The sequence below is a fragment of the Phytophthora cinnamomi genome (genome assembly GCF_018691715.1).
Source record: "Phytophthora cinnamomi strain GKB4 chromosome Unknown Contig39, whole genome shotgun sequence".
NCBI lineage: Eukaryota > Oomycota > Peronosporomycetes > Peronosporales > Peronosporaceae > Phytophthora > Phytophthora cinnamomi.
Genome location: NW_027150972.1, coordinates 1,127,551 through 1,199,639, shown reverse-complemented (window position 1 = coordinate 1,199,639; position 72,089 = coordinate 1,127,551). Strand labels below are relative to the sequence as shown.

The window sequence follows — 72,089 nt, the reverse complement described above, 5'->3', positions numbered from 1 at the left end:
CAGACAGGCCAATGGAAGGGCCGACGCGCATTCACGGGCGCCGCCAAGCCAGTAGCTTAGTGGGTGTCTCACCCTTGTTCAAGGTGTACCCAGGAGATGTTTGCACCCTTACTTGATAGGCCCTTTGTATGTGCATGTGCATGATAATAATCAGAGTTTGTTTTGCCCCGAAGACCGCAAGCTGCGGAGTTCGTCTTGCGCCGACGGGCGTGTTGCTACACAGGGACCAAGTCCCTGCCCCCGGCGGCGCGCGCAAGGTCAAGTGGAGTCGCTACGAGTGTTTTACGGTCAAGCTCAGCTAACTCCAAATAAATTCAAGTTCAACAACCAAGCCTTTTCGTGTTTCGGCCCGGTTTGCCTTCGTTGTTGTATTTCCACACGCGGGACATTGGTTTTGCTGGTTTTTCGTGCTGGTCGGCTGGTTTCCTGGCGGTGCTTCATATTTTCGGGCGGAAGGTGCTCCGCTCTGAGGTTTCGGCAGAGCAACACCTGGGATAGTGGTTTCTGGGGTTGCTAGTGGTATCCGTGTGGCGCGAATAGTCTGGGATAGTGGTCCCCAGCTTCGCTGTGTCGCCTACATCAAGGCGTGGTGCGCGGAAGTCCCAGGGTGCAGAGCGAGAACCCTGGATCAAGGCAGGCTCAGACCGAGCCAACTCTCGGGGCCACTCTGGTCTGAGGGGCGAGTGAACACCGTTGTGCGGCTCTCAGTCTGAGCCGCCGGAGGAAGTGTCGTGACTGGAAGCGACTCGAAGGCGGAGTCGCTGAGCAAGGAGGAGGCTGTTAAGGCCCAGAGTCCAAGGGCCTGAGAAGAGAAGTGGACTAAGTGTGTGTGGAGTGAACGTGTTTATATTCAAGAAAACGGGGCACAGCGGACTCAGCACGTGCGTACAAGGGCCTTCCAAGCAAGGAGCAAGCTTCGTCTGGGGGCATCTGGGAACTGTCGAGTTCGGAGGCAGTTGGTGTGGCCGACGCAAGTCTGGGCCCACAGCGTAGCCTTAGGAAGAACCAAGTCAAGGGATTGCAAGAGTGAGGAACACACGCCTCACCCAGCTTGGGATCTGAGATCTAATCTCAGATTCTGAGTTGAGTGGTCTGAGATCGAGGTCTAGCCGAGAGGCTATTCCCTGATTTTGGAGCCCGCATCGCCACACATATGAGTACTATGTGTGTCTATCCTTTTACCTCCCACTTTTGCCGGTACAAACAGTACTCCTTTTTGCACCGGGAAAACCCTAATTGAAGTAAGAACTTATTGAGAAACGCATACCAGATGCGCGGTGCCTGTTTGGGTCCATAAAGGCTCTTTTTTAGCTTACACACTGTTGAAGCGTTTCCACGCCGAAATCCGTGAGGTTGTTGAATATATATATATATATATATATATATATTTATATTTATATATATATATCCTCAAATAAGGTCCCATTGAGGAATGCGGTGGACACATCCATTTGATGGACATACAAGTCCTGTATAGTTGCTATGGCTAAGAACAATCTCAGCGACTCATACCGAGCCAGTGGAGAGAAGATCTCATCATAGTCAATCCCATATATTTGTGTGTTACCTCTGACGACAAGTCGTGCCTTAAAACGATCAATTGTACCGTCAGGATTGTACTTTACGTCAAAAACCCAATGCCAGCCGAGTACCGTTCGGCCTTTAGGTAGCGGGACGAGCTCCCAAGTTCCATTTTTAACTAGTGCCCGGTACTCAACTAATAATGCCTCCTCCCATTGTTTGGTATGAGGTCCCTGCCTTGCCTCTTTGAGTGATCTTGGAATTGGTATTAGCTTAATGCTCCGCGTGACCCTGTTAATTGCCACCGCGTAGTCTTTAGCCGAGAATTAGCCGTCCGTTTTCGATGGGGCCGTGGAATTGGGGGTACGCCTTCATTAGTCCCCACATCTCCCACTGTCTCCGGACTCATTGAGGGCACTGGCGACTCCTCGGTTCGTCTGTGCTTTGCTGGAGCGTGTGCGACCGCATCCCGTGTCCTCTTACCTAGCACACACACCTCGTTTATGGTTTCTTGACTGACCTCGACAGCTCCCGATGGAAACGACTTGGGGATTTAGCCTGCAGTAGACGTGACGTCAAACCTGATGTCTCGGGCTATGAGGTATTTATTCTCTTTCACATCAAGAAGTCGGTTTCCTTTGTAGTTGTCAGAGAGCCCGAGTTGTTTACACTCGACTGCTCTATCGCTAAGCTTTTGGTTAGCTCATTTAGATTTTGGAATATGAGCGTAGCAGGTACTACCCCATATTCTCAAGCTTAACCCACTAGGCTTTTTCCCATATAGCGCTTCATACGGTGTTTTACCCTTTAATCTGGCTGTTGGTACTCGATTGACTTCGGAGGTCAAATACATCAACGCCTCTGGCCACCACTTTGCAGCCATACCAGATCCTACCAAGGCACATCTAACGTTACCCAGAACGGTCTGATGTGCCCGTTCGGCTGAGCCATTCTCTTCTTGGGATTCAACATTTGACTGTTGGATTATCAGGCCCTTCTTAGTACAGTACTTTTCACAACTGTATTGAGAAATTTTGTACCACCATCCGTCCTTATCCTTTTGACGGTATATGGAAGTTGCTTTTCTAGTTGTGTAATGAGACTTGTTAATTTTGCTCCCACCTCCTTTAATGATTTCATCACAAAATACCATTATAGGCAGTGGCGTCGTCCACAACGGCCAGTTGATACTTAAAACCTGCTGTGCCATATAAACCAAGGGGTTATATCTTTCCCGATGAGTCCATATGAAGTGTACGCAGTGGTTCAGTTGCTTTTGCCCCCTATCATGTTTCAGTATGACATCCGACGAAATTTAGCCAGTACACATGTGCGACAAAAGAAGGCTATCTTTGCCATGTCCTTTCGTTCGAGACAGGGCGCACCGTCAATTACTGCACTGGACAAGATGCTCATCAACCGGTCCTTTCCAACATGACCTAGTCGCAAATGTCATTCTTTCATTGCGTTATAAATGAACTGGGGATTAATACTTTTAGCCGATAGTGCTTCAGTACTATCTCCCACTCTTTTACTGGGGAGGTGGTACGCATCGTCACTTGCTACTGCAGCAAATACGAACCGATTATTCTTATCCAGAAAATATAAGTACTCCCCGCTCTTATCCTGAATGTGCCAATATCCCTGCGTTGCAAGGTAATATGCACTTAACAAAGTGCTACTACACTCCTTATCAAAGGCAACATTCTTTATTGAGATATCACTGTAATACCGTTTTGGTTTGAGTATACTAAATCTCACCGTGCCTTGTAGCGTACTCAATGAGGTACCCCCGTTTCCGTACTCAAATGTGTGAGGTTGGCCTCGTCCAATTCTACTGAACCAGTGTCGGCCTGGGCTTACGGCGTGTCTTGCGCCAGTATCGACAACCCACAGATCATCAGTTACCTCTAATTCCTTTAGCATAGATAAGTACCTTCCATAATGCTTCCTTACCTCAGCATCGATGTCCATTGGGTTGAACACCTTGTCCTCGGTTTATTCGCCTTCACTCACCGGAACGTTCTCTTCAAACGCAAATTCGTCGGCGTCCTCAATCGCCTGTGCCAGTTGTTGGTCGTAGGCGTGGGTTTCCGCAGTCGTCATCTCCGAGACCTTTTGCGCTGGGTGTTTTCTTCTCCGGAGTGGGTCCCTTCTTCACCGCCATCAAACGTTTCTTCTTCGCACTCGGAGCGGCCCGAATGTTCGAGCAGAACAACGCTCCACCCGGTCTCTTCGGATCGCGATATTTCGCCAGTCAGGCAGTCCTTCTTTCGATGACCGTCTTCAAAGCAGTTGAAGCAGCTGCCAGGCTCAACACTCGTCGCTTCAACTTGGTTGCGCTTCTTCCCCGTGAATTTCTTCACCACATTGATCATGACGGGACGCTTCTTTTCCGTGAGCATGTTGATTTCCTTCTTGGAGCGATCACCAAAGACGCGTCGCAAGCTTATTTCGACATTCTCGATGGAAAACCATTCCGCCGTCATGCTGATGGAACTTCCCCAAAACTCGATGGGCAGCTGAGCCAGCACCTCCATGCACAGCCAGTGTTCCGTCACAATCTCCTTGCCGACCAATCCCGTCATCTTCCGGTTCATGTCGTTGCGGAGCTGCTTCAACTGGGCGAATAGGGCCCCAAGTCGCTCCACTACGAGCCGATAATCCGATCCCACTTTCGGCGTTGTTCGATTACTCCTCTAGCGTCCCAACCCCATACGTCTTCTCCAGCAGCTTCCAGATGTCGCAGGGCCTCATGCTGGACACCAGGTTTGGTAGTCCCGAGAGGAACATTTTGGTCACCGATTGGTTGAGTAGGTTCAGCATAGCCGATTTAGCCCGAGTCCAGTGCTGGCGGCGCCAACGCAACTCCTTTACCTCTTCCCTTGTGGTGGCTTCACCGACCGTAATGATCGGTTCTTCCGGATGTACATCCAGGAAGTCGACCATCAACACAGAGTTGGGGCTTTTGTCCTTTTCTAAAAGCCCGCGCTCGTAGATTTGGTCCTGTTCCTTAATGTACGTAAGGAACTTGTCCTTCCACATGATATACTCTCCTTCCTTATTGTTCCCCATGAATTTCTCCAGCCCAAGAGTTGGAGCGCCCCCATTGCGACCAGAGCTCATAGTGCGTAGAGATCTTGAGTACGTATCTGAAATGTCAGCCTTAGCTGTAGGCCGTCAGTTTCGAAGTGAGGGGGACTGCTGTGGCAGTGCCACGCGTCCTCCCTTTCACTCTTCACATCCCTCGGCAAGTTTTTTGTGTAGCACACCAACAGGTATTTGTACGTTTTCTATTGGCTAAAACTAGTTCCAATTTAGAACCAATCAAGCTCAGTTCTGACAATATTTATGCTTACAAGCACGATATTGACGAATTGTTCCAAAGGGGTGTCAGTGACAGTTCAATAAAGTATGGCCCTGGAAAAAAGCTTGAAGAGCTTCAAATAAGGTATCCTGATCGATTTAATATGCCCAGTATTGATCAAGTACGAGCAGAAATTTCGAGACTAATGAAGTTGCAGAAGTCTTCTCGGTACGATACATCTACAGATAATATCGCCGACGATGTGAATACTGGGGTGGCTGTTGGTAATAACATGCCAGGTTTCGTTTCGACCCGAAAGTCTAGTGGAAGCCGATCCCACGATAAAACCTTCTGCAGTAGCACATTTTCGCAGTGAATTTCCTGGTACTGACGAGGAGGTAACCAACCTCCAAATTCGCAATAAAGTTTCTGCATTGAAAAGTGCGCTAAAGCGCATATGCGGTTTGAGCAACAACGCTCATGGCTAATCTTACATCGTGGAGCTCAATGGGATTATAATGACTGATTGTGGTTCGGCTGTATCAACCGGTTTAGATGGACCAACTACAAGTTATTGAAATTCACACTACTGTTGTTCATTTGCAATGGGTCGTGAGCATTGTTGCACCTTGTTTATATCCTACGCGTTGGACAACAAGTGGGTTGCTGTTATCAGTTGTATATCGCTCGCTACTCGCACAAACTTATCCTACACCAGGCATTGCTGTGTACTTACGTAATAGGTTTCTCTTCCATTTCGTCCTTGACTTCTTGTTGACGTTTTCCTAACTATTACCCACTAGAACTATTTTTAGATCGAACTCCATTATGCCCTGACCTTCAATCTGGAGTTGACAAGTGATTTTGCTGCTGCTGCGTGAAGGCTAGTTGTTGCGCGCGGATGCAACCTTCACGTTAGGTCATTATAAGTGTCAAATAAGGTATATGTGTCGATTTGACTGCTATAATGTTTTTTTTTTGGATTTAATGAGATTTGGCTTCCCCCCCAAAAACCGGCGGTTTCAGCCCAGTTCTTACAGAGACTCCATGTTAAAGCTATGTAGCCACCTCTTCTACGCCTAGATTCATCACAGACGCGAGCTCACCCCATGCGTACGTCTTGACAGGAAGCGCATCCGTTCAGATCTAAATTCAACGCAGAAGTGCTCTCACCCTATGCGCACGTCTTGACGGGAAGCGCATCCCAGATTGCAATGTCTCGCAGCAGGCTCCGGCTCGTTATCTATCGGTCTACATCGTGAATATGTGTGGACACTCTAAGCGAAATGCAAATGATAGCTTACCAGCATCAGTAGCGGTGGGGCTGGTACAATGAAGTCATATTGATGGTCACATAGCTAGAATCTTATTTGGCTCTGCTTGGTTGAGAACAGATCGCAATGAGCTACGTTCGACTCTGATGTTTTTGTTCCACGGTTCAGCTGCGAAACGAACGTTGCCTTGGTGCGCATGCCTTAACAGCACAACGCGCACAGTTCTCTGAGCTCATCCCGCTACCACATCCAAGACTACAATTTCTACATCTATCTTCAACGGAGGATCAAGCTCGATCCGTGCGTGTGTCGTCACAAGAAGCACAGCGTACTCTTCGCATTCAACCCAACCTCGGCTTGAAGATCAGCGAGGTGGATAGCTCTTGCCGCCCACCAGAGAAGTGCTCCCACTTACCCTTAGAGGTTGAGTTCATTGCATTTCAAGTCGTATTAGCTTATTTGGCATCGATAGGCAAGTGAATACGATTCAATGTTGTTCTACTGCTAAAAAAAGCCTGATTAAGACCAAAGCACAAATGAATATGCAGACCAGCAATTCACGATGCACATCAATATCCACTCCACACGACATATTCTAAAAACGCAAGGCCAGTCAAAACAAAACCACCACGTTATATACCCTTGCATTATCTTCCAAATGCCTCTGCCATACACTGTGCAATTATGCCCCGCTTTCATCGGATCCACTGGCGCTGTCACTATCGTCGTCGATTACAATTATCTCAGGTTCCAACTCCCTCGCGCCTTCATGAGAGGTCTGGTCGAGATGACGAGAACGTGGTCTTTGCAGTCACCTTGCCAGGCGATCCTCATGTTCCCTGCGACGCACCACGTGGTCCTCTGCAATGACTGCTGGTTCTCAGCCAGGTTTCATCAGCTTTATCGGCCACACGTTGGTTTTCTTCATAGCTGTTGTGCCGATAATAATACTGCAATAGTACTGGCACCGCTTGGAAAAATAAACTAGTGTCGCTAAGGATGAATACCAATAAGTAAGTTATTGGGGTGAAAAGTATTGTAGTGACAATTGCCTGACCTTCACCACGTAGACCTACTGGCCGTGTACCACCTTGGTGACAGTGCTCGCATTCCAAAAGCGTTTGACACTGGCAGTAAATTTAGAGCTTGCGAACTACCGACTAGGCTTGGGCCAGCCTGTGCGAGCTACATATCTGGTGGCTGTGGTGACCAGAACACTTTTTACAGTGAACATAGCACTTTTTACAGCTGATCATCGTAAAAAGTTCTCTCCGTAAAAAAAGAAACATTGATATTTACCAGTACCAACAATACCTTACTGGAAGAAAAGCGGTTGTTCTCATAAATAAGTTATTTACTGTGAAAATTTGTATTGGAGAGGCAACACAATGATTTTTCGGAGGGCCTGGTTGTGCATAGTCCGGATGCGATGGACAGCCATCTGCACGAAGCTGGAATTGGCTGCGTGCTCTTCGTAAAGACTGTAAAGCTCATGGTGAGCGTGAAGAAGTGCCACAGAGGCCTTCTCTTCCTCCACTCGTGCCTTCAGGCGTTGGCTGGCGTCCATGCTCGAATTTGCGTTATGCGCTCGGTTTCACCAGTGCGCCGTACAGAACCATCAATCACGTTTAAATATTGATCTAAGCGCGCGCATCAACATTTGTAATAGTAGTCCTATTTACTATTGCAACATACACTATCGCATTGACCACCTCACCTTTATCTCTCCGACAATTATTGACAATTATCGTATCGGTACACACAGAGCTCTAGTGCTTGCTAATAGCGTCAGCCCTCCGTAGATCTTGAAGTTGCGCACCAGAAATGGAAAGGAGCCGACCGGCGTGGCAAATGTATCAAGCCGCAACTGTAACGGGGTTACACACACAAGTGACAACAGTCACTTGTGCATGGCAATTGCCGCTTATGGTTTAACAGATAAATATCTGTTAAAGGTTTTAGATACTTCCTCACATTGGTGTAAGACACACCAATGGATACATTGAAGTGGACCACCACAGTGAGTGGTCCACACATACCCAAAAGATCCTATTGGTAGAAAGCAGCATCTTTCTACCAATCAGAGACATGCATATTAGCGGGGCTCTGACAGCCAGCCGCTGCCAACCCTTTCATAGATGATAAACAGTTTTTAGCAGATTTTAGAGGAAGATCAATTTACAAACAATACAGTTCTCATTTTACCTTAAACTACCTATTTGGTGTTTTATTTGATTTATATTATACTTGTGGACTCAAGTATAATTAATTCAAATTATTAATAAACTCCTACGCTTCCTCATACACGTAGCGCGACGTGTAAGCTAAAGTAGTGAGCCAAAGTAGGCCCACTACACCTGGTAGCACTTTGTAGTCCGTCCAACGACCGACTACTTGACGTTCGTACGAGGTGTACGAACGCGGAGCCGAGAACCACATGAGCACGGAGGTGCCCATGGAGAGCTCCAATACGCCTGCAACTCATGTTGCACGCGCGGACTGCCCCCACCTGTCGGATCCAGAGTGGGAGGCCCTCCAACGACTGTCAACAGTCATTGGGGAGGCGGCGATAGCTACAATGTTGCGTACGCTATCGCCGACGGAGCAACATGGTGTTGCTCTGGGGTTCATCGTGAAGAAGGAGCAGCGCGATGCTGCTTCCTCAACAACGGCGTCGTCGGGGACGACACCGCGTGATCAATCATTAAAATTGAGCGTGAGCAATTATGTAGGAAGAGAGGGCGAGCCTCTCCTCCGATGGCTTGTCGAACTCGACACAGCCATTGCGGCTCGACACATCGTCGACCCGTTGTCAAAGGTTGCGTTCGCCATGTCATGTCTTGGCGGACGAGCGAGGAGTTGGGCGTACGGACGCCGACTCTCAGATCCTACGTGCTTTAGCACGTACGAGATATTCAAAGAGGAGCTCAAACAAGCGTTTGAGCCCCCGCAAAATGAATTCCGGTCGAGGACGGAATTTCTCGACCTGCAGCAGGGTAAGCATGACGTCCATGCTTACGCGCAGCGTGCACGGTACTTGGTCTCGAACATCGTGACCAACCCGATAGACGAGGCGACTAAAGTCGTCAAGTTCATGAAGGGACTGAGAGATGGGCCTGTGAAGACCTATCTCTTCCGAGAGTACCCGAGTACTCTCGAAGCTGCGATTACTCTCGCAATGCAAGAAGAGTTTAGCCTGCGGCAGGCTAAACTGCATGCGAGCGTGCCGAGGTCGCAACCGCGCCCGGTAGTGAGCACGGGAGGTCCGGAACCAATGGACCTCTCGAATGCAACGGCTGCTGGTCACCAGCAGCACGGAAACAATGTGCGATGCTTCCGTTGCGGAAGGATCGGTCACTTTGCCAGAGAGTGCACGGCTCCCGTGCACTACAATAGTGGCCGTCGTGGCGATGCTGGGCATTGCCGCGAACAAACAAAAAACGTGAACATGCAGTAGGCGCGGGGCGCCCTACTGGTAATGCAGTCGCGCGTGCCGACATCGGGCACGCGACACTGAGGACTGCAGCCCCCAGTGAGACCAGCTCTCACTGCAAGAAACAAGATGACAGGCCAAACCTAGTCATCTTGAAGGTTTACTCGAAGAGAGCGAGTGACTCTCTTCGAGCTTTGGTGGATTCGGGCGCGTCGAACAACTTTGTTCGACTACGAAGCCTGCCGAGACTTGACTTCGAGGAGGTAGATACACCTCGAAGTCTTCTGGAGGTACGACTGGCAACAGGTGCCATCGTGAAGACCGAGAAGCGCGTCGTGAACGTGCGCTTCTCGTACAAACAACGAGTGTTTGTCGAACACTTTATCGTCCTGGACCTGGACGATAAATTCGACGTAGTAATAGGCATGCCGTGGCTTGCACGGCATGATCCGGTAATAGACTGGAAGAAGCGCACGCTCGTGCGCTTCGGACGCGACAGCGGAACAGAGAGCGATGGCCCTGTTACCGCAGCGCGCGCACCAGCAGGTGCGCGCGGCTCACCAGTCGAGACAGCGCTATATGCTGCTGTCCCGGAGTGCCCAAGAAGTGCGCGAGGGCGCGCACAAGTGAGACCCACGTCGGCAATGCTGCCGACGTCGGAAGAAAAAGATGTGTTGGTTCCGGGAACCAACACGCACGTTCAAGCGTGTAAGGGACAGTCCCTGACCCGAAGCGGTCAGGTCGACAACGACGCGTCGGCTACGGGAGCCGACGCACCCTCGGTCATGAGGGGCTCCGCCAATGAATGGCGTCGAGGTGACGAAGGCGTGTCAACTCGGGGAGTTGACGCTGCAAACAGTGCGGACGGTTGGAAACGTACCGCACTGACGCAATTTGCATGCTGTCGTGCAGCCGGCCTGCACGACGAAGCGCCATGCGATCAAGCCGGGCTTGATACCGCGCGCCCGCGGACAGGGTCCGCCGGCGAACGACTGTCCACGGCCGGGCCTGGGCAAGAAGAACAACTGTGCGGAGCCGGGCTCCGCACAAGAAGAAGACGGCGCATGCGAAGAACGCTGCGCAAGTCTCGGTCCGGGACCGAGACGCAACAAGAGCAGTCTGCTGGGCAGACTGCGGTGGTGACGCCGAATGTCAAGACGCTAAGCGTCTTGACGCGCACCGATACTGGATTCCAGTATCGTGACATGGAACTCGCTAGTCCTCCGACGACGGCGTCGGAGTTGACTTCGCTTCCAGCCATGAGCTGGAAGCGCTTCACGCGCGACTTGCACGATGGACGCATCGAGCAAGTCTGCGTTCTTTCGGACAGCGAAAGAACGGCGAGCGAGAGCGAAGAGCTGAGGCAGCTCTTCATGGGAAGTACCACTGAGAGTGAAGACACTCTCAGTGCGAAGACGAAGCGAGAGCGCTTCGAGGAACAAGGTTGGGACTCGCTGAAGTCGAGTCCCTATTACGAATTGTTGAGGGAGTACAAAGACGTACTCCCGGAAGACTTCTTTGAAAGTCGTCGCAAAGCAGGACAAGTGCGGGAATCAAAGTCCCCGCACAGTGCTCCGACGTTCTGTGTCAAAAAGCCACAGGGCGGATGGCGCATCGTTCATGCGTATAATAAGCTGAACGATGCGACGGTACCGGCGCAGACGCCGATACCGCGAAAAGATGTTATCATCGATTCGATGGCCGGGAGCACCGTTTACAGTGCTCTCGACTTGCGAGATGGATTTTATCAAATCCTAATGCGTGAGAGCGATATCCCTCTCACGGCAGTGAGCACGCCAAGCGGCATGCTCTGGGAATGGCTAGTAATGCCACAGGGGCTTAAGAATGCCCCTGCGACTTTCAACAGGTGCGTGACGCACTTGTTGCGCTCGGTGCGCGACTTCGCACCGAGCTACTTCGATGATGTATTCATCCACAGCCGGGCTGTGGACGGGAAGACCGACGTAGAGATGCACAGGGTGCATCTCCGGAAGCTACTTGAGCTTATGCGAAAGCATAAGCTCTACGCGAACCTGAAGAAGTGTATCTTCGGGGCGAGCGAGATACCCGTCCTCGGGTGTCTCGTAGGGAAGAATGGTGTTCGCCCTGACCCGGAAAAGGTCAGAGTGATAAATGAATGGCCAACGCCTTCAAGTGTCAAGGAACTGAGGCAGTTCCTTGGCTTAGCCACGTACTTGTGCAAGTACGTGGAGGATTATGCGGGCAAGATCCGCCCGCTGTCACAGCTTCTTAAGAAAGAAGCTGTGTGGAATTGGACACCCGATTGCCAAAAGGCATTCGATGCAGTCAAGCGGGGCTTGACTGAGGCGCCGATCTTGGCAGTGGCTGACCAAGATCGCCCATTTCACGTAGTGTGTGACGCATCCGATTTCGCGATCGGATGCGCGTTAATACAGCACGATCACGAGGGCCGTGATCGTGTCGTCTACCAATCGCGTCAGCTGAAGCCAGCTGAGCGCAACTATCCGGTGCATGACAAGGAACTCCTTGCCATGAAGTATGCACTCGCAAAGTTCCGAGTGTACTTGCTTGGGAGTAGACCATTTGTGGTCTACACCGACCATGCTTCACTGCGCACCGCAGTGAAGTCGCCACACATTTCACAAAGAATGGCGAGATGGCTCTCATTCTTTGCGGAGTATAACTTCCGGGTCGAATACAAACCCGGAATATTGAACGTGGTGGCCGACGCGTTATCACGTCGGCCGGACTATGCAGAAGCTGTTGACGTCAATGCCATTGACGCCATGCGATCGAGCAAACCCACATCATCTCTGTTGGATGATGTGAAGGCCGCGTACGCGCACGACGCGGACGCGAAGCTCTTGCTGGCCTATGGCACAGCGCCTTCTGACAAGTCCCGTCAGAAGCTGCCCAAGCACCTTCGAGCGCGTGCACACCGCTTTCGTGTGCTCGACGGACTGCTACTCTACAACGCAGTCGACGACAACGCGGATCGCGTTGTCGTGCCAAATGACCATGACCTGCGACTCAGGATCATGTACGAGTATCATGATGCCCCGACTGCGGGACATCTCGGACGTGAGAAGACTTACGTCCTTCTCACACGCGACTTCTACTGGCACCACCAGTATAAGTGGGTGCGCAAGTACATCCGTGCTTGCGAGGTATGCCAACGCGTGAAGCCTGCGCCATTCGCGCAGGCTCCACTGCAATCACTACCGACTCCGTCGGAGTGTTGGAAGTCCATGTCATTGGACTTCATCTTTGGTCTTCCCCCGGACAGCGGAGGGAACACCGGTGTTGTGGTCTTCGTCGACCGCTTCAGCAAGATGGTACATCTTGCTGCGGTGCCGGCAGAGGTGACCGCGAAGCAGACGGCCCGTCTGTTCGTCGACATGGTGTTCAAACACCATGGCATGCCGTCCGACATCGTGTCGGACAGAGACCCGCGCTTCACAGCGCACCTGTGGCAAGAAGTGTTTACACTTCTTGGGAGCCAACTTTCAATGTCGACTGCGGATCATCCGCAGACGGACGGTCAAACCGAGCGCGTGAATCGCGTGCTCGTCGACATCTTGAAGAGCTACGCTCACTCGTTCCAATACTGGAGCGAGTGCTTATCGATGGCAGAGTTTGCCATCAACAACTCGGTGCATGCCTCGACCGGGCATACACCGTTTTATGTGAATGTCATGCGGCATCCCCGTCTGCTGAGTTTACTCGGAGTGGTGGCTCCCACTTTAAGTGGGGGAGGATCTACGACTGCAACACAGCAGTCGCAAAAAGCCGCTGACACCTGCACAGTGTCAGCCGCGACAACAAGGAACAAGACAACCAGGTCTGCGCGGGGCGCAGACCTTGGCAGGAAGAACCAAGGGTCAGCGCAGTGCGCTGACCCCCAGAACAAGGAAAACGAGTCTGTGCAGAACACAGACTCCACAAGGAACAAGGACCACGGGTCTGCGCAGGGCGCAGAGACCGCGAAGAACCACGCAGAGGCCGGGCCTCTAGCGGAGAGCGAGCTGAACGAGTTCAGCTCGGATGCGATTGACTTTATCAATAAAAGACAAGCCGTAATTCGGTTTGTCCAGGACACGATTGCAGCTTCTGTGGATAAACAGAAGCTGAGCGCCGATAATATTGGCAGGGGCAACACAAATGAATTCAACGTGGATTCATTGGTTTTGTTATCTACTCAAAACCTGCCTAAACATGCGGTTTCGGATTTCGGAGCAAGCAAGCTTGCTCCGCGTTTCATCGGGCCATTCACGGTGATGGCACACCACGGTAACGCGTACACGCTAGACATACCGTCTAGCATGCGGCTCCACCCGACATTTTATGTCGGGCGGTTAAAGCCATACCTCCAGCACGAGCCAAGTGGCTCGTCTGACCCGAAGAGACAGACTCGACAGGGGAAACCCTCCTCTCCAGCGCGTAGTCGCGCTGGAGCAGTTAATACAGTCGGGCCTACAGCCCGACCGGCACGTTCAAGGCGGTCTGGGAGACCGCCAGAGCCGGGACACGAAGGAACAGAGCGGCAACCGCCGCGCTCTGAAAGTACTCCACGACCGTCACTTGGTCGTGGAGCAACACGAGATGAAGGTCAACACGGCGTTGACCATCGGAGCGTGTTTCCACCACCTCCGCCACCGCTGCGAGACGCACGCGGAGAAATTCGCTGGATCGTCCAGTGAATTGTTGATCATAGGAAAACAATCCGAGGTCCGGATTGTTTTCGCATTCGTTGGAGAGGTTTCCCTCCCCAACACGACACGTGGGAACCACGGAACGTCCTGATGGAAGACGTTCCGCACATGGTGAAGGAGTACGAAACCCAACACGCACTACCAGCAAGAAGGTAGTGCGAGCGCTGTAGTAATCTACAACGCCTGACGACTCGCGTGCTAGATAATTAGCACGGAGATCATTGAAGCTCTCAGGTATACATATAGTATACCTGTTGTGGTCGCGGTTGCGAATATGCACCGCCGCCTGGACGGACACCAGCCTCCACCGCAACAGCGTGGAGTTGTTAATACTTGCCACTTCGAGAAGGACTCGAAGTGCTTTGGCGCTTGCTTACCCGATCACGGTAAGAAACAGAAATTCGCTTAGAGATGTCGACGCATAGACGTGGTCGACATCGAAGAATCATACACAGACACTGTGTTGTCTGTCCCCGTGATAGCGGCGCACCTCGCGCTACCGCGCATTGTACTCAGCAACAGAGAGTTTACACTCTGTTGCAATGGTGGTCTTCAACTTGATCGTGCTCATTGCAGATGAGCACGGAAATCCCCAGCACAAACAATTGACAAGCAGTCAATATTAATTGACGTGTCGATACCGACACGTCTAAGCTTAACGGGGGGATGGTGTAACGGGGTTACACACACAAGTGACAACAGTCACTTGTGCATGATTAACGGTCACAAGTGACAACTGTCACTTGTGCATGGCAATTGCCGCTTATGGTTTAACAGATAAATATTTGTTAAAGGTTTTAGATACTTCCTCACATTGGTGTAAGACACACCAATGGATACATTGAAGTGGACCACCACAGTGAGTGGTCCACACATACCCAAAAGATCCTATTGGTAGAAAGCAGCATCTTTCTACCAATCAGAGACATGCATATTAGCGGGGCTCTGACAGCCAGCCGCTGCCAACCCTTTCATAGATGATAAACAGTTTTTAGCAGATTTTAGAGGAAGATCAATTTACAAACAATACAGTTCTCATTTTACCTTAAACTACCTATTTGGTGTTTTATTTGATTTATATTATACTTGTGGACTCAAGTATAATTAATTCAAATTATTAATAAACTCCTACGCTTCCTCATACACGTAGCGCGACGTGTAAGCTAAAGTAGTGAGCCAAAGTAGGCCCACTACAGCAACCACCATCGATTTCTCCACGCTTCACTGTCGACCAGAGCGATCCGCTCGAATATCCAATGGAGTGTTCGATCATAGAAAACTCGGCTTCCGAGTTCGGTAAGAATGTCGTCGTAGATGTTCGCCACAGAGGTTTCCCATCCGTCTTAAGCGTCTCGAGCAGCTAGAGCGAGTGAATGTCTTGTAGCGTACGCATCCACAAACTCCGCCACCAGCTCCTGTGAGACCAAGCGTGCGGGCGTGCTACGACGCATTCCTTGGTGACGAAAGCGGGGGCGATGATCATCACCGCGATCAAGTCGTTCAGTGTCACACAAACCGATGCGAAGACCCGAAGCTTGAGGGCGCAGTGGCGGGCGCCCGTCGAACACTTGAGAGGAAGATTGGAAGTTGAAAAGTGATTGATTGAATCGTTAGCTTGGCGTCGGCTCATTGCCGCCGCACAACCAGTAGTTCTTGGCGACCTGGACACGCAAACAAGTATCCGGGTCCCATCCTAAAGTCTATCAATCTCAGATCCTAATTCTATCCTGATCTACCAATGAGAATCTACTAATCCAAAACGTAGCTTGATCCAAATATGCGACTCGCGTCCCATAATCAAAAGTTCGGCTCGAAAACTTGATTCTTGCACATCTCAAGGATTTTTAGCCAATGAGGTCGCATGAAACTCCATGTTTATGCGTCCCATAATCATGATTATTCTTGATATTGACCAGTAGGATAGCATGTAACGAATATAAACTATGCAATGTTTTATTACGTTGTACAGCGTAAACAGAAAGGTATGCATTAGCAATTGACGTGGGAGTCCTATGCCATCTCATTGGCAGACGGACGTCCACGTCACATGACCTCCCTTCCAAGAAGACCCCGCTATTTCGAAGCTGGCTTTCTCTTCTTCGTTTCCCAGTACTTGTCAATGAAACCTGGAATCTGATTCAGGTTCTCTACTGGTTCCCACGTTGCTTCTTCGCGTGATTCATCAAGCCACCAAATCCGGTATTGGAGTTTCTTCTGCTTGTTACGATGACCAATGACTTCGCGCACAAGTTGACCTTCCGTACCGTCCTTCAAAATCACTTTGTTCACACTTTGGCTCCGTGATTCATCACTGCGATACGGCTTGAGCAATGAGGTGTGAAATACGGGATGCAACTTGAGACCCTTCGATAACTTCAGCTCGTATGAGTCACGATGAATTTGTTTCACAACCGGGTAACGTCCAATAAACCGCGGTGCGATCTTCTTTGACTGTGCGAAGCCTTTATGACGAATGTCCAAGTTTCGTCCATCTAGGAGTACCATATCTCCAGGTTTGAAGTCTTGAGCAAGCCTGTTCTTGTCGTAGTAAGACTTCATACGAGTTTGGGCTTCACTCATTGCATCTTGTGCCATCTTCAAATTACATCTTGCTTGAGCAGAAATTCTTGCGCCGATTTGTGCAACTGTTCAAATTTCGGGTCCCTAGCCACATCATCTGGCATATAGGGCACATAACCCAGATCAGCCTCGAACAGTGACATACCGATTGAGGAATGAACACGTCTATTGTACGCGAATTCAGCGAGATGCAAATATTCATCCCAGTTATTTTGGAATGGGTTTACAACACCCCGAAGATAGTCTTCAATAAACCGATTAGTACGTTCGGTCTGACCATCAGTCTGTGGGCGAAAGGCAGACGACAGATTGTGGGTCGTCTCCAAAGTCTTGATCACTTCTTGCCAGAACTTGGACGTAAATTTGGAGTCTCTGTCTGAAATGATCGATTTCGGCACGCCATGGTCTTTCACATAATTGACCATGAATAGCGCAGCAGTCTCTTCTGCTGTCGCATTCGTATTGGTTGCGATGAACTTCGCACGCTTCGTCAACCGGTCCACAATAACCATAATGGCATCTTTTCCGGTTTCCGTGCTCGGCAGTGCAATCATAAAGTCCATCGACACATCAACCCATCTACCTCCTGGAATCCCCAAAGGCTGTAGTAGTCCGGGCGGCTTCGTTTGGCGTGCCTTATTCCGCTGACGACGTTCACCCGTGTTGACATAGCGTTGAATGTATTTCGACATCTGGGGCCAGTAATACTTTTTCTGGACACCCAAGTATGTCTTAAAGTATCCGGAGTGACCTGCCGTGACCTCATCGTGGTTTTCACAAATAACACGGTTCTTCAGATCTTCATTATCCGCAATTACCAGTCGAGCATTTTCATCATCTCTCGTTTGGTAAAATAACAATCCATTCTTCACAGAGTAGCGTGGTACCTCTTTACCACTAGAAATACTCTGCAACAACTCCTGAACTCTCCGGTCGGTAGAGTACAGTTGTTTGGCCGAGTGCGTCACAGTCGCACTTGGCGTTTGGATACTAGTAACAGTTTCACGGTTTCGAGCAGCTTCAGTGAGCTCACTGAGACTAACCTGAGCGGCTTTATGCTCAAAGAGTGGGTTTCGGGACATTGCATCCGACACTTGGTTACTTTCTCCTGGAATCCACTTGAACTGCGGTTGGAATTCAGCTAGCACGTTAAACCAGCGCGCAACACAACGATTGGTTGTATTTTGCGTCAATATAGTCTCGATGCTCTTGTGGTCTGTCTCCACGGTAAATGGGCGATCAAGAAGGTAAACTCTCCACACACGAAGGGCATGCATGATAGCTAGTAACTCCTGCTCACGAACAGGGTAGTTGAGTTCCGCTGGTTTCATTTTGCGTCCTTTTTATGCAATCGGATGCTCCAACCCTCCCTCGTTTTGAAACAAGACTCCCCCTTATGGCAAAATTCGAGGCATCCATACGAATACCGAACGGTTTGTCGAAATCAGGAAGTTGTATGTAGTACAGGAGGGGTGTAGAGACGGTGTTTGAGTTCATGGAAGCATTCCAACTGATGCTCAGACAAGTGTAACGTTTCCTTTGGGCGTAAACCCTTAGTACTTTCGTGCAGTGGGCCTGCAAATTGTGCGAAGTCGGCGCAAAACCGCGAGACGTAGACCGTCGTACCTAAGAAGCTTTTCATTTGTTTCTTGGTTCGTGGAACCGGCCAGTCGCAGATGACGCGCACTTTGCCAGGGTCCATTCGAACACCATGACGACCCACAAAGTCACCGAGACAGGGGATCTCTTCGACGCAGAATTGACACTTCGACAATTTTACGTACAATTGCTGTTCTTGACACCGTTGAAGCACTCTGTCCAACGCGTCGACATGCACCTGCACGTCCTTGTCTTGCATAAAAACGTAGATGTCGTCAAAATAGATGCGCATCACATCGCGCAAGTCACTGAACACTCGCTGTAACAGCCTGTTAAATGTGCCCGGACTACCGCTCAAACCCATCGGGGTTACAAGATACTCAAACAGCCCATCGGGCGTCGAGAAAGCAGTAAATGGAATATCAGCTTCACGAAGTTTAACCTGATAGTATCCCCACAAGAGATCCATGGAGGAGAACCAGTAACTACCGCCCATCGCATCAAATGTGTCCTCCTTTCTCGGCATCGGTATCGCTGGCAAAATGGTGGCACTATTGAGTTGACGATAATCGTGCACAATGCGCCAACCCACGGGCTTCTTGACGCAGAACGTCGGAACGCTGAATGTAGAGGTGCTAGGTCGAATAACACCTGCCTGTGCCATCTCTTTCGTCCAATCCTGGATCACCGTTCGCTGCTCCGGGCTTTGGCGCCATTGTTTCACCGAAATCGGTTGTGTTCCCGGCTGGAGTTGAATTTCGTGTTCAATCCCTTCGCGGACAGGGGGTGTGGTATTTGGCATCTCAGTGCGAAACACAGTATCGCGATACTTGAGCAAGACTTCATATGCGGGGTTGTTCACCAGTGCCTCCCATCCTTGTTGTTTAAAACGCTCAGCCTTTTCTGAGTCGTGTGGATTGACAACAAACACAGCTTCGATATCCTTCTCTTTGCGGAGTTCCTTCAGAAATTGCTTCGTTGTGATCAGTTTCGTTTCACCGAACGCACCCTTGTGACCATGCCGACGGTAGTAATGGAAGATTTCGCGGTTCTGGTTTGCATTCTTGAAACGACGGCCTCCGATCATACGCATTCGAGGTCTGTTAGGTACCACCAATTGAAGAGCCTGGGGTTCCTCAGTCCTTGTACGCGGGCGCAATAGTAAACGTTCCCAATCGATGTCCGGGTTATTCTCCCGAAGCCACTTCATTCCGAGAAGCACATCCTTATCCTCCGGGACAGGCATGACCGTAAACGTGTCACACGTCACCGGGAAATCCGGAATCTGCAACATCATTTCGACGGTACGTCTTGGCCTTTGCACTGTCTGGTTGTATCCTAGACGAACTGTCATCATGTCGTCAGGATGCTCCTTGATGTCCAGCTGAAGCCGTACAGCTAGATCTTCAGTGACACCGTTGAGGCTGCTTCCATTGTCGACGAATATTGAGACGTCAGTCGCTGCCTCCTCCTGATTGTAGGCTAAAGCTTTCACTTCCAAAATGGCGTAGAATGATCCGCCAACATAGTGATTGCTTTCCTTGGTGGACTTGCATTGCGGCTTGATATGACCGACTTGTCCACAATTATGACAAGTAGCTGACTTTCGCCAATCCTCTTTTGGTCCACTCTTCGGTGACAGCTTTCGCTCCGGCGGCTTGCTTGTATTGTTAGCCGCTGGTTTCACAGATGATGCCGCTTTCGAAGAAGGCTGGTGATTCGCCGTGGTCTTTGCCGAGAGTCCTCCATAGTGAGCAAACGCGAAATTCGTTGCAATCTCAATTACTTCATGCAAGAATCTTGGACTGAGCTCCATCACCTTTTTCGCTGTCTCCGGCCGAAGTCCGTTCTGAAAGTAGAACCGCTTCTCCATCTCCGAAATCTCCAACTCGGATTGAGACATCAGATCCTGAAACGATGACACATATTCATGGATGGTCCCGTGTTGTTTCAGCTGAAACAATCGCTCACGTAGATTGTATTCAAAGTCGTTGGGACGAAAGCGTTCACGTAGCTTCGCCTTAAAAAATTGCCATGTTTTGGGAACTCCTGCCGCTTCACAATCTGACGAAAAAGCGCGATACCAGTTTAGCACATATTTACCTAAACTGCTGGATATCATGGTCACAAAATCGGACGTATCGGCCTCCATCAATCCGCGCTTGTTAGCGTAATATTCCTCCATGGCAAAGATCCATAGTTCCAAATCTTCACCGAATTTCCCTTCATACATGGGAGGATCCTTCTTCCGTCGTTCACCTTGCGATGCGAGCAAGTGTTCAAAACGGTTATTGGCTTGCTGCATTTGCATCTGAAATTGCGTTTGCATCTGCGTCTGATACATTTGCTGTTGTTGCGTTAACCAGATCATTAACTGTTGCATTGACATTGCGTCAGGTGCAACGTTTGCCGTTCCGGCGGGTGGGACTTCGTGGTGAGCTTCCTGCGGCGTCGCCGCCTCCGTTTGAGCTGTCCGTGGCACTTGGCGTTGCCGCGGGTTGGGCGATTCACTCTCAGCTGCACTACTTCTTGTCATAGTCATTAGGGGTAGGACAGATGGACTTTTCGGTGAGTGATCCGTAAAATACGGCGAAATAAAACGGAAAAGGAAGTAAAAGCTCAAAAATTGTTTTACAACTTAGTGTTGCTGCGGTTTCTGGCGAATAAGGCTGTTAAGCTTCGCAGCAAGGTTGTCTTGGCACTCCAAAAGGTTCAGAAACGCCAGGTTAAGTTGGCGATCAACCTGGGCCTCGATGCTCTCGTCCTTGATCCAGAAAGTCTCTTTGCGAAACTTGCCCAAAACCCGCTTAGCCGTTTTGACCTGGCGGAGGAGATCCACTTGAAGTTTAGCGAAACTCTCCGCCTCGGCTGGCGAGAAGAAAAGACTGGTGTCAATCGCCGTAACAGGTGGAGGAGCAGGAGTGGACGTCGATGATACTTTGACGTCACTCGCTTTCTGATGCTTCCTCTTACTGCTTTGGTTGTGACCCTTCTTGTAGCGGGCCATAGACCGACTCCAAAGATCGAAAAAAGAGGCAAGGGACTACCACCGGGTAACCAAGGACCGTTATACTTCTACAAAGTTCCGCTTTCGCAGACACAATGCAGGCGCCCTGGTGCTAAACCGGCTTCTAGTGAAAGCCCAGCACACAGCGAAGGTTAGGTACAATCCGATCTAGGCGGAGGCAAAGCCCCTACGTGGTATTTCCACCGGCCACACGGAGTGATAATGTACCCACTTCTTCGAAGTGTGCTCCTCAAAAGCTGCACGTTCGCAACCTAGAGCTTCCTCACGATGTGGCTGGCTCCAATAGTCACAGGTAAAACTCGCTTCCCACGATGTGGCCACGAGTAAACCTTTCTTGAACTTGAACCGAGGCTTGACACGGCAAGTGCTACTATGTCACACAAACCGATGCGAAGACCCGAAGCTTGAGGGCGCAGTGGCGGGCGCCCGTCGAACACTTGAGAGGAAGATTGGAAGTTGAAAAGTGATTGATTGAATCGTTAGTTTGGCGTCGGCTCATTGCCGCCGCACAACCAGTAGTTCTTGGCGACCTGGACACGCAAACAAGTATCCGGGTCCCATCCTAAAGTCTATCAATCTCAGATCCTAATTCTATCCTGATTTACCAATGAGAATCTACTAATCCAAAACGTAGCTTGATCCAAATATGCGACTCGCGTCCCATAATCAAAAGTTCGGCTCGAAAACTTGATTCTTGCACATCTCAAGGATTTTTAGCCAATGAGGTCGCATGAAACTCCATGTTTATGCGTCCCATAATCATGATTATTCTTGATATTGACCAGTAGGATAGCATGTAACGAATATAAACCATGCAATGTTTTATTACGCTGTACAGCGTAAACAGAAAGGTATGCATTAGCAATTGACGTGGGAGTCCTATGCCATCTCATTGGCAGACGGACGTCCACGTCACATTCAGCGACTTCACGTGTTTCTGTCTCTTAGTGCTTTCACTCACTCGCTCACTGAGCTGGCGCCGCTCCCCAGCAAATCATCCGTGCGTTGATCTTGCGGTGCACTCTAGTCAGTCTCGTACGACGGTTGGAAGTCGGCGGTCGGTGGTCAAGATGCCGTACTTGGTTGCACTTGCAACCCTCAGGAAATCTTGATACATACGGGCTCGGTCCTGAAGAGTGTCTTGCGAACTGCACCTGCTGACAGAGGTCATACGCAGCGAGCACCGCAGCGAGCACGAGATCCGGACGCAGGAGGCCTAAAGCGACGCGAACTGGGCAGCAGACGGCGATAACGGAAATGGTCGATCTTGATACCACCCATCTCAATTATTTTAAAACAGTACGTTGGTCAGACCTTTCTTACCAAACGACTGAATGCCATCCAGCGTTTTTACGTATTACTTTTCGCGAGACAAAAAAGGGTAATTAGTACCTGAAACGGCTAAAAGTTAGGTGTCTGCTCCGTTAATCGGAGCCGTGACCAGTCGCTAGTGGGACAGCGATTTATTAATTATCCTACAAATTGTAGCAAATTATGCTTATTCGGATCTCTTCTGTTACTCGGAGCCTTTACCGTCGCCATAAAAACGGATCCTCGGTATAGAGTCAGTTACATCCTTCCTAGCGGGGGTAGTACCTTGTCTTCCTCAGCTTGCTTGCGCATCGTATTGACCAACTGTCCGAGAGAGTAGTCAAATACAGAGGAAAATCGCCGGTTTTGGCCCCGGGGAGCGATGATAGAAATAAACCCTAACCATTTTTCAAAACTTATATCTTTACCTCTGTAAAAAGCCTAATACATGTCGTAAAACACATCATTATAGGGGGGGGCTCGCCCCAATTATGATATTTAACCGAAATACATTCCATTCTTCTATTGTCGGAGGCTGAAAGAGCTCGCGCGCGATGAGGCCTCGACAGAGGACTCGCGACGCGCTACTGTTGAAGTTGGTCAATCCAACGTTTTATTTTTGCTCATTCCTCGTCGACTTCTTCGGGTGTCCCATACCGTGTTCAAATGAATCCAGACGACGCTCCATTCCTCGAGGCCCAAAGAAGTCGCAAAACTTAACGGTGTCGTGGATTTGTCTGTGCCAGGGGGAACCGAAATACAACCCCTGGGGTTCATTGCAACGATTGCATCGTTCAAAAGTTCTAGAGACCCTCCACTTGAGAACGGCAATCACAGATCAAATCACCATCAGATTCTAAGCCACACTTCGCCAGCATCGCAGCGCGCAGCGTCACGTAGAGCACAGTTTGAGTTTTAATCTGAGGTGCATCCTCAATTTCCTGGTTATTTGTCAAGCGAGCACGTTTGTTTGGTGATACAACTTAAGGCACTTTCACGAGCATAAGAATTTCACCTGCGGATGGTTCACACATACCCGCTAACACCGTCTGGAGATCACACGTCACCGGTAACTCCTGGTTCTCATGTGTCACCTCTTCGTTCACAGCATCCTTCCTCTTCCTCTGCGTCAGCTTCTTAACAACTTCCGAATCGTACTGAAGCCACGTCACGGTCGTTCGTCGCCAGGAAGAGCTGCAGCCTGCAGCTCAGGCGCGTCGACATTCTTTAAATAATTGATAGTGTGCGAATGAGGCTTGGTAGTCGAGTTAGTAGTTGGAAGGAAATCCGAAAGTGAGCTCGATTTAGGTTAGTGTCTTTACCAGCTAGCAGTCCCTACTGTATGCAATGCTCCCTAGTAGGTGAGGCTTGTAGATGTGGTCCAAACGATCTCGGCTGCGGTCCAAACGAAGTTGCCAGTCTCCGCCTAGTCACGGCTGCGGCTCAAAACGGTTGACTCAACACATGCAAATCATAAGCACCCAAATTGCAGTTGTCGTCCAATCACATTCCAGTATCATAGATAGTCCATCCAATCAGGTTGCGAGATCTTCCCATCTTCGACCACAGACCCCGGTGGCACGTGCCAGCACGCGCAGGCCGTCTGCCTCGCGGTCCGGATCCAGTCGATCAAACAGCGAAGTGCAACCTCAACATAAATTAAGCTGTTAGAATTTGCTATTTGATTGCGCTCTTTGACTCGCCCACCGACATGATCTCATTGACGAATGGACTCTCTTGTCCTTCTACCAAAAAGCAGGCCAGCTCCGTAAATGATAATGAGAATCCTATCCAGTGGTCAAAACGACTGATGTAAGACGAACCTTTGAGTGGTTGAGGAAACTCGTCTTCAATCGTAACTTGGTTGATACGAAACTTTATCTCGAACTACATTCAGTGAACTCACGTCTTGTTCCAGTTTGGGCAAGAGTCAACCTCGCATACTGCAATCTACGCGCGCTTCCTCTGAGGAGCCTTGCAGTTTTCCGTCGTAGTAGGCGTGATAGGAGCCGGTGTGTCCGCCGCACTCTCACTAGCTTGCGTCTCGGGAGCCAGTGTGTCCTCACTAGCTTGCGTCTCGGGAGCCGGTGTGTCCGCCGCACTCTTACTAGCTTGTTTCTCGGGAGCATCTGTGGATGTCGGCGCTTGAGGGGTTTGATCTCCGCTAGCTGGAGGGTTCGCAGCGGGGGTCTCCGTAGTTGAGGAACCAGCCGAAGACTCATCCGCCGATTGCGTTGTGTTAGATGCAAATGTGCTGGTTTGACCCGCAGCCGGTCCCGTCAGCGGGATACAGTTCTCTGTGTAGCACAACACAAGGACTCGTTAGCGCAGCTCTCACTCGCCATTTCGGTGCGATACGGTAACGTACTGTAGATCTGCCAGGAGTATTTGCTCTTGCTGTTAGGGCCCAACTGGAACGCGAGCCAGTAGAAGCGGAACATACAGCCGCTCGATGAACACGACGAGTAGTCGACCGGCTTGAACTTCGACTTGATGCTCATATAGTTCTTGGTGCTGAAGGCCTGGGCACAGTCGTCGTTGTGCAGCACCATCTTGTCGTCCAGCCAGATTTCGCAGGGCCCCTACGGACAGAAAAAAAATCAAAGCAGAAGATTAGATGTGAGTTCTGCTCCTTGCAAAGAACAAGAAACGTAAATTAGTACGTACGGGGTGAGCAAGCCCACGCTCGAAGGTGGCTGTGCCATCCGTCGGCGGGTTCTTCGGCTTGGCGTTGGGGTCTGAGTAGCCGCAGTCTTCTCCGTACAGGCTGGTGTCGCTGTCCAGCAACTTGCGGATGTTGGTGTATCCGGCCTCCTTCGCTGCTTTGGCGTAAATCGCGCTGAGCCCCGGGCCGTATTTGACGGAGTCCCAGTTCGCGTCGAACTGCGGGGGAATCTGGACGACCCAATCCCCCCTTGTTTTGCCTCCCTTGAACTCCGTCAACGGGATGAGCATGTAGCCATGACCTTGGACTTGGGTGGTAAGGCATCCAGCCACCGCAATAGCCGTGGCCGAGATGAGGGACGCAGTTGACACCATTTTGGACTTCTAGGGAGTGGGAAGGCTGCAAATTGGGAAATGCGTCGAAGGCGTCGCCTAACAACGATACAGGTATTAATACTTTACCCCGCTGACTAGAATACGCGCGACAGCTGCGATGCACATTGGTTATGTCTGATGAGAATCAAACCGTGCCACGGGTTCTAATTTACCAAATTAATGGTACACATGGAATCCAATACAACCAGCATAATTCCGTGTTAACGTTTGGTTGTAGTCGATTACGTCTGATTACATGTAAATATTCCCTCGCGAACTGCAACATAGCAGGAAGAGCAAAACACGATTTTTTTTCACTTTCGAGACGAAAGGGCGCATTTTTCGCTCTTACGAAGTAATTGTACTTATACAAGAGTGTGCTTCTTCGAACACACTGATGCGAGTCGTAGCCAGCGGGATGCTTCGTGGCTGCAGGTAGCAAATATTTTGTCTGTTGCCCTAATTTGATTCTTAGATGATGCTGACACGGAAGTTCTAATTGTGCGGGATTGTGCCAAAGCATACTACCTACATGTAGGCCACTTGTGTAGCACATAGCTACGAAGGCGTGCCTCCGACCCGAAGAAGCTCTGAAATTTTGGGTTTTCTAATATTTAGCATCATTCGTACTAGAATAGTGAAGGCAGCACATGAACATATGAAGCAAATTGGCCAGGCATGGCCTAATAGATTAATCAAACCAGGGGTTCCAATCGCTCCTCAACCCTGAAATAAATTTCAGAGATCATATCCCGAACTTGTCAGTCTTGCACTTTGACAAGTTCGGGATACGTGGTTATGTGCTACGCAAGTGACCTAGTGTGCTTTGGCACAAACTAAGCTTCCGTCAGCATGCCGAATTCGCCGATACGGAAATAGATTTTTTTACTCGAAATTGTCGACCGGCACGCTGTGTGCTTCCCAACGCACCCTTAGTTTACCACCCATCTTTCACGTTTCCACTGGAATACACATTTTATTGCCTCTTACACCCGTTGTAGAGCTCAAAACGAGGCGCAGTATTCTGTGCGAATACGAGACGGGTACAATTAATAGACTGTGATACTTAATAAGTATCACAGACTATTAATTGTACCCGTCTCCATCTACGAGGCAAGTACTATTTCAGAAAATGCTCCTTGCTTTGGATCGCTCCACACAAAGTCGACCTCCTCCTTCCCTACTGTGGTGCGAGACGGCCTGGAGTCAGGTTAGTCCCGCGACGATACACCACTATTGGAATCATTGGCGACTTGTCCGCAAAACTAACATGAAATATATACTTCACTAATTCAATAAAAATATGCATACTTTCGGAACGCACAGTATCTATATCTGGCGTCCCTTACATGTACATATTCACGCAGAATGCTGTACCTCAATGTCAATGCTTTGTTAAAAACAAATCATAGCAGGTAGAGCTTGTCTGTATCGTTGGTCCGCTTAGAGTCAGGGCCAGGCAAAATAGCCGTGCAAAATCGACAACAACGCTATGAAACCCGTTACTGGTACATCCATTCTCAACCGGCTCCCTGGCCTGAGGTCCGTTCTGCATTAGCCGGTTCAGTCTCAACCGGCTCATGCAGCGTCGAGAGCAAAAATAGGCGCTCGTTCGTCATGCGTCCAAGTTGCAGCACGGCGAGGGCAAGGGACGCGTGAGGACCCACCACTCACAGCACACCAGGTGCTGCTTCAAACCTTGAACCATCAGTGACATCAACGGTGAAATGCACTCTAAGCGCTGTTCACGAGCGAGCTTCCGACTACATGTACATGTACTATTATCAGCCATAGGTTGTCTGCATGTGCAGAGCTGCCAGCACCCATTCCCCATGTTAGAACGCTTTTGATGCAAATTGCTGGCAATTTGCATCAAAAGCTTTCTAACATGGGCTAGATGACAAGGGTCCAATCGAATGGTTACGCCCCAGATGACAAGGGTCCAATCGAAAGGAAATCCTTGCTCCCAGACAGATGGTGACAGCAATTGCATTCAAAAGTGTTCTAACATGGGGGAATGGGTGCTGGCAGCTCTGCACATGCAAACAACCTATGGCTGATAATAGTACATGTACATGTAGTCGGAAGCTCGCTCGTGAACAGCGCTTAGAGTGCATTTCACCGTTGATGTCACTGATGGTTCAAGGTTTGAAGCAGCACCTGGTGTGCTGTGAGTGGTGGGTCCTCACGCGTCCCTCGCCCACGCCGTGCTGCAACTTGGACGCATGACGAACGAGCGACAATTCTTGCTCCCGACGCTCACATCGACGACGCATGGGGCAGCATAGCCGGTTGAGACTCAACCGGCTCCTCAAGCCAGGGAGCCGGTTGAGAATGACAGGCCTCTCAAAATTATGTAGTGTGTGTGGAGAAAGTGCAGAATGCCTAATCCTGATTTTCCAAAATGCCTAATTCCGAATCGGCCTAAAACCACCTCAACTCGCAGTGTATCCGCGTCGTTGCCTGCTCATTCCACCTATTGGCGCTCTACACCTCCTAGCACGAAAGGGGAAGACAAAAGGACCAAGGCGAGGGTATAAGAATCGTGCTCGTGGAGACCACCAGAGCGCATCACAGGCTAAAGTCACCGGTGCAAATCGCTATGGTAAAACTGTCCTCCCACGCTATCGAGACTGCTACCCATTGCTTCTTCGAGTGTGACCCCGTCCAGGGGTTATGGCGCAAGATATGGGAGCCATGGGCCCCAGCTTTCGATGCTCCCTGGGGTGGAGGCTGTTGATCTTCCCGTCCGGCCGCGATGTCCACGACGACTGGCGCCATCTTCGTGAGATTCTTATTTTATGGCGCATCCACACAGCCGTTGTGTTCCACGCGCTGTGGCGTCTCCGGAATGATATCTTTTTCCACGGTGTACGTGCGATCAGCCCAAACATTCCCCGTTTGAGCTGCTCGTTTCAGCAACACTACCTGCACTACTATCGCGGATCAACCGAGTTCAATCTTGATAGTGACGAGATCAGGACAGTTTTGCGCCGGCTGGGGTTTCCTGAACCAGTTGGTGACGATGTCCAACTCGCAATTACCCGTGTGCGGATACCTCAACCTTAGGTTTGATTTAGCTTTCACTTTGCCATCACTACGACAAGCCTAACTCCCAGTTAATCAACTTCATTCTTCGTCGTCTTCTTCTTAACACTGCCCTTGTGCAAACTAAAACCACCCCTCTGGAGCAGCGACAAAAATGGATCCCCAAATACGAGGCTGAGCTTGGCCTTCAATCTTTGAGTTCAAGTGCTGTTGATGGAGAAATTACCGAGGCATGATGCATATTCTGTCAAGCGTTTGGCCGCGAAAATGTACGTTGCACTGCATCGTTTGGGCCCGCCGTTACCACCGGCAAAGCGCTGCTGGTTCCGGCGTGAGCAGAAGCACGTCCTGCCTGCGATACATTTAACAATTGGAGTGTCCATGTATTTCGCTTTATAATCAGACATGTTATCAATACAGCTAATAACTAAATGATATGCTCCTCCCCTCGCCCGTACAGGTAAATGCGTCGTGTTGTTCATGGACTCAGCCACGCAGCTCAGCTCAACCATCGAGCGAGCAGGTCGTTCGGATGAGCTGCCTGGTACCTGTAGCTGCTGTATGCGCCGGATGACATGAAGGTCGAGCCGGTAGGGGCTATTTATTTTGAGTGAGTTCGGCGTCTTGAAGCAAGTCGAGAACCCGCAGGGAACAGCTCGAACTAACCATGCAATGGAAGGCCAATTCCAGTCGCTGCAGTACTTCAGTTTGCTCGATCTAGCTGAAGGCGTCGCTAGGAATTTACGTAGCTGCGGGTTTCTGTATGGGAACCTCCCTTCAGAGCTCGAACTCCGCAAACTTCTCATCGTAACTATGATTCTTGAGGGTGTCTGAAACACATACATCTATCTAAACAGCAAGCGCCAACCCACGGTAGAAAAAATTATAGCAAAAAAATAGGTAGCCGTAATATTTTGTCCGGAAGTGTAAGACAATTCACTTGAATAACGAATTCCATGGGTATGCCTAATTTGAATTTTGAGCCGTTTGTATCGAACTACCTAACCAGACTTTTCCAGAAAACCTATTTGAGGCCAAATTACGTAGGTAGGTATTTCTACCTAATTTTGAGAGGACTGCGTACCGGTAACGGGTTTCATAGCGTTGCTGTCGATTTTGCACAGCTATTTTGCCTGGCCGTGACTCTAAGCGGACCAACGATACAGACAAGCTCTACCTACTATGATTTGTTTTTAACACAGCATTGACATTGAGGTACAGCACTAGCCGAGCGCCTCCGCTTCGTAGCGGTGGGTGTGGGTTTGGTCACAGTGGTTTGGGCCGCCCGCCTCCGCTTCGCTCCGGCGGGCTGGTTGGTTTGGTTAGACCCGCCGCGAACACAGAAGCGCAAGTAGGTGCGTCCACCTAAAGCCCTGGTCCCATGCACGATCGCGGGCCCGGATATGAGGCAGGTCACCCGGCTTCGCCGAGATCTGCCCCATTTACCCCGGATTGGTATGAGATTTCCCACGCCGCTGGCGGGCGGACGTGGGCACCTCAGAGTCGCGGCTCCCAAGAGCAGTCGCTGCGGCAAGGGCACGCGACATCCTACATCGGCGGCGGGTGCCAGCTGCTGTTTTTCTTATCACCTTAAAATGGGTATTGCTACCCACTTTAGAGAAAGTAACGGTCAGTATAGTGGAGAGCTGCAGTACCCAAATGCCATTCCCCGAGGTAATTAAACCCGAGGTGCAGGTAAGGGAGCCATGTTGCAGAGTCGGGACGGCCTGCCTGGCATCTGTGTACCAACGGGGGAGTCTTGACTACAAGGCCGTGTCGTGGAACCCACTGAAACCTGTAGTGGGTCAACTTGACTCACTACTTTAGCTTACACGTTGCGCTACGTGTATGAGGAAGCGTAAGTACTTAGTAGTTACTTAGGTTAATTATATTTGAATACACAAATATAAGTTAAGTAAGATAGGATTCCAAGTGACTTAGAATAGGTAAAATGAGAACTGTATTGTTTGTAAATTGATCTTCCTCCTAAATCTGCTAAAACTGTTTATCATCTATGAAAGGGGTTGGCAGCGGCTGGCTGTCAGAGCCCCGCTAATATGCATGTCTCTGATTGGTAGAAAGATGCTGCTTTCTACCAATAGGATCTTTGGGTAGGTGTGGAACACTCATTGTGGTGGCCCACTTCTATGTATCCATTGGTGTGACTTACACCAAGGTGAGGAAGTATCTAAGACTTTTAACAGATATCCTATCTGTTAAAATCACAAGTGGTTTGTAGCCACTTGTACGTGTAACCCCGTTACACATAGCACAAAGAATTGCGAGATGGCTCTCATTCTTTGCGGAGTATAACTTCCAGGTCGAATACAAACCCGGAAGGTTGAATGTGGTGGCCGACGCGTTATCACGTCGGCCGGACTACTCAGAAGCTGCTGACGTCAATGCCATTGACGCCATGCGAACGAGCACACCCACACCGTCTCTGTTGGACGACGTGAAGGCCACGTACGCGCACGACGCGGACGCGGACGCGAAGCTCTTACTGGTCTATGGCACAGCGCCTTCTGACAAGTCCCGTCAGAAGCTGCCCAAACACCTTCGAGCGCGTGCACACCGCTTTCGTGTGCTCGACGCACTACTGCTTTACAATGCAGTCGACGACAACGCGGATCGCGTTGTCGTGCCAAATGACCATGACCTGCGACTCAGGATCATGTACGAGTATCATGATGCCCCGACTGCGGGACATCTCGGACGTGAGAAGACATACGTCCTTCTCACGCGCGACTTCTACTGGCACCACCAGTATACGCACAAGTGGCTACAAGCCACTTGTGCGTGTACCCCGTTACAAGAATGAGTGGTCCCCACATACCCAAAGATCCTATTGGTAGAAAACAGCATCTTTCTACCAATTAGAGACGTGCATATTGGCGGGGCTCTGACAGCCAGCCGCTGCCAACCCCTTTCATAGATGATAAACAGTTTTAGCAGATTTAGGAGGAAGATCAATTTACAAACAATACAGTTCTCATTTTACCTTAAACTAGCTACTTGGAATCGTTATTTGATTTATATTATACTTGTATACGCAAGTATAATCAACTCAAGTTATTACTAAGTACTTACGCTTCCTCATACACGTAGCGCAACGTGTAAGCTAAAGTAGTGAGTCAAGTTGACCCACTACTGGTTTCAGTGGGTTCCTCGACACGGCCATGTAGTCAAGATTCCCCCGTTGGTACACAGATGCCAGGCAGGCCGTCCCGACTCTGCAACATGGCTCCCTTACCTGCACCTCGGGTTTAGTTACCTCAGGGAATGGCATTTGGGTACTGCAGCTCTCCACTATACTGACCGTTACTTTCTCTAAAGTGGGTAGCAATACCCATTTTAAGATGATAAGAAAAACAGCAGCTGGCGACCGCCGCCGACGTTGGATTTCGCTGCAACTGCAGCGCGTGATTCCAAAGCTCGAGGCTCTCCGCGCGCTGCGCCTGCAGCGCGCGACCCTTGGATGCCGTCCGCGTCCGAGATCTCGGACCGGTATGGGAACTCGGTACCTCCGAATGAGGTGCCGCTGTACGTATGCAGCACCATCGAGGATGGCGCCGTGGCCGCCAAGCTGCACTTTGATGCGGAAACGCATCAAAGGCGCGATTATTACATCGGACTCTTCCATGAGCTCCGATGGTTTCAAAGCAAGAAGACATCTTCTCACAGCAAAGTGCCCGAATGGCAGGCACTTTGTCAAAGTTGGAGCGCTTTTGTTGAGAACTTCAACAAGAGGCCGAGTGCTTACCGTGATCGGATTAAGCAAGCGCGTGATCGCTTCGAGACGTACTCGAAGCGTGGAAAGTTGGAGCAACTCCACGTTGCTGCGGAGGAGGCTAATGTGCCGTGCGCTGTGCCCGAGGGCTTTCAGTGCACGAAGTGCTTCCCAGGCGCGGTCCGCTTGAGCGACCGCGACCTGAACGGGTACACGTCGTTCCGTGTGCCCGAGAGTCTCAAAGAGCCCCGTGCTAAATTCTTAGCACGTGAGGGTTCGGGCGCTAGCGATGACCGCAGCGCTCGCACTACTTCCGCTGTGTCAGCGCGTACTGCTCCTCGTACACCCTCACCATTTCCGGAACGTCCTCCAGCAAGACGTTCCGCGGCTCCCATGTATCTTGATGGGGAGGAAATCCTCTCCAACGAATACGAAAACGAGCCCCTTGAGGGTTCGTTTTCGGGATACTATGGTCAACAACCCGCTCAACAATCCAGCGGGTTGAGCCGCGGGCGTCACGGATCGGCGGCGGTGGGGGTGGGAACACGCCCCGGGTATGATCAGCCCCGGGTTGATCAGCACGCGTCTCTCCACGACCGGGTGACCGCCGTGGAGCGTCTGCAGGGCGCTGAGTTCGCCGCCCTGAAACAGGAGCTGGCGAACCAGAAGGCCCAGGTCGCGGCGGTCTCGCAGACCACCTCGAATATCCAGGTCGAGTTGGGGACCCAGATGAAGGGGTTGCTCCAGCGCGTCCGCGCGCTGGAGGAGAGGCTGCTCGTCGCCGAGGCCAATTCCTCCGCTTCTGCCTCGGCTCCTGCCGAGGCTTCGGGTCAGCCGAGCTAGATGGCTCGTGCTGCAGGTATGGCTTCAGCCGTCCGACGTAAAAGGTCGGATGGAGGCGCATGCTAGACGGTATGTCTAGCGTGTAAGCGTTGCCGTGCCGTGCCAACACAGTGAACGGCCCGATGAAGCGCGGAGCAAGCTTGCTTGCTCCGAAATCCGAAACGGCATGTTTAGGCAGGTTTTGCGTAGCTAACAAAACCAATGAACTAACTTTGAATTCATTTGTGTTGCCTCTGCCCACATTGTCTGCGTTCAGCTTCTGTTGGTCAACAGAAGCTGCTATTGCATCTTGGACAAACCGAATTACGGCTTGGCTTTTGGTGGTGAAGTTGATTGCATCCGAGCTGAAGTCATTCAGCTCGATCTCCGCTAGAGGCCCTGCCTCTGCGTGGTTCTTTGCGGTGTCTGCGCCCTGCGCAAACCCGTGGTCTTTGTTCTTGTTGTTGGGGGAGTCTGCGCCCTGCGCAGACTCATGTGGTTTGTTCATTGTTGCAGCTGACACTGTGCAAGTGTCAGCGGTTTTCTGCGGCTGCTGTATTGCAGTCGTAGATCCTCCCCCACTTAAAGTGGGAGCCATCACTCCGAGTACACTCGGTAGACGTGGACGCCGCATGGCATTCACGTAGAACGGTGTATGCCCGGTCGAGGCATGCACTGAGTTATTGATGGCAAACTCTGCCATCGATAAGCACTCGCTCCAGTATTGGAACGAGTGAGCGTAGCTCTTCAAAATGTCGACGAGCACGCGATTCACGCGCTCGGTTTGACGGTCCGTCTGCGGATGATCCGCAGTCGACATTGAAAGTTGGCTCCCAAGAAGTGTAAACACCTCTTGCCACAGGTGCGCTGTGAAGCGCGGGTCTCTGTCCGACACGATGTCGGACGGCATGCCATGGTGTTTGAACACCATGTCGACGAACAGACGGGCCGTCTGCTTCGCGGTCACTTCTGCCGGCACCGCAGCAAGATGTACCATCTTGCTGAAGCGGTCGACGAAGACCACAACACCGGTATTCCCTCCGCTATCCGGGGGAAGACCAAAGATGAAGTCCAAAGACATGGACTTCCAACACTCCGACGGAGTCGGTAGTGATTGTAAAGGAGCCTGCGCGAACGGCGCAGGCTTTACGCGTTGGCATACCTCGCAAGCACGGATGTACTTGCGCACCCACTTATACTGGTGGTGCCAGTAGAAGTCGCGCGTGAGAAGGACGTATGTCTTCTCACGTCCGAGATGTCCCGCAGTCGGGGCATCATGATACTCGTACATGATCCTGAGTCGCAGGTCATGGTCATTTGGCACGACAACGCGATCCGCGTTGTCGTCGACTGCATTGTAAAGCAGTAGTGCGTCGAGCACACGAAAGCGGTGTGCACGCGCTCGAAGGTGTTTGGGCAGCTTCTGACGGGACTTGTCAGAAGGCGCTGTGCCATAGACCAGTAAGAGCTTCGCGTCCGCGTCCGCGTCGTGCGCGTACGTGGCCTTCACGTCGTCCAACAGAGACGGTGTGGGTGTGCTCGTTCGCATGGCGTCAATGGCATTGACGTCAGCAGCTTCTGAGTAGTCCGGCCGACGTGATAACGCGTCGGCCACCACATTCAACCTTCCGGGTTTGTATTCGACCTGGAAGTTATACTCCGCAAAGAATGAGAGCCATCTCGCAATTCTTTGTGCTATGTGTAACGGGGTTACACGTACAAGTGGCTACAAACCACTTGTGATTTTAACAGATAGGATATCTGTTAAAAGTCTTAGATACTTCCTCACCTTGGTGTAAGTCACACCAATGGATACATAGAAGTGGGCCACCACAATGAGTGTTCCACACCTACCCAAAGATCCTATTGGTAGAAAGCAGCATCTTTCTACCAATTAGAGACGTGCATATTAGCGGGGCTCTGACAGCCAGCCGCTGCCAACCCCTTTCATAGATGATAAACAGTTTTAGCAGATTTAGGAGGAAGATCAATTTACAAACAATACAGTTCTCATTTTACCTATTCTAAGTCACTTGGAATCTTATCGGATTTAAATTATATTTGTGTATTCAAATATAATTAACCTAAGTAACTACTATGTACTTACGCTTCCTCATACACGTAGCGCAACGTGTAAGCAAAAGTAGTGAGTCAAGTTAGACCCGCTACACCTGGTAGCACTTTGTAGTCCGTCCAACGACCGACTGCTTGACGTTCGTACGAGGTGTACGAACGCGGAGCCGAGAACCACATGAGCACGGAGGTGCCCATGGAGAGCTCCAACACGCCTGCAACGCATGTTGCACGCGCTGACTGCCCCCACTTGTCTGACCCAGAGTGGGAAGCCCTCCAACGACTGTCAACAGTCATTGGAGAAGCGGCGATAGCTATGATGCTGCATACGCTATCGCCGACGGAGCAACATGGTGTTGCTCTAGAATTTATCATGAAGGAGCAGCGCGATGCTGCTTCCTCAGTGACGGCGTCGTCAGGGACGACACCGCGTGCTCAATCATTAAAGTTGAGCGTGAGCAATTACGTGGGAAGAGAGGGCGAGCCTCTCCTCCGGTGGCTTGTCGAGCTCGACACAGCCATAGCGGCTCGACGCATCGTCGACCCGCTGTCGAAGGTCGCATTCGCCATGTCCTGTCTTGGCGGACGCGCAAGGAGTTGGGCGTACGGACGCCGACTCTCCGACCCTACGTGCTTCAGCACGTACGAAGTGTTCAAAGAGGAGCTCAGACAAGCGTTTGAGCCCCCGCAAAACGAGTTCCGGTCGAGGGCGGAGTTCCTCGACCTTCAGCAGGGTAAGCATGGTGTTCATGCTTACGCGCAGCGCGCACGATATTTGGTCTCAAATATCGTGACCAATCCAATTGACGAGGCGACTAAGGTCGTCACGTTCATGAAGGGACTTAGAGATGGGCCCGTGAAGACCTATCTCTTCCGAGAGTACCCGAGTACTCTCGAAGCTGCAATCACCCTTGCCATGCAAGAAGAGTTTAGCCTGCGGCAGGCTAAACTCCATGTAAATGTACCGAGACCGCAACCGCGCCCGGTAGCGAGGACGGGAGGTCCGGAACCAATGGACCTCTCGAACGCAACAACGGCTGGTTACCAGTAGCAGGGAGGCAACGTGCGATGCTTCCGTTGCGGAAGGATCGGTCACTTTGCACGGGAGTGCACAGCTCCCATGCCCCCTGGAGGTGGCCGTCGTGGCGATGCTAGGCATCGCCGCGGACCAACAAAAAACGCGAACATCCAGTAGGCGCGGAGCGCCCTACTGGTAATGCAGTCGCGCGTGCCGACATCGGGCACGCGACACTGAGGACTGCAGCCCCCAGTGAGACCAGCTCTCACGGCAAGAAACAAGATGACAGGCCGAACCAAGTCATCTTGAAGGTTTACTCGAAGAGAACGAGTGACTCTCTTCGCGCTCTGGTAGATTCGGGCGCGTCGAACAACTTTGTTCGACTACGAAGCCTGCCGAGACTTGATTTCGAGGAGGTAAATGTACCTCGAAGTCTTCTGGAGGTACGACTGGAAACAGGTGCCATCGTAAAGACCGAGAAGCGCGTCGTGAACGTGCGCTTCTCGTACAAACAACGAGTGTTTGTCGAACACGTTATCGTCCTGGACCTGGACGATAAGTTCGACGTGGTAATGGGCATGCCGTGGCTTGCACCGCATGATCCGGTAATAGACTGGAGGAAGCGCACGATCGTGCGCTTCAGTCGCGACAGAGGAACAGAGAGCGATGGCCCTGTTACCACAGCGCACGCACCAGCAGGTGCGCGCGGTTCACCAGTCGAGACAGCGCTTAATGCTGCTGTCCCGGAGTGCGCAAGAAGTGCGCAAGAAGTGCGCGAGGGCGCGCACAAGTGAAACCAACGTCGGCAACGCTGCCGACGTCAGAAGAAAAAGACGTACTGGTTCCGGGAACCAATATTCACGTTCAAACGTGTAAGAGACAGTCCCTAACCCGAAGAGGTCAGGTCGGCAACGACGCGTCGGCTCCGGGATCCGACGCACCCTCAGTCGTGAGGGGCTCCGCCAATGAATGGCGTCGAGGTGACGAAGGCGTGTCAACTCCGGGAGTTGACGCTGCAAACAGTGCGGACGGTTGCAAACGTACCGCACTGACGCAATTTGCATGCTGTCGTGCAGCCGGCCTGCACGACGAAGCGCCATGCGATCAAGCGGGGGTTGATATCGCGCGCCCGAGGACCGAGTTCACCCGCGAACACCTGTCCACGACCGGGCCTGGACCAGAAGAACAACGGTGCGGAGCCGGGCTCCGCACAACAAGAGGACGGCGCATGCGAAGAACGCTGCGCAAGTCTCGGTCCGGGACCGAGACGCAACAAGAGTAGTCTGCTGGGCAGACTGGGGCGGAAACGCCGGATGTCGAGACGCTAAGCGTCTTGACGCGCACCGATACTGGATTCCAGTATCGTGACATGGAACTCGCTAGTCCTCCTCCGACGATGGCGTCGGAGTTGACTTCGCTTCCAGCCGTGAGCTGGAAGCGCTTCACGCGCGACTTGCACGATGGACGCATCGAGCAAGTCTGCGTTCTTTCGGACAGCGAAAGAACGGAGAGCGAGAGCGAAGAGCTGAGGTAGCTCTTCATGGGAAGTACCACTGAGAGTGAAGACACTCTCAGTGCGAAGACGAAGCGAGAGCGCTTCGAGGAACAAGGTTGGGACTCACTGAAGTCGAGTCCCTATTACGAATTGTTGAGGGAGTACAAAGACGTACTCCCGGAAGAGATTCCTGCGGAGCTTCCGCAGGATAAGGGTATTCAGCACGAGATTGATCTCGTGCCGGGCACGAAGTACTGTGTCACGCGGCAGTGGCCACTGCCGCGAGAACAAGTAAAAGCGATCGACGGCTTCTTTGAAAGTCGTCGCAAAGCAGGACAAGTGCGGGAATCAAAGTCCCCGCACAGTGCTCCGACGTTCTGTGTCAAAAAGCCACAGGGCGGATGGCGCATCGTTCATGCGTATAATAAGCTGAACGATGCGACGGTACCGGCGCAGACACCGATACCGCGAAAAGATGTTATCATCGATTCGATGGCCGGGAGCACCGTTTACAGTGCTCTCAACTTTCGAGACGGATTCTATCTGATCCTAATGCGTGAGAACGATATCCCTCTCACGGCAGTGAGCACGCCAAGTGGCATGCTCTGGGAGTGGCTAGTAATGCCACAGGGGCTTAAGAACGCGCCTGCGACTTTCAACAGGTGCGTGACGCACTTGTTGCGCTCGGTGCGCGACTTCGCGCCGAGCTACTTCGATGATGTATTCATCCACAGCCGGGCTGTGGACGGGAAGACCGACGTAGAGATGCACAGGGTGCATCTCCGGAAGCTACTTGAGCTTATGAGAACACATAAGCTCTACGCGAACCTGAAGAAGTGTATCTTCGGGGCGAGCGAGATACCCGTCCTCGGGTGTCTCGTAGGGAAAAATGGTGTTCGCCCTGACCCGGAAAAGGTCGGAGTGATCAATGAATGGTCAACGCCTTCAAGTGTCAAGGAACTGAGGCAGTTCCTTGGCTTGGCCACGTACTTGTGCAAGTACGTGGAGGATTACGCGGGCAAGATCCGCCCGCTGTCACAGCTTCTTAAGAAGGAAGCTGTGTGGAATAGGACAATCGAATGCCAAAAGGCATTCGATGCAGTCAAGCGGGGCTTGACTGAGGCACCGATCTTGGCAGTGGCTGACCAAGATCGTCCATTCCACGTCGTATGGGACGCGTCCGATTTCGCGATCGGATGCGCGTTGATGCAGCACGATCACGAGGGCCGTGGTCGTGTCGTCTACTACCAATCGCGTCAGCTGAAGCCAGCTGAGCGCAACTATCCGGTGCATGACAAGGAACTCCTTGCCATGAAGTACGCACTCGCAAAGTTCCGAGTGTATTTGCTTGGAAGTAGACCATTTGTGGTCTACATCGACCATGCTTCACTGCGCACCGCAGTGAAATCGCCACACATATCACAAAGAATGGCGAGATGGCTCTCATTCTTTGCAGAGTATAACTTCCGGGTCGAATACAAACCCGGGAGATTGAATGTAGTGGCCGACGCGTTATCACGTCGGCCGGACTACGCAGAAGCTGCTGACGTCAATGCCATTGACGACATGCGATCGAGCAAACCCACATCGTCTCTGTTGGACGACGTGAAGGCCACGTACGCGCACGACGCGGACGCGGACGCGAAAACTCTTGCTGGCCTATGGCACAGCGCCTTCTGACAAGTCCCGTCAGAAGCTGCCCAAACACCCTCGAGCGCGTGCACACCGCTTTCGAGTGCACGACGGATTACTACTTTACAATGCAGTCGACGACAACGCGGATCGCGTTGTCGTGCCAAATGACCATGACCTGCGACTCAGGATCATGTACGAGTATCATGATGCCCCGACTGCGGGACATCTCGGACGTGAGAAGATATACGTCCTTCTCACGCGCGACTTCTACTGGCACCACCAGTATAAGTGGGTGCGCAAGTACATCCGTGCTTGCGAGGTATGCCAACGCGTAAAGCCTGCGCCGTTTGCGCAGGCTCCTTTACAATCACTACCGACTCCGTCGGAGTGTTGGAAGTCCATGTCTTTGGACTTCATCTTTGGTCTTCCCCCGGATAGCGGAGGGAATACCGGTGTTGTGGTCTTCGTCGACCGCTTCAGCAAGATGGTACATCTTGCTGCGGTGCCGGCAGAAGTGACCGCGAAGCAGACGGCCCGTCTGTTCGTCGACATGGTGTTCAAACACCATGGCATGCCGTCCGACATCGTGTCGGACAGAGACCCGCGCTTCACAGCGCACCTGTGGCAAGAAGTGTTTACACTTCTTGGGAGCCAGCTTTCCATGTCGACTGCGGATCATCCGCAGACGGACGGTCAAACCGAGCGCGTGAATCGCGTGCTCGTCGACATTTTGAAGAGCTACGCTCACTCGTTCCAATACTGGAGCGAGTGCTTATCGATGGCAGAGTTTGCCATCAATAACTCAGTGCATGCCTCGACCGGGCATACACCGTTCTACGTGAATGCCATGCGGCGTCCACGTCTACCGAGTGTACTCGGAGTGATGGCTCCCACTTTAAGTGGGGGAGGATCTACGACTGCAATACAGCAGCCGCAGAAAACCGCTGACACTTGCACAGTGTCAGCTGCAACAATGAATAAACCACATGAGTCTGCGCAGGGCGCAGACTCCCCCAACAACAAGAACAAAGACCACGGGTTTGCGCAGGGCGCAGACACCGCAAAGAACCACGCAGAGGCAGGGCCTCTAGCGGAGATCGAGCTGAATGACTTCAGCTCGGATGCAATCAACTTCACCACCAAAAGCCAAGCCGTAATTCGGTTTGTCCAAGATGCAATAGCAGCTTCTGTTGACCAACAGAAGCTGAACGCAGACAATGTGGGCAGAGGCAACACAAATGAATTCAAAGTTAGTTCATTGGTTTTGTTAGCTACGCAAAACCTGCCTAAACATGCCGTTTCGGATTTCGGAGCAAGCAAGCTTGCTCCGCGCTTCATCGGGCCGTTCACTGTGTTGGCACGGCACGGCAACGCTTACACGCTAGACATACCGTCTAGCATGCGCCTCCATCCGACCTTTTACGTCGGACGGCTGAAGCCATACCTGCAGCACGAGCCATCTAGCTCGGCTGACCCGAAGCCTCGGCAGGAGCCGAGGCAGAAGCGGAGGAATTGGCCTCGGCGACGAGCAGCCTCTCCTCCAGCGCGCGGACGCGCTGGAGCAACCCCTTCATCTGGGTCCCCAACTCGACCTGGATATTCGAGGTGGTCTGCGAGACCGCCGCGACCTGGGCCTTCTGGTTCGCCAGCTCCTGTTTCAGGGCGGCGAACTCAGCGCCCTGCAGACGCTCCACAGCGGTCACCCGGTCGTGGAGAGGCGCATACTGATCAGCCCGGGGCTGATCATACCCGGGGCGTGTTCCCACCCCCACCGCCGCCGATCCGTGACGCCCGCGGCTCAACCCGCTGGATTGTTGAGCGGGTTGTTGACCATAGTATCCCGAAAACGAACCCTCAAGGGGCTCGTTTTCGTATTCGTTGGAGAGGATTTCCTCCCCATCAAGATACATGGGAGCCGCGGAACGTCTTGCTGGAGGACGTTCCGGAAATGGTGAGGGTGTACGAGGAGCAGTACGCGCTGGCACAGCGGAAGTAGTGCGAGGCTGCGGTCATCGCTAGCGCCCGAACCCTCACGTGCTAAGAATTTAGCACGGGGCTCTTTGAGACTCTCGGGCACACGGAACGACGTGTACCCGTTCAGGTCGCGGTCGCTCAAGCGGACCGCGCCTGGGAAGCACTTCGTGCACTGAAAGCCCTCGGGCACAGCGCACGGCACATTAGCCTCCTCCGCAGCAACGTGGAGTTGCTCCAACTTTCCACGCTTCGAGTACGTCTCGAAGCGATCACGCGCTTGCTTAATCCGATCACGGTAAGCACTCGGCCTCTTGTTGAAGTTCTCAACAAAAGCGCTCCAACTTTGACAAAGTGCCTGCCATTCGGGCACTTTGCTGTGAGAAGATGTCTTCTTGCTTTGAAACCATCGGAGCTCATGGAAGAGTCCGATGTAATAATCGCGCCTTTGATACGTTTCCGCATCAAAGTGCAGCTCGGCGGCCACGGCGCCATCCTCGATGGTGCTGCATACGTACAGCGGCACCTCATTCGGAGGTACCGAGTTCCCATACCGGTCCGAGATCTCGGACGCGGACGGCATCCACGGATCGCGCGCTGCAGGCACAGTGCGCGGAGAGCCTTGAGCTTTGGAATCACGCGCTGCAGTTGCAGCGCGCGGAGTACTGAGAGCCCCAGCGAAAGCGAGTGGAGTATCACTTTCAGTTCGCGAACACTTCGAACTCGAAGCGTCCGATTCGTCCCCTTCACGCGGGCGAATGTTCTTCGCATGAGAGTCGAGCGATTCGCTCGACACTGAGTCCTTGCGCTTTGAGGGTCCTTGCGCTTTGAGGACGAGTCCTTCTCGTCCTCCATGTCTTCATCGTCGTCGTCGAAGTCGACGACGTCGCCATACCTCGCCTTCTGGCGTTCGAAGTAGTCATCGATGGAGAGATGACTCTCCACCGACTTCGGAGTCTTCTTCTCTTGAGGCACGCTCATCGTTGAATGAGCGCGGATTTCTTCTCCAAACGCGGAGAATTGACGAATGGTCAATTCAGAAGATTGACGTGCGGAGACCCCGCGCGTCTAACCTTAAAGGGGGGTGGTGTAACGGGGTTACACGTACAAATGGCTACAAGCCACTTGTGAATTTAACAGATAAAATATCTGTTAAAAGTTTTAGATACTTCCTCACATTGGTGTAAGTCACACCAATGGATACATTGAAGTGGTCCACCACAATGAGTGGTCCACACCTACCCAAAGATCCTATTGGTAGAAAGCAGCATATTTCTACCAATCAGAGACATGCATATTAGCGGGGCTCTGACAGCCAGCCGCTGCCAACCCTTTTCATAGATGATAAACAGTTTTAGCAGATTTAGGAGGAAGATCAATTCACAAACAATACAGTTCTCATTTTACCTATTCTAAGTCACTTGGAATCCTATCTTACTTAACTTATATTTGTGTATTCAAATATAATTAACCTAAGTAATTACTATGTACTTACGCTTCCTCATACACATAGCGCAACGTGTAAGCAAAAGTAGTGAGTCAAGTTAGACCCACTACACAGAGGAAGCCTGGAATACATGGCTCCATGCTTCCTAGGGAGAGAACGTCAAACTTCTTATCTACAAGTAAGGTATTGCGACATCAAAGGCTCAAGATCTCAAAACGATCATGGATGCCTGTATTCGGCAACCCAGCACCGACCGAGCAGGAGCAACAACGGAGGTTTCTCTGTGCGAAGTTGTAGAACGCCTCCACGAACAGTGGGATAACAGCTTCGATGGCGAGGCCGTGCTTTGGTGCATGTGGGCTAATGAAGTCACATGCAACCTTGATCGCTCCACCCGGGATGCCGCAATTGCGGCGCCACCCGCTCGGCGTATTTTGAACCTAATGAGAGCAAGTAACGCGCACATGGAGGAACATCTTGCTGGGATGCGACGACCAGCCCACACGGCCCTCGACTGCGTGGACTCGGCTTTGGCTGACTACACAGTATTTCGGCAGGACCTGGTAGCGCTTGGCCTCCGCCGGGACAGTCATGAAGCAGGTCTTCTTGCTCGGAAGGCTGCGATAGAGGCGACGATACGGGACATGGAGCTTCCGGATCGCATTGACGTCGCCGATCCAATGGAGCAGATGGAAAACATCAGCGATTTTGAGCACGCGTAAGGAAGATCAAGTGCAATCGACGCAATGAAATGACGCATATCATTTAGGCGAGCGGTCCTGCTCGAGTAAAAAAGCTCCAATCTTCCCCTACCTAGTCTCTCGTATGAAAGCCTAACGTGTCGAATCTGTCTTCATGTGTCGTGTCGTCGTGCAGCTCAGGAGGAGGACGTCTCTCGGGTGATAACGGACCAACGGGGTTAAATGCACCCTGTTTGAACCAACCACAAGGTTCGAACACCTTTATCATGTCGAAGTTCTCAAAGTGTCGACATTCGACGATGAACGGCATTAAATCCCGGTTACTCGACTCATCATAGTAACCCTGGAATTCTTTTTTCGCATACCCAAAGAGAAACTCAATGGGACTGAAGAAGGGGCAACACGCAGGAAGGAATATAGATACGATTCCGATGCTCCTGAGGTAGTGTACAATCTCTGGGTGTCTGTAAATAGTAGTCCCATCTAAAATCTACATTGAATTATATGCCAGTACGGGCGAACTCGCGCTCGTTTTGAATACGCAAAATCTTGTCAGCACCGTACAAACTCCATCCTGTCAAACGCCCCTACGGTATCATAATAGTCAAGTATACCGTTCACGCCGGTGAAGGCCAATAGTGATACTCTTAGCTTTCTCTGGAACTCCCCACGGACCACCACCTTCTGTCCTCGAATTGCATAGCCGCTTCCGCAGCATTCCCTTGATCTCGAAGGAGACTTCGACCAAGATTACGATGTTCTAATGGCTCCAGTCAATGCTACTAAGCTCCTCAACGAACCGAAATATGTCACGCCCTTTAATCTGAACTACACGGAATTCTATGACTTTCCACGTCAGTCCAAACTCATGGATTATCCTCCATACCGACGATTTAGAAATGCTGAGTCGGTGGATTCTCTTAAATTCATCTTGGGCCTCGCCAAGATACGCCAGGAGCCTTGACTCGTAAAAATCGCGCAGTCATTGCCGCTGCTCTGAAGTAAATTTCTTGTCCGTTTTCGTCGGGACTCGCTCGTACGTTCCAGTCTCCTCGTAACGATGAGTCCAATCCCCAATCGTCTTAGCTGTCTTGTTGTAGACGTGGGCCAAGTCCTGCTTCGAGTGCCGTAGATGATAGTAATACAAACAATGGAAAAAAAAGTGTTGGTGTGTGCATGCTGTCTGGTAACAGCTTCTTCCATGTTGAGCCTCTCACAAATCAAACGAGCTGCGAAATAACCTCCAGTGACGAGAGTCATACCGATGCTCCAGTGACAAGAGTCACACCGACTCTACCAGTAGCTAGACCGGCACCCGACGCCGGGCACTCCACCAGCACTAAGAGTCTCACTGGGTCCACCAGCACCAAGTGCTGCACCAACGCCACCGAAAACACCAGTCACACCGGCTCCACTAACGGTAAGACCGCACTCACACCACCAGCAAGAAGAATCTCGTCGATTCCAAGTACACCAACGACATGAGCCTGTCGACTCCAGCAACGACAAGCGCATCACGGACTCCACAACCAAACAATGTCTTGCAGGCTCCACGAGTGCGCGCAAAGCGAAGAGTGCGGGCCGTTCCTCTACTCACCAACGATAGGTTACAAACTAATTCAATATCAACCAATAAGATGACCCCGCTGGTTGATTGGCGATTTGACAAATCGCCCCAATTTGGTAAATTCACAATATTCACAATAGTAATATAATAAAACAATATTAATGTAATAACTTATAACCAAACCTCCAAAAATAGTATTGAATTGCAATTACTATATTTTTAAATATATATTATTGGACCCAAGGTCTCCAGTAAAACTATTACTGAGACAGTAAAATCACCAAATTGGATTTCCATAGAAAACATAAGTATAATGCATTTTGCAATAGAAAAATAATTACAATAAATATTTATTACTGACCATGAAATTATTTAAGTTTTATTATGGAATTTGAAACTTTGCAATTAAATACTATACTATATTTTCCGAGGTCTGCTTAAAACCATTAAATTAATATTAGTAATATAATATTGATAATTTTGTACTGATATTATGTTGATAGTAATAATTCTACCAATGTAATATGCAGGACACTGAAGATTGAGTCGATTATGACTTGACCACCGACTTGGTACCGTCGTCGCTCCACTTGCTTTGGTTCAAGCTACATAGCCCCTCCTGATATTCATTCGCCAACAAAATCTGACCTGGTCGCACAGATCTCGGAAATGTTACATTCGTACTTAATGGTACAGAACTTCATAATACGTATTAATGTCATATTATTAATTTGTCTATTTTGTCAAATATCTTATATAATACTGTACAAATTATTATATTATATGATTTAGTGCAGTATAGTAATATGTTAATATTAATATGCAATGTAGTGCAATATACACTAATACCCCGATATCTATTTTGCATTATATTATTTTAAATAATAGTATATTAGTATACTGCACTACAATGTATAATTACATTATAACATCATACAATGCAGTGCAGTATACTATAATATCCCGATATCTTCGTTACTGCGATTTGATTTGATTTGATTTGATTTGCTTTGATTGCGGTTTAGACGGCTAACTACGCCCGAAGCCGCGCTGAGCGCAGGGGTATACCCGCGGTAGTAGCCCAGAAAACAAAATATGCAAGCTATGCAACACAACTACCCTACTCGTGACACGCGACGAATTCCGTCCCGACGCCACAGTTCACGGGATGTCGTTGTCATCGTTCTTGTCCTTCACAGTTCTTCCCTTGTCATGATCTCCGGCCGTGCTTTCGCACGCAGCTCGGTCAAATGTGTTGCCGCCGATGCCGCGGCCTCCTCAGCCATAACTCGCATTCGCATCGCCGACAGTGCCTCCGCGCGCAACTGGGCTAGCTTCCTCGTCACTACTCATGTTGCGGCCTCCTCTCCAATCGCTTCTCCAGTTGCCGCGGCTTCTCATCCTGTGTTACCACGCTGCTTGTTCTTGGTGTTGTTCCTCCGTTCGGTCTTCACCGCGTTCGCATGACGGCCATGCTTCTTCTGCTCCATCCACTGCTGCTCCTGCTCCAGCCGCTGCTGCCCCTCGACTCCGTCTCGCCACACTCTAACAGCACGCCCATGCTGCTGTTCCTCCATCAGGTCTCTTTGATGGTCCTTTCGATACATTTTCCAAGTCAAAAAAATCTTTCGCAGAAGAGGCGCCCACTCCGAGGCTCCTCCGGACTTTGCCGCTACACGAGCATTCCAGCTCAAATCGCAAAGTCCTATCTTCGTTACTACGAATCCCTGGACTCGAGATACCCGTACACAAAATACGTGATGACAAACCAGAAAAATACCTTGCGTACACCTGTCGAATGGCATGCATCGAGCCGGCTGCCAGGTACTGTACCTCAGTGTCAGCTGCAGGGCGTTACATCAGGCGATCCAGCCAAGCGTGAAACGATCGCAGCAGAAATGAGGCGAGCGAGACCTCCAGTCGCACAAAAGCAGAGGCTGGCATTCGATAACATGCATCAGATTGGCTTTCAGGTACGCCAGCAACAGCAAACCCACCGATACATGTACCTACGGCCTCTTCTTCAGTCGGCGACTGGCAGTTGCTGTATCGACTTTAGCACACGAACGGACCTCCAGAAAAGTCGTCCCGGATCTCATCCCGCACTTGTGGCCCACAAGGTCCACTCTTATATCCCCCCACAACTTGTGGGGAGATAAACCATGTGGTAATTATAGATTGAAAAGGAGATCGAGATCTCCTATTAATAATTCATACCGTAGAAAAGTGCAAAACACGCAGAATATGGCCATATTTAGCACGAAAGGGGCTGAAAATGCAAGAATCTATGGTATGACGAAAGGGGTCTCAAATACGGTATGTACAGTATTGCTATTTTCCTGTCACACACAGCGTGAGGTAATGGATTGCGATACTGGTGCGAGATGGGGGGAAGCTTTCCTGGACCGTCCAGGCTGGACGAAGCCGATGAAGACGAAGCTGCATTCATGGCTGCCATTGAATGAACACCTCGTGGTATGGAGGTAGCTTCGCTTCCGGGAGGGCTCACGATATGGTTAAACAAGGCCAGAGATCCTGCTGGTAGACACATTAGACTGCTGCACCAGTACTTCGGGCTAGATGCTGTGAGAAAAGAATTCACTTGTATATTGCTTAAATTTAAATGTATAACATGAGCACCATTCCAAACAGCGATATTGCACTGCTTATTACTACTTATATCCAGGCCTCGCAGAGAGCTTTATCTTTCCATATCCGACAGTCTGTTCCTCTCGCGGCCGCTCATCTGACACTGAGCCGATGTTACTTGGGATCGGAAAGCTATTTTTTGTTTGGCATTTGGCGATCTGTTGGCACCACCTGTTGCCAAACCCAAGCTTGTCGCCTGGATAGCTCGACCGCCTAAAAAGAAAGAAAACGGCATCGTTCTTTGCTCCCCCTGCTGTTGCAGTACGCAGGGGAATCATCAGATTGCTCCTCCTGCTGTTGCAGTATGCAGGGGAATCATCAGATCGCTCCTCCTGCTGTTCCAGTTCGCAAGGGAATAATCGGATCGTAATCGACTATTAATACACGAACTATTAATATAACACATGTAAACACGAATTACCGTATGTTTGTTGTACCGACGGAATTATTTACACATGGTATCCAATAGGTACGGTAGTACCGTACCTATTGGATTCCATGTGTAAATTGGCATGGTTTGGTTCTCAACCAATGTGCATTGCAACTGTCGCGTATTACCAGCGGACTGCGGTGTCGTTAGGCAACGCCTTCGACGCGCGTACTACCAGCGGACCACGTATCGTTAGGCGACTCCTTCGACGCATTTCCCAATTTGCAGCCTTCCCACTCCTAGAAGTCCAAAATGGTGTCAACTGCGTCCCTCATCTCGGCCACGGCTATTGCGGTGGCTGGATGCCTTACCACCCAAGTTCAAGGTCATGGCTACATGCTCATCCCGTTGACGGAGTTCAAGGGAGGCACCGCAACGGGGAATTGGGTCGTCCAGATCCCCCCGCAGTTCGACGCGGACTGGAACTCCGTCACTTACGGCCCGGGGCTCAGCGCGATTTACGCCAAAGCAGCGAAGGCGGCCGGATACAGCAACATCCGCAAGTTGCTGGACAGCGACACCAGCCTGTACGGAGAAGACTGCGGCTTTTCAGACCCCAACGCCAAGCCGAAGAACCCGCCGACGGATGGCACAGCCACCTTCGAGCGTGGGCTTGCTCACCCCGTACGTACTAATTTACGTTTTTTGTTCTTTGCAAGGAGCAGAACTCACATCTAATCTTCTGCTTTGATTTTTTTTTCTGTCCGTAGGGGCCCTGCGAAATCTGGCTGGACGACAAGATGGTGCTGCACAACGACGACTGTGCCCAGGCCTTCAGCACCAAGAACTATATGAGCATCAAGTCGAAGTTCAAGCCGGTCGACTACTCGTCGTGTTCATCGAGCGGCTGCATGTTCCGCTTCTACTGGCTCGCGTTCCAGGTGAACCCCAGCAAGGGCAGCAAATACGTCTGGCAGGTCTACAGTACGTCACCATATCACACCGAAATGGCAAGTGAGAGCTCCGCTAACGAGTCCTTGTGTTGTGCTACTCAGAGAACTGTATCCCGCTGACGGGACCGCCTGGGGGTAAATCGGCAGGTAATTCAAGCGCCCCAAATCCCGTGACCCCGGCCTCGAAGACTGGGAAGGCGACGAAGACTTCGAAGGCGACTCCTTCCCCCAACGATTCGTGAGACTCCCAACACGTCCAGCGCGTGATGTCGCTCCCGACTCACGCTGATGCTACTATTAGCAGTACAGTGTTGTGTGCGCTGATTCCAGCAACTTTGCGCAAAAAACGACTTTCGAGGTCGAATCGATGTTAGAAGAAACATAAGTAGTGGTTGAAGAAGCCCTAATGGTGTGCCCTTCCACGAAAATGAGATATGTGACTGCTATTACCACGACAGTGTTCCTTTCATTTCAGTTGGATCGTTGTCATCCGGGCCGTCAGCGCGGAGGCACGTGTGCTGCTGGTGCTTTCTGACTTTTTTAAGCATGCTAACGGATTTTCTTCAACTTTACACGGGTATTTTGCCTAGCCCTTAGCAACCTAGGCAATTCCCCCATTGATTCAACAAAATAGAGCTGTGAATTCCTGGTGACGTCTGATTATCGACACACAACGACAACCAACCCTATTGTCGATAGTCTGCCCATTCCAGCACTACTCGCAACGAAGAGTAAAATGACTGAAGGCTATAGCGACGTGCACAATTCACGCTGAATGACCTGCAACTTGTACAGCACCTCGGCTGCACTCGGTCGATCCTTCGAGTCCAGCGACACGCACATCTCGCCCAAAGTCACCACCGACGCCGTCGCACCCTCAGAAAACTGGACACGCAACTTGCCCATGGCCATCCGCTGCAGAATCGCCAGGTCGCGCATCCGGTGACCCGACCCCGTGCTCTCCGTCGCATGCGAATACGGCAGCACCTGTAGGTCCAGCTCCGACAGCATCACTCCGAACGAGAAAATGTCGGCCTTGTCATCGTATCGCTCCCCCATCAGCACCTCCGGCGCCATCCAGAGCGATGTGCCCACGCCGGCCGTCATGGTGTGGTCTGCTCGCTCCCGAGATACGCCGAAATCGATCAGCTTGGCGCTCAAGTCTACGGTCAGCAGGATGTTCCTCGACTTGAGGTCGCGGTGGATCACCACGGGCTCCAGCGAGTGCAAGTACGTCAGCGCGTGGGCGACGTGCAGAGCGATGTTCACCTTGTCGTAGTCGAAACCAACGGGGTGGCGGTCGTTGTCGTACGGCGTAAGCAGCCCTCTCAGGTCTCCGCCCTCCATGAACTCCGTGACGGCGCAGACATCACTGAGCGAGTGCCAGGCGACGCCCACAAATTGGACGATGCACGGGTGGTCGAGCGAGGCCATGAGCTTGACTTCAGCCAGGAATTTGTTGACATGGGTCACGCTCTTGCGGTTAGCTGGCAGCATCATCTTAATCGCAACTGCGAGACCGTTGAAAAAGCCTTTGTAAACCTCACCATAGCCACCTTGAGTAATGAGCTCGCCCACTTTGATCTTCTCTTTTGGGATTCTTGCCGTGGTGATGGCGTCGTCATTCCAAAGACCCGCTTTACTGCGCGGGCGTCCGCGTCCTTCAGTGTGTGAACGTTGCCACGTATCGGCGGTGTGGCCTCTTTCAGGTGAGTGGTGGCGTTCATACCCTTGGTCATGCGCCGGGCCATTTTCTTCAAGCCATCCCAGGCTCTCGGATTTGCTTATCTGGGCATTCACTGACTGTTTTCTAAGGACGAACAGAGCAATTACGAGTTCGAGGATCGTGAATCCGAAGGCTGTGCCACTGGCAGCAGTAATAGGTGTGCCGATGTTGAGACAGGGGTCGTAGTAGTAGCCGCAGAAGTACTCGGAGGTGTCTTGTTGAATCTCGCGGATCGCAACGACGCCCGAAGCAATGCAGCACACCAGCAACAAAATACTCACAGCAATCGCGATAATCCTGCTCTTTACAAACATGAGCACCACGTGGCTGACGATGGAGACTGCTAAGCACCCGCCTGTGAGAAAGCAAAGCGCGTTGCTCAGCAGGAGCGGCTGAAGCGTGAGCAACACTGCCAGCGCCGCGAAACCGAGAATCTTGGAGACACACCCGACAATCGCGACCGCGGCATCCACACAGTTCACATTGACGCCCGGCATCACGTTCTTGTCGTCTGAGCGTCGGTATTAAAATGTAACTTGAGATAGGATTCCTCCAGCCTCCGCAGTGTTGGGGCGACATACACGTCTGGATATAGATTTAGCCAACGCGCACAATCTACATTTTTATTGGTCTTTCTAGGAATCTGAACGGAAAACTGGAGGGTAAACAGGGAATAGTCGCGCAGGCTTTCACCTTTTACCACTTTTTACCTGATTCGGCGCGGTACCGAATGCAGCGTATCCTCTGGAAACCCAATCAAATAGGTACTTAGTAGCCATAGAACATCATAGGTTGCCCCCGAAGAAAACAAAAGCGACGCAATTGTTGGATGCGTAGGCAGCCTTGCCAACGAAGCAAATTTGTTAACGCTGCGGGATCGGCCCACCTCCTGATGCACCCTGATTCATTAAGTTGGGAAGTGGGGCCTTGTCATGGTGGACAATTATCACAAACACCATGGTTGGAAGCCAACAATTGGCCCAGGCATAACAGTTCACCAAAACAATGATTGAAGTAGGTTTGCGTGGTACTTGGAGTACCGAAACAAGTCACTAGCATTGCTACAACGCGATTCTAAAGGCGCACCGCAAGGCCTCAGCGCAAGCAGTCGGAAAGAGTCCCCTGGCACAATGACTACAGCTGCGCGCAGCTCTCGCAGCGCCTTCTGGCGCGCTGTCAGGCGTGGCATCCGGAATCTTGATCTGCTGCTGCGCAGATCAAAAAGGGGATGGTCAAAGTGCTCTGCTCGCGATTGGTCAATAAACATTTTGACAAAAAAAAAATTAGTTGCTGCTGCGGACATTGACTACCCCTATTGATGGATCTCCGATTTTATCTACCAGTCCACTCTTTCTTGTTTCGTACGGCATGTTGAAACTCTGCAACATGCGAGCGATTTTAAATGGCTCGCTGCTACTACGCTTCAATATCAATATCAAATTTAATCGGGGAAACAAGGCATGCTCCTGGCGATAGATTGTGCACCTCCGTGTCCATCAACTTCTTGCATGGGGTCCCAGAATGCTGTTGCGACGGATCTGGGCCAATATGCGAAGCTGCGTTGATGAGCAGACTACTAAGTAATTCAGTGTTTCTTGCCGCTACAGCAGCATCGATCACCCGGCATGTGCCTATATAGACTTCCTAGCTACATATCGTAGGCCGAACTGTACATCTTTCATGCTCAATTTTAGTTCGATATGCATCACCAGACCAGACCTCGGAAAAAATATGATTGAATTGCAATTACTGTATTGTTTGTACGGAAATAATATGCATATTATGTACTATTGGATTCCAAGCTCTCCAGTACGATTATTACTGAGACCGGAAAAGCAGTAGATTGGATTTTCATACAAAAAAAAGTATATATAATACATTTTATTGCAATAAAATATTGTAATAAATACGTATTACTGATCATGAATTTATTGAAGTGATTATTATGGAATTTGAAACTTTGCAATTCAATAGTATACTGTATTTTCCGAGGTCTGCACCAGACCTCTATAGCTGTATCCCAGAGTACTGGCTGACCGTCTGTTCTATGGTGGCTGGAAAACCGATCCCCGTGGGCCAGTGGTCAAACCCTGACGTGGAGACCGGGAGGTACCGGGATCGATCCCCGCCGAGTGCGGGACTTTCCACGGAGGCCGGAGATAGGCAATATTTGGGACGAGCAGCCACTCCGTGGAGTGGTCCGCCCTGCCAACCCGCACCCCGGTGTAGGATAGTTGGGTGGGCTGGAGGCCCTAAGTGCCGAAAAATGCCCCATAGTGTAATGAGGGGTATCAGAACCCGGTCCTGAAATGGGTCGGATAGCCACAAGCATCCCCACCAGAGCAAGCCTCAAGCCTGGTGTGTGGGTTTTGGTGGCTTAAATCTCTATGGTGGCTGGAAGACACATATCTGTGTGGGTGCTTTGACTTTGTCGGGATCGACATGATGCCCAAAGTTTCGCTAAGTTTGTCAACGATCTGTGGATATGACCACAGTCCGGGGCACAATTAAATTGACATCGCATACAATCGATACTTCTCTTTTTAAAATGAGTTCCATCTTGGGTTTTACCTTAGTAGGTAGCTGGAGCGCCTCTACCCGATGGCCCAGTACCTCCACTGCCGCCTAACTCGCAGCCGCCGCTCCCGTACGGTAATGATGAACCCCAGTCTGGACAGCAAGTGTGGACATGTGAACCGTGCGCGAAAAGCTTTGGAATCGCATCCCAGTACGAGGCACACGTCGGTACCCACGTTACGTGCTCGGACTGCGATCTCACGGCTGCGAAGCGTGTTGTTGCCGTTCACCACCAGAAGACTCACGGAGAATACGCCGGCCAAGGACTAAAGGAGATTGATGGGGAAGGCCAGAAGTTCATGGTGCTTGTAGGACGTGTTATCTTCTACCTTCATTTCGTCCTTTCATTTCGACTGGACCCGGCGGAGGCACTGGTGTATTGTACTTTTTTAAGTATGCTAACTGGGTTCATAGGGTTTTCTTCGATTTAGCATAGCTATTTTGCCTAGCCCTTACCGTACTCTACAAAGCATGGAATTGAGATACCGCGTTTTGAGCTCCACAACCAGTGCAAGGACTGACGGAAATGGAACAAGTTTATGATCTCTACCACGGATTCGCTACCACCCAAGGGAGACTCGACGTATGTGGACACCACTCTATGCCGCCAATTAGCTAAACTGAGATTAGCGCAGATCGCCATCAACGGGTGTAATTGGCAGTGCTCGGACATCAGAATAAGTTATTTTTCGACCTGTTAAGAAAAACAAGAAGAAAAGAATGGTAGTCAGATTCATCCATAATAAAAGAATGGACAATACGTACGGTATTGTTGTCGTACCAACTGTCGCCGTCAATGACAATGATCGTCAGGGTGTGCGCATCGCAATACTTCCGATTGGCGCGCAAAAAACACAAGCGTTTCAAAGTTAATGGGTAGTAGCGAAGCTGAGTCTCACAACACCTTACTGGTATTGCCATACTGGCATGCCTTCTTTTTCGTAACCACTCATTCCTAGTGCATAAGGTAAAATGCCAATCGTGGCACGGTTTCGAGACACCCCAGAAATCACTCGAAAACGCACTGTAGACCGCAAAAGATAACGCCCGGCTTCATACTACAGCGAACTATAATGCAAAAGCTTTATGATGCATATTTTCGCTGTTCATTATCACTGCTGACAACGAAATTATGCCGTACTCAACTCAAGCATCAATTTGTTACCAATTTTGGCCGGACCAATTAGTGGCACTGTTTAGACTACTCAGTCGTAGGCACCTGCTAGCAACCGCTCTTTCGTAACAAGCCGCCCGGCAACGTCCACAGTCGAGCGCTTCCTCTTCTTTCCTGTAACAGGGACAGGTGGAAGCAAAAAAATCTCAGTACGGACTTCATCGATGACAGCCTCACAGTGCTTCAACCAGTCCGTGGTGCCAATCTCGCCCTTGACCCCGCCGCCCTTATATAAGGCCAAGCATGCCTTGAGCTGCACCATAGACAGCGGTCATATGCCGCACTCTCTAAAGCCATTAACGGCGCTTGAAGGCTTGTCCATGAGGGCACGCCGGTAAGCGGTGCACGCCATCCCAATTGCTGTCGTCTTCCTGATCACAGGATTGCTGATGGCGCAATGCCGCTCTAGCATAAGGTCATGGACACAGTCCTTGTATGGCTTGAACAATGCGACGTCCAGGGGCTGGAAGAGGTGCGTCGCATTTGCTGGCAACGCAACGAGCATGATGCCGTACTCGACACAGATCTCAGCCGCCTCTGTATCACAGTATCCCGTTAAAACCGATATGGCCAGAAGCCGGTGATTACAAAGGTACGCCACCGCCGCTTACCTGGAGCAATATGCGTCGCACTGTTGTCCACGATCAACACCACTGGCTTCGGGAGGTGGGCGATGCTGTCTCCGAAAACGGCTAGACATTGCACAAAGATCTTCGTGTTACTAAAGCCTTTTGGGCCCCCCGTAATCGCCGCCTCCTATATATAAGGGGTGGCGCTGGAGAAAACGGCGGTACCAGCCGCCAGTCAGTATCCTTGTAGATGTAGCGCAGGTGGGCATGACCCGCCCAGTGGCAACAGCGAGCATAGCGCTCGCCTTTGCAATGATGTCCCGCCGGCCGACAGGCATTGTAACGGGGTTACACGTACAAGTGGCTACAAGCCACTTGTGAATTTAACAGATAGGATATCTGTTAAAAGTTTTAGATACTTCCTCACCTTGGTGTAAGTCACACCAATGGATACATTGAAGTGGGCCACCACAATGAGTGGTCCACACATACCCAAAGATCCTATTGGTAGAAAGCAGCATCTTTCTACCAATTAGAGACGTGCATATTAGCGGGGCTCTGACAGCCAGCCGCTGTCAATCCCTTTCATAGATGATAAACAGTTGTAGCAGATTTAGGAGGAAGATCAATTTACAAACAATACAATTCTCATTTTAACTTAAACTAGCTACTTGGAGTCTTATCTAAAGTTAAATTATATTTGTGTATTCAAATATAATTAACCCAAGTAATTACTAAGTACTTACGCTTCCTCATACACATAGCGCGACGTGTAAGCAAAAGTAGTGAGTCAAGTTAGACCCGCTACACCTGGTAGCACTTTGTAGTCCGTCCAACGACCGACTGCTTGACGTTCGTACGAGGTGTACGAACGCGGAGCCGAGAACCACATGAGCACGGAGGTGCCCATGGAGAGCTCCAACACGCCTGCAACGCATGTTGCACGCGCTGACTGTCCCCACTTGTCTGACCCAGAGTGGGAAGCCCTCCAACGACTGTCAACAGTCATTGGAGAAGCGGCGATAGCTACGATGCTGCGTACGCTATCGCCGACGGAGCAACATGGTGTTGCTCTGGGGTTCATCATGAAGGAGCAGCGTGACGCTGCTTCCTCAGTGACGGCGTCGTCAGGGACGACACCGCGTGCTCAACCATTAAAGTTGAGCGCGAGCAATTACGTGGGAAGAGAGGGCGAGCCTCTCCTCCGGTGGCTTGTCGAGCTCGACACAGCCATAGCGGCTTGACGTATCGTCGACCCGCTGTCGAAGGTCGCGTTCGCCATGTCCTGCCTTGGCGGACGCGCAAGGAGTTGGGCGTATGGACGCCGACTCTCCGACCCTACGTGCTTCAGCACGTACGAAGTGTTCAAAGAGGAGCTCAGACAAGCGTTTGAGCCCCCGCAAAACGAGTTCCGGTCGAGGGCGGAGTTCCTCGACCTTCAGCAGGGTAAGCATGGTGTTCATGCTTACGCGCAGCGCGCACGATACTTGGTCTCAAATATCGTGACCTATCTAATTGACTAGGCGACTAAGGTCGTCACGTTCATGAAGGGACTTAGAGATGGGCCCGTGAAGACCTATCTCTTCCGAGAGTACCCGAGTACTCTCGAAGCTGCAATCACCCTTGCCATGCAAGAAGAGTTTAGCCTGCGGCAGGCTAAACTCCATGCAAATGTACCGAGGCCGCAACCGCGCCCGGTAGCGAGGACGGGAGGTCCAGAACCAATAGACCTCTCGAACGCAACAATTGCTGGTTACCAGCAGCAGGGAGGTAACGTGCGATGCTTCCGTTGCGGAAGGATCGGTCACTTTGCACGGGAGTGCACAGCTCCCATGCCCCCTGGAGGTGGCCGTCGTGGTGATGCTAGGCATCGCCGCGGACCAACAAAAAACGCGAACATCCAGTAGGCGCGGGGCGCCCTACTGGTAATCCAGTCACGCGTGGCGACATCGGGCACGCGACACTGAGGACTGCAGCCCCCAGTGAGACTAGCTCTCGCTGCAAGAAACAAGATGACAGGCCGAACCTAGTCAACTTGAAGGTTTACTCGAAGAGAGCGAGTGGCTCTCTTCGAGCTTTGGTAGATTCAGGCGCGTCGAACAACTTTGTTCGACTACGAAGCCTGCCGAGACTTGACTTCGAGGAGGTAAATGTACCTCGAAGTCTTCTGGGGGTGCGACTGGCAACAGGTGCCATCGTGAAGACCGAGAAGCGCGTCGTGAACGTGCGCTTCTCGTACAAACAACGAGTGTTTGTCGAACACTTTATCGTCCTGGACCTGGACGATAAGTTCGACGTGGTAATGGGCATTCCGTGGCTTCCACGGCATGATCCGGTGATAGACTGGGAGAAGCGCACGATCGTGCGCTTCGGCCGCGACAGCGGAACAGAGAGCGATGGCCCTGTTACCGCAGCGCACGCACCAGCAGGTGCGCGCGGCTCACCAGTCGAGACAGCGCTTAATGCTGCTGTCCCGGAGTGTCCAAGGAGTGCGCGAGGGCGCGCACAAGTGAGACCAACGTCGGCAATACTGCCGACGTCAGAAGAAAAAGATGTGCTGGTTCCGGGAACCAACACTCACATTCAAGTGTGTAAGGGACAGTCCCTGACCCGAAGAGGTCAGGTCGACGACGACGCGTCGGCGCTGGGAGCCGACGCACCCTCGGTGATGAGGGGCTCCGCCAATGAATGGCGTCGAGGTGACGAAGGCGTGTCAACTCCGGGAGTTGACGCTGCAAACAGTGCGGGCGATTGCAAACGTACCGCACTGACGCAATTTGCATGCTGTCGTGCAGTCGGCCTGCACGACGAAGCGCCATGCGATCAAGCCGGGGTTGATATCGCGCGCCCGCAGACAGGGTCTGCCGGCGAAGGAACACATTACCGTGCAGCCGGGCTGCACGAAGGAAAATGCGGTCAAGCCGGGCTTGATACCGCGCGCCCGCGGACAGGGTCCGCCGGCGAACAACTGTCCACGGCCGGGCCTGGACCAGAAGAACAACTGTGCGGAGCCCGGCTCCGCACAACAAGAAGACGGCGCAAGCGGAAAACGCTGCGCAAGTCTCGGTCCGGGACCGAGACGCAACAAGAGCAGTCTGCTGGGCAGACTGCGGCGGTGACGCCGAATGTCAAGACGCTAAGCGTCTTGACGCGCACCGATACTGGATTCCAGTATCGTGACATGGAACTCGCTAGTCCTCCTCCGACGATGGCGTCGGAGTTGACTTCGCTTCCAGCCGTGAGCTGGAAGCGCTTCACGCGCGACTTGCACGATGGACGCATCGAGCAAGTCTGCGTTCTTTCGGACAGCGAAAGAACGGAGAGCGAGAGCGAAGAGCTGAGGCAGCTCTTCATGGGAAGTACCACTGAGAGTGAAGACACTCTCAGTGCGAAGACGAAGCGAGAGCGCTTCGAGGAACAAGGTTGGGACTCGCTGAAGTCGAGTCCCTATTACGAATTGTTGAGGGAGTACAACGACGTACTCCCGGAAGAGATTCCTCCGGAGCTTCCGCAGGATAAGGGCATACGGCACGAAGTACTGTGTCACGCGGCAGTGGCCACTGCCGCGAGAGCAAGTGAAAGCAATCGACGACTTCTTCGAAAGTCGTCGCAAAGCAGGACAAGTGCGGGAATCAAAGTCCCCGCACAGTGCTCCGTCGTTCTGTGTCAAAAGGCCACAGGGCGGATGGCGCATCGTTCATGCATATAACAAGCTGAACGATGCGACGGTACCGGCGCAGACGCCGATACCACGAAAAGATGTTATCATCGATTCGATGGCCGGGAGCACTGTTTGCAGTGCTCTCGCTTGCGAAATGGATTCTATCAGATCCTAATGCGTGAGAGCGATATCCCTCTCACGGCAGTGAGCACGCCAAGCGGCATGCTCTGGGAATGGCTAGTGATGCCACAGGGGCTTAAGAATGCCCCTGCGACCTTCAACAGGTGCGTGACGCACTTGTTGCGCTCGGTGCGCGACTTCGCACCGAGCTACTTCGATGATGTGTTCATCCACAGCCGAGCTGTGGACGAGAAGACCGACGTAGAGATGCACAGGGTGCATCTCCGGAAGCTATTTGAGCTTATACGAAAGCATAAGCTCTACGCGAACCTGAAGAAGTGTATCTTCGGGGCGAGCGAGATACCCGTCCTCGGGTGTCTCGTAGGGAAAAATGGTGTTCGCCCTGACCCGGAAAAGGTCGGAGTGATCAATGAATGGCCAACGCCTTCAAGTGTCAAGGAACTGAGGCAGTTCCTCGGCTTGGCCACGTACTTGTGCAAGTACGTGGAGGATTACGCGGGCAAGATCCGCCCGCTCTCACAGCTTCTTAAGAAGGAAGCTGTGTGGAATTGGAAACCCGATTGCCAAAAGGCATTCGATGCAGTCAAGCGGGGCTTGACTGAGGGCCGATCTTGGCAGTGACCGACCAAGATCGTCCATTCCACGTCGTATGGGACGCGTCCGATTTCGCGATCGGATGCGCGTTGATGCAACACGATCACGAGGGCCGTGATCGTGTCGTCTACTACCAATCTCGTCAGCTGAAGCCAGCTGAGCGCAACTATCCGGTGCATGACAAGGAACTCCTTGCCATGAAATACGCACTCGCAAAGTTCCGAGTGTATCTGCTTGGAAGTAGACCGTTTGTGGTCTACACCGACCATGCATCACTGCACACTGCAATGAGGTCACCACACATATCACAAAGAATGGCGAGATGGCTCTCATTCTTTGCGGAGTATAACTTCCGGGTCGAATACAAACCCGGAAGACTGAATGTGGTGGCCGACGCGTTATGACGTCGGCCGGACTACGCAGAAGTTGCTGACGTCCATGCCATTGACGCCATGCGATCGAGTAAATCCACATCGTCTCTGTTGGATGATGTGAAGGCCGCGTACGCGCACGACGCGGACGCGAAGCTCTTGCTGGCCTATGACACAGCGCCTTCTGACAAGTCCCGTCAGAAGCTGCCCAAACACCTTCGAGCGCGTGCACACCGCTTTCGAGTGCACGACGGATTACTGCTTTACAATGCAGTCGACGACAACGCGGATCGCGTTGTCGTGCCGAATGATCATGACCTGCGACTCAGGATCATGTACGAGTATCATGATGCCCCGACTGCGGGACATCTCGGACGTGAGAAGACATACGTTCTTCTCACGCGTGACTTCTACTGGCACCACCAGTCAAGTGGGTGCGCAAGTACGTCCGTGCTTGCGAGGTATGTCAACGCGTAAAGCCTGCGCCGTTTGCGCAGGCTCCATTACAATCACTACCGACTCCGTCGGAGTGTTGGAAGTCCATGTCATTGGACTTCATCTTTGGTCTTCCCCCGGACAGCGGAGGGAATACCGGTGTTGTGGTCTTCGTCGACCGCTTCAGCAAGATGGTACATCTTGCTGCGGTACCGGCAGAAGTGACCGCGAAGCAGACGGCCCGTCTGTTCGTCGACATGGTGTTCAAACACCATGGCATGCCGACCGACATCGTGTCGGACAGAGACCCGCGCTTCACAGCGCACCTGTGGCAAGAAGTGTTTACACTTCTTGGGAGCCAACTTTCAATGTCGACTGCGGATCATCCGCAGACGGACGGTCAAACCGAGCGCGTGAATCGCGTGCTCGTCGATATGTTGAAGAGCTACGCTCACTCGTTCCAATACTGGAGCGAGTGTTTGTCGATGGCAGAGTTTGCCATCAATAACTCAGTGCATGCCTCGACCGGGCATAAACCGTTCTACGTGAATGCCATGCGGCATCCACGTCTACCGAGTTTACTCGGAGTGATGGCTCCCACTTTAAGTGGGGGAGGATCTACGACTGCAAAACAGCAGTCGCAGGAAACCGCTGACACTTGCACAGTGTCAGCTGCAACAACGAACAAAACGAATGAGTCTGCGCAGGGCGCAGACTCCCCCAACAACAAGGACAAAGACCACGGGTCTGCGCAGGGCGCAGACACCGTGAAGAACCACGCAGAGGCAGGGCCTCTAGCGGAGAGCGAGCTGAATGACTTCAGCTCGGATGCAATCAATTTCACCTCCAAAAGACAAGCCGTAATTCGGTTTGTCCAAGATGCAATAGCAGCTTCTGTTGACCAACAGAAGCTGAACGCAGACAATGTGGGCAGAGGCAACACAAATGAATTCAAAGTTAGTTCATTGGTTTTGTTAGCTACTCAAAACCTGCCTAAACATGCAGTTTCGGATTTCGGAGCAAGCAAGCTTGCTCCGCGCTTCATCGGGCCGTTCACTGTGTTGGCACGGCACGGCAACGCATACACGCTAGACATACCGTCTAGCATGCGCCTCCATCCGACCTTTTACGTCGGACGGCTGAAGCCATACCTGCAGCACGAGCCATCTAGCTCGACTGACCCGAAGCCTCGGCAGGAGCCGAGGCAGAAGCGGAGGAATTGGCCTCGGCGACGAGCAGCCTCTCCTCCAGCGCGCGGACGCGCTGGAGCAACCCCTTCATCTGGGTCCACAGCTCGACCTGGATATTCGAGGCGGTCTGCGAGACCGCCGCGACTTGGGCCTTCTGGTTCGCCAGCTCCTGTTTCAGGGCGGCGAACTCAGCGCCCTGCAGACGCTCCACGGCGGTCACCCGGTCGTGGAGAGGCGCATACTGATCAGCCCGGGGCTGATCATACCCGGGGCGTGTTCCCACCGCCGATCCGTGACGCCCGCGGCTCAACCCGCTGGATTGTTGAGCGGATTGTTGACCATAGTATCCCGAAAACGAACCCTCAAGGGGCTCGTTTTCGTATTCGTTGGAGAGGATTTCCTCCCCATCGATATATATGGGAGCCGCGGAACGTCTTGCTGGAGGACGTTCCGGAAATGGTGAGGGCGTACGAGGAGCAGTACGCGCTGGCACAGCGGAAGTAACACGAGCGCTGCGATCATCGCTAGCGCCCGAACCCTCACGTGCTAACAACTTAGCACGGAGCTCTTTGAGACTCTCGGGCACACGGAACGACGTGTACCCGTTCAGGTCGCGGTCGCTCAAGCGGACCGCGCCTGGAAAGCACTTCGTGCACTGAAAGCCCTCGGGCACAGCGCACGGCACATTAGCCTCCTCAGCAGCAACATGAAGTTGCTCCAGCTTTCCACGCTTCAAGTACGTCTCGAAGCGATCACGCGCTTGCTTAATCCGATCACGGTAAGCACTCGGCTTCTTGCTGAAGTTCTCAACAAAAGCGTTCCAACTTTGACAAAGTGCCTGCCACTCGAGCACTTTGCTGCGAGAAGATGTCTTCTTGCTTTGAAACCATCGGAGCTCATGAAAGAGTCCGATGTAGTAATCGCGCCTTTGATGCGTTTCCGCATCAAAGTGCAGCTCGGCAGCCACAGCGTCATCTTTGATGCGCTGCATACGTACAGCGGTACCTCATTCGGAGGTACTGAGTTCCCATACCGGTCCGAGATCTCGGACGCGGACGGCGCCCACGGATCGCGCGCTGCGCCTGCAGCGCGCGGAGAGCTAAGAGCCTCAGCAGAAGCGAGTGGGGTATCACTCTCAGTTCGCGAACGCTTCGAGCTCCAAGCGTCCGATTCATCCCCCTCACGCGGGCGGACGTTCTCAGCCTGGGGATCGAGTGAGTCGCTCGACACTGAGTCTTTGCGCTTAGAGGACGAGTCCTCCTCGTCCTCCATGTCTTCATCGACGACTACTTCGCCTTCTGGCTTTCGAAGTAGTCGTCGATGGAGAGATGACTCTCCACAGACTTCGGAGTCTCCTTCTCTTGAGCCGCGCTCATCGTTGAATGAGCGCGGATTTCTTCTCCAAACGCGGAGAATTGACGAATGGTCAATTCCGAAGATTGACGTGCGGAGACCCCGCGCGTCTAACCTTAAGGGGGGATGGTGTAACGGGGTTACACGTACAAGTGGCTACAAGCCACTTGTGAATTTAACAGATAGGATATCTGTTAAAAGTTTTAGATACTTCCTCACCTTGGTGTAAGTCACACCAATGGATACATTGAAGTGGGCCACCACAATGAGTGGTCCACACATACCCAAAGATCCTATTGGTAGAAAGCAGCATCTTTCTACCAATTAGAGACGTGCATATTAGCGGGGCTCTGACAGCCAGCCGCTGTCAATCCCTTTCATAGATGATAAACAGTTGTAGCAGATTTAGGAGGAAGATCAATTTACAAACAATACAGTTCTCATTTTACCTATTCTAAGTCACTTGGAGTCTTATCTGATTTAAATTATATTTGTGTATTCAAATATAATTAACCTAAGTAATTACTAAGTACTTACGCTTCCTCATACACATAGCGCAACATGTAAGCAAAAGTAGTGAGTCAAGTTAGACCCACTACACGCATGCCGCACCGCTGCATGGCAGCGATCCACTCAGCCAAATCGCGCTCCAGCTCCGCCGGCATAACGGGCTTTGGGCCTGGCGCGATGGTACAGTGCTGCCACCGTCAGCAGCCCTCTTGACGAGCCGGAAGAGTGTGGGCAAAGGCACCGGTGATGTCCTCACCGCCGCAGCCTTCTTCTCCCCGGCGGCGACACGTGCCAGCGCCAGATCCACGTCTTCTTGGTTGTAGCTCTCCTTCTCCTCCCCCATCTTGGCGCTCGTGAAGTGCGTAGTGTGTGGGCACTGAATCCAAATGTCCTCTATGTTTTAATTAGACTTCTTAAAAATTATCACAGCCCTCAAAAGCGTACCAGCAACTGATCCAAAAAAAGGGTAGCCAATAGGCAACGAGATTGACGAAATAGGGATATGTCATTGGCAAAAAGTATAAGTCGTGCCACGAATTGGCACCGTGCCAGGTTTGGCATTTTACCTTATATAATATATACGAACTATTATTATTAATTATATTTATTAATAATACATGTAATTATGTATCATTCTAATATTATTATGCACAAATCCAAGTGAATGCGTCGACATATCATTATTACCCCGTGCGAAAAGTAGCAATAGTAAATAATTGTCATAAATCAATATCACTACTATTTTTTTAAATTCATTTTTTCCGAGCACTGGCAACTGGCAATAAAATGTGTATTCCAGTGGAAACTCGTGAATGATGGATTGTAAATTAAGCTCAGTGAGACTTTTGATCCTACCAATGGTAGGATAAAAACAAATTTAACTCGATTTCAGTATAATGTACCACAAATTTTGTCCAAATGTACGATACAATATACTGAAATCAAGAGAAAATGCAATTTGATACTTCCTTTTATTCTAGCAATAGTCTCACTGGGGTTAAGGGTGCGTTCGGAAGCGCACAATATGCTGGTCGACCGATTTCGAGTAAAAAAAATCTGTCGAAGTGCAAGATTGACAGGTTTGGGATATGCATGGTCTCTGAAATTTATTTCAGGAGTAAGGAGCGATTGGAATCCCTGATCTGATTTATCTATTAGGCCATGCCTGGCCATTTTGCCTCGTAAGTTTCTGGGGTGCCTTCACTATTCTAGTACTAATGTTGATAAATATTAGAAACCCAACATTTCAGAGCTTTTTCGGCCGGAGGCACGCCTTCGTAGCTATGTGCTACACAAGTGACCAACATGTAGGTAGTGTGCTTTGGCACAATCCCGCACAATTAGAACTTCCGTGTCAGCATCATTTAAGAATCAAATTAGGGCAAAAAGACAAAATATTTGCTACCTGCAGACACTAAGCACCCCGCTGGCTACGACTCACATCAGTGTGTTCGAAGAAGCACACTCGTGTATAGGTACAATTACTTCGTAAGAGCGAAAAATGCGCCTACTCGTCGCGACAGGATTAAAAAGAAAGACAGCGGCATCGTTTTTTGCTCCTCCTGCTCTGTCACTTCGCGAGGGAATAATACATGTAATCAGCGTAATCGACTATTAAATACACATGTACATGTGCAACAACAAATGTTAACACGGAATTATTTATGATGTATTGGATTCCATGTGTAAATTAGAACCCGTGGCATGGTTTGATTCTCGTAGGACATACCAGTTCCCAAGTAACTTCATAATGCATACTTTGTTCTTCATCCATTATTTTATAGCGGCATTATGCGCATTGGATGGTGTGTCACCCCTATGTTGCTGATGTCACTATGTCTCACTCTATCCGACAAATACGGAAATCAGACGTAATCGACTACACATGTACAACAACAAATGTTAACACGGAATTGTGCTGGTTCCATGTGTAAATTTGAACCCGTTGCATGGTTTGATTCTCACCAGACATTACCGATGTGCTTCGCAGCTGTCGCGCGTATTCTAGTCAGCGAACTACGGTTGCCTACGATACCTACCGACGGTAGGTATCGTTAGGCGACCCCATCGACGCATTTCCCAATTTGCAGGCTTCCCACTCCTAGAAGTCCAAAATGGTGTCAACTGCGTCCCTCATCTCGGCAACGGCTATTGCGGTGGCTGGATGTCTTGCGACCCAAGTCCAAGGTCATGGCTACATGCTCATCCCGTTGACGGAGTTCAAGGGAGGCACCGCAACGGGGGATTGGGTCGTCCAGATCCCCCCGCAGTTCGACGCGAACTGGGACTCCGTCACTTACGGCCATGAGCTCAGCGTGATGTACGCCAAAGCAGCGAAGGCGGCCGGATACAGCAACATCCGCAAGTTGCTGGACAGCGACACCAGCCTGTACGGAGAAGACTGCGGCTTTTCAGACCCCAACGCCAAGCCGAAGAACCCGCCGACGGATGGCACAGCCACCTTCGAGCGTGGGCTTGCTCACCCCGTACGTACTAATTGACGTTTTTTGTTCTTTGCAAGGAGCAGAACTCACATCTAATCTTCTGCTTTGATTTTTTTTCTGTCCGTAGGGGCCCTGCGAAATCTGGCTGGACGACAAGATGGTGCTGCACAACGACGACTGTGCCCAGGCCTTCAGTATCGCGGACTATATGAGCATCAAGTCGGTGTTCAAGCCGGTCGACTACTCGTCGTGCTCACCGAGCGGCTGCATGTTCCGCTTCTACTGGCTCGCGTTCCAGGTGAACCCTACCGGCAAGGGCGGCGAATATGTCTGGCAGATCTACAGTACGTCACCATATCACACCGACATGACGGGTGAATGCTCCGCTAACGAGTCCTTGTGTTGTGCTACTCAGAGAACTGTATCCCGCTGACAGGACCGCCGGGGGGTAAATTGAGCGGCCCATCAAAGGAGTCGACAGGTAATTCAAGCGCCCCAAATCCCGTGACCCCGGCCGCGAAGACTCCGAAGGCGAAGAAGACTCCGAAGGCGACTCCTCCCCCCAACGATTCGTGAGACTCCCAACACGTCCAGCGCGTGATATCGCTCCCGACTCACGCTGATGCTACAATTTGCAGTACAGTGTTGTGTGCGCTGATTCCAGAAACTTTGCGCAAAAACGACTTTCGAGGTCGAATCGATGTTAGAAGAAACATAAGCAGTGGCTGAAGAAGCCCTAATGGTGTGTCCTACCACGAAAATGAGATATGTGACTGCTATTACCACGACAGTGTTCCTTTCATTTCAGTTGGATCGTTGTCATCCGGGCCGTCAGCGCGGAGGCACGTGTGCTGCTGGTGCTTTCTGACTTTTTTTAAGCATGCTAACGGATTTTCTTCAACTTTACACGGGTATTTTGCCTAGCCCTTAGCAACCTAGGCAATTCCCCCATTGATTCAACAAAATAGAGCTGTGAATTCCTGGTGACGTCTGATTATCGACACACAACGACAACCAACCCTATTGTCGATAGTCTGCCCATTCCAGCACTACTCGCAACGAAGAGTAAAATGACTGAAGGCTATAGCGACGTGCACAATTCACGCTGAATGACCTGCAACTTGTACAGCACCTCGGCTGCACTCGGTCGATCCTTCGAGTCCAGCGACACGCACATCTCGCCCAAAGTCACCACCGACGCCGTCGCACCCTCAGAAAACTGGACACGCAACTTGCCCATGACCATCCGCTGCAGAATCGCCAGGTCGCGCACCCGGTGACCCGACCCCGTGCTCTCTGTCGCCCGCAGACCTCCTTGATTTGCCAGCCAGCGGTGCCTTGTATTATAATACCAGCGTCATACTCGTCTCTCCAACGATGGGGAGTGAGAAGTTGGTCAGATGGACCGCAAAGACTGCAAACTTACCAGTACCAGTACAGTGACTGTATTGGACGTCAGAAGCGCTGCGCACCATCAACTTCAACACCAGGCGGTTGCCCCCGTCTAAGTCCGAAAGTGTAGCTTTTCTCTCAGTTCCAGTCATTTCTATTCCTCGCGCGTAACCCCACGTAACCTCGCGTAACCCTTTACAGTCGCGGGAATGGAGCGCGGTGGTGGCAACTTCCGCGGCGGGCGCGGCGGCGGACGCGGCTTCGGGCGTGGGCGCGGAGGACGCGGCGGGGGAAGAGGACGAGGCGCGGGACGTGGGCGAGGCGGCGGCGGGCGCGGAGGCCGCGGGGGCAACTTCGGCTTCCAGCAGCGCCGGCACGACGACGCGGGGTACGCGGAGGGGTACGCGCCGTACCCCCCGCAGCAGCCGCCGCAGTATGGCGGCGAGTATGGAGGGTACCCTCCTCAGCCTCCGCCACAGCAAGCGTACCCCCCTGCGTCCCAGGGGTACCCTCCCCAACAGGACCAGTACGCGCCGCCGCCATACCCTCCGCAGCAGCAGCAGCAGCAGCAGTACCCTCCTCCTCCTCCGGACCCGTACCAACAGCAACAGCAACAGCAACAGCAACAGCAACAGCAGCAGTATCAGGAGCCGCCGTTCCAGCAGCAGCAGGGTTACACTGATGGGTATAACCCCCCACCGCCGATGGACAGGTACGACAACTTCCAGCAACCTCAGCCCCCAGCGCCCTACCAGCAACAGCAGCAGTATCAGCAGCCCCCTCCCCAGTTCCAGCAGCAGTTCCAGCAGTTCCAGGACGAGAGTCCCAGGTTCGCCACGGCCAACCCGCCGCTGCCCCCGCAGCCGCCCGCGGACTACACGGAGGCTGCTCGGACCAGACAACAGGCCTACGCCCCAGTGCAGGCGGACGAGGACGCGCCGGAGGCTCCGCCCTCACCCTATCGCCAGCCCAGCCAGCCACCGGCGCCGCAGCCGCAGCAGTATCAACAGCAGCAACAGCCTCCGTTGCCGCCGCTGCCGCAGGACCAGCGGGGCGATTGGAACTACCCGCCGCCACCTCAGCAACAGGGACAGCAGTGGCAACAGCCGCCTCAGCCACCGCAACCAGGTCAGCAGTGGCAGCAGGGTCAGCAGTGGCAGCAGCCCCCACCGCAGCAGCAATTCGGTGGACCGCCAGGCTACCCGCCGCAAGGACAGGGGCCGCCCATGAACCAGCACCACTTCCAGAGAGATCAGAACCCGCGGTTCCACGAGCGCCGCCAGGACCGGCTCCACAACAAGCCGCACCGACCGCCCCCGCCGTCCTACGTTTGCCACAACTGCAACCAGCCGGGCCACTGGAAACAGCACTGCCCGCTGTTCGCGAACGAGAACGACCGCTACGGTGCGCCTAGACAGGAGGATCAATTTCAGCAGCGGTATGGCCCCGGACAAGATCGGCAATGGAACTCGGCGCCACCGCCTTCAGGACACAAGCCGCAGGACCCGAGACGGAACGGAGGATCGTTCCAGCCTGATGACAGGGAGGGACAGGCCCAATTCGGGATGAAAAATGGTCAGCCGCCTCTACCCGATGGACCGGCACCTCCACTGCCGCCTAACTCGCAACCGCCGCTCCCGTACGGTAATAATGAACCCCAGTCTGGACAGCAAGTGTGGACATGTGAACCGTGCGCGAAAAGCTTTGGAATCGCATCCCAGTACGAGGCACACGTCGGTACCCACGTTACGTGCTCGGACTGCGATTTCACGGCTGCGAAGCGCGTTGTTGCCGTTCACCACCAGAAGACTCACGGAGAATACGCCGGGCAAGGACTAAAGGAGATTGATGTGGAAGGCCAGAAGTTCATGGTGCTTGTAGGCAACTCTGCCGAGGATATTGCGAAGTGGCGTGAGGAGCGCCGCAAAAAGTGGCTTGCGATGTCCCGTCAGCCAAAGCCGCCTACGACGACGCCAGTATCAGCGCCTGTAGCGGGAAAACGCAAGTTGTCGGTGTCATCTGAGGAAGATCTGGAGGAGGGTGAGATCGAAGAAGACGAGGAAGCCAAGGCCCAGATCGCGCTGAGAAATGCAGCCACGAATCCTACGGCTGCTGACTCTGCGACGCCTGGGGCGGGTGACCAAGCTCCGCCAGCTAAGAAGCAGCGCAAAACCATGTTGTGCAAGTGGTTTATGCGTGGCCATTGTCGGTTCGACGAAGCTCATTGCAAGCACAGCCATGACCGCTCCGCTTTCGGATGCCGTGCGATGATGTTCAAGGGATCGTGCGCTAAGGGTATGTACTGCCCGTTCTCACACGACACGGCAGTGATGTCGGGTCAGCGTGAGCGTTCCCAGAAGGCATCGAAGGAGCGAGCCACGGAACAGCAGTGGCGTGGTGAGCAGAAGTCCCTGCTGCGCAAATTATTGGCGAAGGATGTACGTGTTGAGCAGCGCAAGATGCTGCAGATTGTGCATTTTCTGGTTGCGAACGACTTTTTGCGTTCGTCGGATGGTGATGTGAGTGCCAAGAAGCCAGCCGTGAAGATTGAGGTGCTCAAAAGTGAAGATGCGAGGACGGTTGTGACAGCGGAAGCCAGTGATCCCATTGCACTAGCGTCTGAGGACGTTGTAATGGAGGAGGCTCCTAGTGATGTCAGAGCCGAGCTAAAGAACATCGAGGAGCCCAATATTGCAGTGCCTCAGATCGCGGAGCCCGCCGAGGTCGTGGGAGCGGATGAAAGTGTTTTGCCTGTTGTAGAGGCAAGTGCGTGTGAACAGGAATCTCAGGGAGTTTCCAAGTCTCCGAGTACGGAGGAAAGCGTTGTGGTGGTGGCAGCAACTGAGGAGGAAGCAGCGGAGGGTGCATCTTCAGATGCCCAGGAACCTCAGTGTAATGCCGAGTCGGCGAGCACTGAGGATGTCGTTGCGTTTGTGCCTTCAAAGGACACGGAGCTCGTTGATGCAGCTCCCAGTAGCGGTGGGGAGCCTGCAAAGGAAGTAATTACAAGCGGCCAGACCGAAACGATAGAATCTAGTGCGGGCGAGGTCAATGAAGCAAGCTGAAGCTACGTCCTCGCTCGTGACACAGCTGCTCCTTGCTGACTCGTTGAATAGATTTCTGGTTAGGAACGAGCTCGACGTACCGCGTGTGTAGACGGAAGTGATATTGATCGACCTCGGGTGTAGCAAATGCAGACTAGCAGCACGGTGTCGCCGAGAGTGTCGTTTACTCGAGCTTCTCCAGCTCGCGGATACGGTCGAGCATCTCGCGCTTGGAGGTTTCTTGCACTTCACCGCCGAGAATGTACTCGTCTAGCACGGAGTAGACCTGCAAAGGTACGTAAGAACGGCCAGAGGCTGTGGCTAACCCTGCAGTGTGTCGTTGAAGCAAAATTTGAGTGACCTTGTTGAAGTTGAAGACAATGTAAAACTCCCATAATATGCGAGTTATAGGAACATATATTAAGTTCCTTTCAAATAATTTACCAGGTCTCACTGGAAAAATGGGGCCTATTTTCAGATCCCCTACATTACTAGCTCTGACTGAAATACCGTAATAATCGGGTCCAGTGCGACAAACGGTTTGAGTGCGACACCGGCAGACGAATGGGTGACAACCCCTCCCTCCTAAAAAGATATTAAGAAAAAAGACTTGAAAAAAAAAACTTGCGTTTAACGTCTATTGATCGTTATCTTCCTCCTCGTCAGTGATGGTCATCTCTGGCAGTAGTTTTAGAGGCCTCAGCCCCTTGTACACGAGCATCATCAGCAAAATGTAAAAAAACGAGTATCGAGCATGACTTCCGAGAGACCGCACCGTCAGCTTCGTCTTGTTATTGTTCTTCGGCCTCTTCTTCATTTTCTTTTGTGACTGCGATGGCGCGAGGGAGGTACCGCAACCAACCGTGCGGGACGGACGTCATCCGAGCGAACTCTTTGAAAAACCTTACGAGTATTTTTGCTTCACTTGATTATGACTGGGAAACTGTGTCGCACTGGGCCCGATTATTACGGTAAACCCTAGAGAATCGAATGTAAACAAAGCAACGCTCGTTCATACCTTGAATAGTCTGACCACTATTTTTCCTCCCGCAAGTTGGGTAACCCGAAATTGAATTGCTGTGCCGAACGAACCCTACATACCTGGTTGTCAGGCTCGAATAGCCGCCTACTCTATTCATCGTGTATCTGTGTATTTGCCCATCATACAGTAGTTACTGTTTGGTCGATTCGGCTTCGATTGGTATTCGCGCGGAAAGGATTCTCATAGCAGTCTAGGGGTCACACGCAATCTAAGACTAAGAGTATCATTGATTGCTGTGAAAGGGTTCCATTCAGACCCCGAAAAAAGATTATTGAATGGCAAATACCGTATTTCTTGTACTTTGCGTTTTTGGTTTCTGATGGTTCTCAATCCGATGTGCAATGTCCCGTCAAATCAACCCTGTTAGTCGGGGAAAGTGCTGCTATAGTTGGTCAGAGAAGACCTGCATATCTCTCCACTTTAGTTACTTAATCACTCAGAAGGTTTTATTTACCGCAGAAATGAAGACAGGAAAGTAAACCCGTCACTAGAGGCTTAAAGTGAAGTAGTACTGCCTGAAGTCTAGTGATACGTCTGCCAAACGAGTACATCCCGCAAGGTCACTCCTCCCGACGCCGTAATCTTGCTTACTAATTAGTGG

The 72,089-nt window shown here is 51.6% G+C and overlaps 2 protein-coding genes across 2 annotated transcripts; one reads left to right on the top strand and one right to left on the bottom strand.

Moving 5' to 3' along the window:
- Positions 1 to 24,697: 24,697 nt before the first annotated feature.
- On the bottom strand, positions 24,698 to 25,534 carry IUM83_10699 (uncharacterized protein; the record flags this gene model as incomplete). The annotated part of the gene is made up of 3 exons (XM_067935215.1): positions 24,698 to 25,044; positions 25,116 to 25,329; positions 25,415 to 25,534. 3 exons carry the CDS (start codon positions 25,532 to 25,534, stop codon positions 24,698 to 24,700), a joined length of 681 nt encoding a protein of 226 aa, XP_067791606.1.
- A 23,342-nt stretch (positions 25,535 to 48,876) lies between these two features.
- IUM83_10698 (polyadenylation factor i yth1 (cpsf subunit)) lies at positions 48,877 to 70,467 on the top strand (the record flags this gene model as incomplete). Its single annotated transcript, XM_067935214.1, has 8 exons — positions 48,877 to 48,996; positions 49,083 to 49,296; positions 49,368 to 49,412; positions 65,982 to 66,052; positions 66,138 to 66,354; positions 66,426 to 66,491; positions 67,604 to 68,977; positions 69,284 to 70,467. The coding sequence occupies 8 exons, from the start codon at positions 48,877 to 48,879 to the stop codon at positions 70,465 to 70,467; spliced, it is 3,291 nt and encodes a 1,096-aa protein (XP_067791605.1).
- Between the last annotated feature and the right edge of the window lie 1,622 nt (positions 70,468 to 72,089).